This window comes from Henckelia pumila, chromosome 2 (genome assembly GCF_033568475.1).
Source record: "Henckelia pumila isolate YLH828 chromosome 2, ASM3356847v2, whole genome shotgun sequence".
NCBI lineage: Eukaryota > Viridiplantae > Streptophyta > Magnoliopsida > Lamiales > Gesneriaceae > Henckelia > Henckelia pumila.
The window spans coordinates 196751405-196823493 of NC_133121.1; the positions used below are offsets into that span (position 1 = coordinate 196751405).

Below are 72089 nucleotides of genomic sequence, written 5' to 3' on the forward strand. Positions count from 1 at the left end.
TGACATATAAACCATGCAATCACATAATACATGCATACTTAGTCAGGATATCTCGAACAGTACTTTCGTACCTCAAATACTAGGCAAGTGCTATCAGCCCTAGGTCCACGCCTATAATCCGCGCTACACTGCCAAATGATACTACTATCATTATAGCGCTCTAAAAGCCTTAACTAAGCTAAAGCATACTCCTAAATATTTTTAGGAAGCAAAAGCTATACCTTCGTACGTCGTTAGCCCTTTGATGTCGATGCCTCCAGAACTTGGGCACAACTCCGCTACGACTATCAAACGCCTTGACAACTCCCGGGTCGAGCCTAGGAAGGCTGGAACAACTCGAATACAACTAGAGTAGAGAGGAAATCCGGAATTGGCAAATGAAAATGAATTCTCGGCCTTCTATTTATAGACAACGATCGGAGCCTCCGATCCTCGATCGGAACGTCCGATCCTGCCATCGGAGCTTCTGAAGATCCTGATCTGCCACGTGTCAAAATATCACTTGTTGACTTCGGATAGGGGTGATCGGAGCTTCCGATCCAACCACACGTCATGCCTGACGTAAAACCATCGGAGCTTCCGATCCTGCATCGGAGCTTCCGATCCTGTTCGGAGCTTCCGAACTCACCTTCGGAGCTTCCGAACTCTTCCCAAGTAATTATGATTAATTCCTTAATTACTGATTTTGGTTACGGGCTACTACAGTTGCGCTTCGTTCAAGCGCAGATGAGAGAGCCTGTAAGCACGATAGTGTTTATGCCAGCGCTAATGGAGAGGGTGATAGCACTATGGCAAGTGCTGTTGAGGTTGTTAGCGCATGTAGGGTTGCTGCATGGAGTAGTAGCAGCTGAAGGGGCATGTGATCTCAAGGCTGTGCCGCTGAGATTTATTTGCGCAAGGATACAAATGGTGGAGAGGTGATGGTGGCATGCGTTGTTGAGATGCTGGGAGCGCGATAGCGCTTGGTGGTAGCGCAGAAAAGAATCGGAGGGGTGCTATCGCGCTTGAATTTCTGCGCTAATGAGGAAATGGAGAAGGCGCGATAGCGCTAAGTTAAGCGCTGATGGATTGTCTTCTGTGCAAGGTGTTGCACTGATGGTGATGCACGGTTGGTGAGCGCGATAGAGCTTAATGTAGCGTCTTTGAGCTGCGTGATAGCGCTAGGTAGTGCGTTGTTCTTTCATTAGTGTGGCACAGAGGAAGCGCAGGCGCTCAAGAGGAGTGGCGCGGGCGCGCTGCACTTCAATATTATTTTCTTCGCAGATGTAGCGCGGGCGCTCAGATTAATGGGGCGGGCGCGCCGTCTGCTCGAATTAAGATTTCTGGACCCTGAAAATTTTTGAAAATTAAGAAAAATTAAGCTCAAAAATTGAAAATAAAAAAAAAACTTAAAAACATCTAAATAACAAAAATTAAATGAACTGAAAATTAAAAGCAAATAAAATAAAAGAAAAAAAATGTTTGGGTTGCCTCCCAAGTAGCGCTTGGTTTAAAGTCATCAGCCCGACTTTCACCTGTGTTAGATCTTCCCTTTCTCTTTTACTCGCCAAGCATCAATCAAAATTGGCGCTTGAGATCGTCGCATACACTGCAATTAAAATTAGAAGAAATTAATTAGTAACTTAAAATAAAATAAAATAAAACTCTAAATTAAAATCTAGACTAATTGGTAACAAGACTAAAAAATGATCAAAATTTACTCCCCGGCAACGGCGCCAAAAACTTGTTGTGAAAATTCCTCGCAAGCGTACGAGTGTCAAGTTTTAATATAGTGATTTAAATCAGATATCGATCCCACAGGGAGTAAAATGAAAATATTTAGTTTTTGTAATTAAAATAGTCTAAACTTTATTTAGAAAATCAAAATTTCAGAATTTCGCCGAAAATAAATAATCAATGAGTTTTGATAAGCACGCACACAACTTTCTGATAAAATCAATCAGAGAAAATTGGTCTAGAGGTATAGATTTCACCTGGTTTCAATAACAATCAATCCTAATTAATTTAGTTTCATGAATTCCAGTCAATTAATAGCCAAGAACACTTAAGTTTATTATTTCCCTCTCCCGAGCAACAAATAATGTTTATCAACTACAATTAAATTCCATTATTCCTATTAAGAATTTATCGCAGTGATCTATCACAAAACAATGTTCTCTTTAAAAGCTCCGTTAAAATTATACACTCTCCCGAGCTGTATAAATAATTAACAGTGTATTTTCCAATGGTCCTATTCAAAATTCCCTCTCCCGAGCAATGATTTCAAATAAATATAACAAATTAATTATTGATCAGATAATTCAAAAGACAATCAATTCTAGAAAAAACAATTAATCTTGAAGAAACTCAATTCAATAAAATCAAAAATTCATGAAAGTGTCTACACCAGGTTCCATCCGACCTCTAGACTCTAAAAAAAATTAGTTCATAATAAAATTCTGAATAAAACAATAATTCATAAATCCAAACATATTCAGAATTAAATAAAAAGATAAGATAAGAATCAAATCATTCGTCGATGCCGTGTCTGATCAATCGAACTCCGTCTTCGTTCTTCAATTAAAAGCTCCAGAATATCTCTCAAAAAGTTCACGTCTCTGATATATCGTAATTGTGTTATGGCGGCTCTCCATTTTGTCTGACAAAAATCTCTTATATATATCGCGTACAAAAGCTCACTCAAAAGCCCATAAAAAGAATTGCCCAAAATAATAAAAATCTTCCAAATCACGATCGGAGCGAGCGCGCTAGTGACGGCGCGGGCGTGCTTCAAGTTCACTTTTCAAATCTTCAAGGCTCCCAGGCATAGCGCGATTGCGCTTCTTCAAGAAATCTTTAGCGCTAAGAGTAGCGCTAACAATAAAGCCCAATGTAGAAAAGCCCAATAACATTTATCATGTTCATTCCTTTCTTCTTTCTTCTCTGATCGTTTTTTTTCCCTTTAATGTTCTTTTCTTTCTTTTATTCTTTTCTTTTCTCCACCATAATTCTTATTTTCCACAAATTTTCCGAAATTCCCTACACTCACAAAAACAACAAAACAAAGACATAAATCTGCTCGAAACAAATATTTAACAATTAAAATCATATATAAATTAAGTGTATAAAATACACTTATCAATTCTTGTTTTAAACTTCCTTTATAGTTTAAAGTGTACTATTTCACTGTTTATTTTTATAGCATGCGGTACAAAGTTAAACGGAGTTGATGTACCAATATTCCTTCCAGTTTTGGGCAGTACTTGGTTGTTGTTTGAATTATTACGTAGTGTTAGTAATTTTGATGAGATTGTAGGAGGTTGATGAAAAATATTAAACTTGCATATTAGGAGGTATTATTTGATCTGTCCTTGTGGTAATTTATTCTCTTATAGGTGGAATTTAGTCGGATAAAACTAATGAATAGTTTGCTTAGAAATTAATAGGTGCATGTTTTGTCAGTTAAGTTTATGAATCGATCTTGTGCGAAAACTTGGGATACGAACTTGGTTTTATATTAATATGGATAGTTGAGTCCTTCTTTTGTTATTTGGGCAAATATGATTTTTGGAAATAGTGAGTCGGTTACTATGAGTCTTTCAATTATGTGAACTACTATTCCGATCGTTATTTCCTTTTCCCTTCTTTTGTGCTCAAATCCGTTGCAACATATACTTTTGAGTATCCAAAATTTCTTTGCACTTCCTTTGAGCATTTATGGATTCATATGACATCAATCAGCGTTGAATTCTGCCACCTTGGCATTAGTTGAACTTCTTAAAAAAAACTCTTGTTCATGTTTATTACTTCTTGAATTTTTTCTTCGGTTCTAGAGTCGCATGTTGATGTGAGTAAGATTCACCTTGCCTTTCTTTTTGGTAATCTACTTACGTTGTGTGACTGACATCTGATTTTATTTTGAGACCACTATTTTTCTTGATTATTGACGTTTGTGGACTTCTCTCGACCGAAGTCACACCGATTGCTCTTAATTGTTCTTGGATTGTTTGAGCATGATTTCATTACCCATAGGCAAACGATCGCGAGATTTGTGCCTTGTTGGCTCATATTCATTATTCATGGAGCCTCCATTATTATTTATTCACCCCTAGAATTGAATTTTGAGTGAGTTGTTTTCACTTATCTAGATTTTTATATTCAGCTCGTTTGTTTGTAATGCTTGCATTATTTCATTTCACATTAAGCAACATTACTTGTGTATTTTTTTTCCTTTCATGATCCATCATGGTGAATTATTTGAGTGGATCATAGTTTCAAATTATCATTTCTATTCTTGTGTAGAGGATCGACTCGTAACCACTTAGTAAGTGTTTAGACCGTTGAAATTTGGTATTAATACTAGATGAAATCCTAAGTTATCGTTGTGTTCTGAGGAATGACGACTACTAATTTTTTTTAGTTCTAGCGAGTAGACTACTAGTTAGTGAATTATCTGAATTGGTTGTTTCAATTTCAAACAGGATCGTTAAGAGTAAGTAAGTTGAATGGGTAAACAGATTCGATATAGGAAATAGAGTTGTCCCTATAGACTTTTGGGTACTTTACATTTGCATTTTAAGATTTTGTGATTGTCGACCTGTAAGACTAATGCACCAATTTTGGGTACAAGAGGATGAATAGAATATTCAGGTAGCTTTTTGGATAAGTTGTATATTTAACCATTAGTGGAATACTAAGGAACTAGAGGAAAACTGAAGAAGCTTATACGAATGGGTTACAAACTCTTCGAGGTGTCTAATTGTATATTAAGTTCATGAAATATAAACTCGGGTTGTACATATAATAATTTGGGAATTCTTGGATTTCCAGATTTACTGCTAAGTTGAACTAGGGATTTGAGGTATTTTTTCATACGATAGGTAAGAATTATTTGGTACTTAGAGACCATCTAATCCAATAAGTGGATAATAGCTCGTGGTATTTTGACTTGTAGTCTAATTAGAAATTTCTTAGTCGTTGCATCTGAGATGGAGAAAAGTGGGTAAATCCGTTGGGAAATTTTATTTAAGAATTGAATTTGCGGTAGAATCAAAGATGCCAGAGATGAACGTATAAATTGGTGAATGAATATTTGAGATCTGTTTAGTCACCTATTTGTATTCTAGATATTATAGGTTAATACCTTTGAACTGAACGACAGTGGATTTCAATATTTTATTTTTGTATCAAGGATTAGATTTATTTATTTATAGAAATGGGTCAGATCTATCCCGTATCTTGAGGTCTAACGAGGTAGAATCATATAGCCACTTAGCTATCCTATTTAGAAAATTTTAGTGTTTAGTTGCTAAGTATTTTGGGAACTTGTGAATTTCTTAAGAGCTCAAGTTCTAGATTATATGAGTTAAGTTTTGCTGGTGAATAGACATTAAACATAGTTTCGTTGTTAGAAAGTTTTTAAGTTATGAGTAAGATCGATATAAATTCTTTAATGGGTATACAGGAACTTTAATGCTTGAAATTGCGATCCAGAATTTAAGGTTATCAAACTAAGGAAGGTATCAGATATTTTAGAAGTTTAGGTGGCGAATTGAAAACTCTTACAGTTACATGGGAACAGTGATTAGAAAATTCTCTTAGGCTACAATCATACCGGGATAAATAGGAGTTTGCAAATTTATTTTGCAGTAAGAGTTAATTAGACCCTTGATGATATATATATATATATATCAGTAAGCATCAGAGTGCGCAGCGAAAGCTGATTTGGGCCAACTCATGTGGGTGAGAAGTTGGAAAATTTAGTGTTGATTTAGTCTAAAGTATTCGAACCTAGTTAGTAAGTCTCGAATTTTGAGGACGAATTTCCATTTAAAGGGGGAAGGAATTGTGACGCCTAAAATCCAATCTACTAAATCGCATGCATTAATTTAATAAATATTAAGATTTTTATTTTTAAGTTTTATCTGATTTAAATTCCTTATTTGAATTGCGTGCTAATAGAATATTTGGTTATTTATTCAAATGATTTTATTGTGCAATTTATTTGTTTTAGTTATTTTTTTTTTTAGGTTCAAGCTTGCATATTTAAATAATTTTAATTAATTGTTTAGTTTATTCTTTTAAATGATTTTAACTGTGTAGTTTATTTGTTTAAATATTTTCGAGTGTCCAACTTATTTATTTTTAAATAGCCTTAGTTTAGCGGTTAGTTATTTTAAATTACTTTAAATGTCTAGCTTATTTATTTAAATTCTTTTTAATTGTCCAAATCATTTTAAAGATTTTTATTTTCGCTTGTGTATTTATTTAAATTGCATTTAAAAGTTAGTCTAGTTTGTTTAAATTATTTTAAATCACTCTGCTTGATATTTAAATATTTTAATCATTGTCGTGACATCGAATATTTAAAATGTTTAAATTCTTGGATTTTTAAGCTTGTATTTTAATTAGTGCATTTTAAATTTTCTAAATCCTAGTTCCTAAGTTTAGGTAGTATTTTTAGAGGTGTGTAGTATTTTCTTTTTATTTAATAAACCCTTATACACTCCATTTAAATTATATAACCCTAATCCCCAATTTATACTCTAAAAATACACACACTCACGCCAAACACACACACACACCACGACACCCTTCTTCTTCCCCAAGCCAATCCATCGGCCCACTTCTCCTCAAGCATTTTCCGGCCGCCGCTCCTCCCATTCTCATTATTCTACGGCGCAACACTTCATTAGCTAGCTGGTCGGAGTTCTTGAGCGTGATTTAGCTCCATTTCCATCTCGGTTCCAGCTCTCTCTCCCCAGTCTCGATCGGCCGCTGCAGGCTTTGGTTTCTCTTTCGATTCTTGGTAGCTAGGCAGGAATATGATTCCTTTGCTTTTCTTGAAAATTTTCGAAGTATATATGCATAAATGTAGAAGTGCCCTGCTCGAGTTCCTCATTTTCTTCTAGCCGAAAGTTTTATAATTTTTCTGTTTTTTTATGAAATCGGGTTATTTGATGGGTTATGGTATATGATTAGATTCGAAATGCAAATGTTTGGATTTCCCTGCCACCTTCGAAATTTACAGAATTTCATGCCTTATATTTCTTTGAAAATTTTGACAGTTTACGTGTAGCATGGTTTCGAACTTGAGGTGCCATATTTGTGTTGATTTGGATGGTGATTGAGGAGATACCATGGGTGATATGTAGTTCACATGGTATCTTCTAGGTTGTCTTGTAGTTGGCTTGAAGGTTTGGTTGGATATGCATTAGAATTTGAGGATTTGGGGCTCGGTTTGATAGTGTTTGAGGGGCTGTCCTTGAGCTGGGGTTTATGGTGATTTAAGGTGAGTGGTAAGGGATGGAAACGAGGTGATCGTTGGTCATGGTCCTAGGATTGGAGGCTCGGGAGATAGGGAGAGTTATATTTAAGTCTTGGATTGAGTTTAAACTTGGTAACTTGAGCAGATTTTTGTGAGTATTGGGGCTGTCCGGAAGCATGTGTTTAAGACAGGGTTAAAACTGAAATTTCTTGGTGGGCTTGGGACTAGAAATTTTTATTAGATTTCGGGGTTAGGTCGGTTCAAGCAGGAACTAATTCAGTTAAGATTCGGTCGAGTTTTAGACATATAAAGTAAGGTGTGCAGAATTTTGAAGTTCTAGGAGGGGGCTGTCCGGAAATGTATAACTAAGGCAGGGTTAAAAGTAGAATTTTATTATGGGCTCGGGTATGGAATTGGTTTGGGATGTTAGGATTATGTCGGCGAAAGAGGGAATCAATTCGGATAAGTTTTGGTCGAGTTCTATATTTTAATTGCTTAGGTGCAGAATTTTAGAATCAAAACAGGGCTGCTGCCCGGAATTGTGTTTTTTGTAAAATGATCGCTTTGGAAATAAATTCCGATGATGATTTCTCTACTTGGTTCTAAGTGTCATGGAGTCGTGGTTTCAAGCGGAATCTTTTTTGGTTAAGAAACGAGCAAGTTATTAATTTTAAAGGCAAACAGCTTGAGTTTGTCGTAAGTGCAATTTATGTGTTAAATTCTCCATCCTTTGGTTTAGTTCCTAAATCACCATCCTGATCATCCATGTGTGAGTCATATGCATGATTATTGATTAACATTTACATGTACGTCATATTTTCATATTCATGCTAAATCTCATATTCAATAAAGGAAAGAAGTATATTTTGAACGAAGTGAGATGGTTGTGACTGTTGAAAAACGTGTTCAGATCAATCAAGAATTGATACCCGGTGCAGCGGAAGTTTAAAATTTTATTTTATTATATGGAACGATTCCATATCAAGGGTATCAAATCTTTTACGATTAAATATGTGTAAGTAAAACAAATAATCACAATTAAATATTTTACCTTAAAATCTCGAAGCGAGATTATGGACACCAACAGAATTTAATCTGCTCTTCTTGTAAATCCTGGGAACCGATGGCGTCACGATCAATCACCGGAATTAGGTCCACGAACGAAAAACAGAAACCCTCTGATTTCCTACACTAGAAATCAATCAGAAGTTTTACGTAGAGAATAAACAGATTTGATCTGTTAATTCGAATTGTAATTTTTCACAAAAATCACAGTCCGAATTTTCTCAAAAGGGACAGAGGAATTTTCGAAAAACCTCTTGAATAATATAGACTGATTTTCGAAAATTGCTAGACTGAAAGCTTGTGTAATTTTTGAACACAGTACATATATTTATAGATAATTTTTAGACTAGATTAAGTTATAATTGCATTAGGACTCTAACTCCTTAGGGCCCACAATCCATAACTTAAGCCCAACAAGCCAAGCCCGTTGTTCTAGAAATTAATATAAAATTCATCGTGACTCCGATTGATAAACTGATTTTACCAATGTGCACAGAAATCATTTCTAAATCTTTTAAAGTCAAGATAATTTTTCTGAATCCGAATTCAGTGATTTCCAAAAATGCCCATCCCTATGTCATTTTAGGAAATTTCACTCCTTTAAGTTAAGAAGTCCAACTTCTCTTTCATTAAATATAACTCTTTAAATTTAACTATCTCTACGGGGTTTTAGTAATCCATTACTTGTGTAACCCTAAATGGTTCAGGAATACAGCTAGCCGTGGGCTCACAACTCCTTGTGACTCGGAACAACAATTTTTGACTTACCCATCGAATCATGGTAAGAGCGACAAGCAACATCACCCCATGATTCCCTAGGTATTACTGATAGTGCCTGCAAGAACCAGTAGATTTTGGTTAGCGTACAGTACGGTCCCTTCATCCATATATCCCGATCGAATCAACAACCATTGGTACATCGAGAGTCGTTCGAGATTCGATAACTATGCATTACATCTTGGAGATCAAATAGTGACATCGCATGTGTTACTAGGAAAACCCATTAACCTAAAACACATCATGTACTCTGGCCAAAGATTCGTCACACTAATATCTTCTCAGATCGCATAGATATCCACACTCGCAAGTATGTGGTGAATCCTTGACAACAAAGCATCGACTCCTATATATGTCGTAACTGTACCCAATCCCGACACCTGATGACCCCAATAAAGTCGGTAAACGAGTCAAAGTACAGTACTAGCATATAGAGTCTCAATGATGTTTCAAGTAATAAGGACTAATGGTGTACAACCAAAACTGCGGATTCTTTCCACTCGATAAGTGATAACCACTTGGAAAGTCTGAATAGTGTAGTTCGATCATTCATTATATGAATATCCATTTGCATGCTTTGAACATCTCTATGTTCCATACCAATGAAACTTGGTACTCGGCATCGCAAATGCTAGTCTCAGTCTCGAGCGATCCTTATCCTTATTTGCGGACGGCTCAATTGACTAGAAACAGTTTAGAATATACAATGACTATAAGATGTGTTTCATGATAGCCATCCCCATGTGCTATCACATCTTACATACACTATAGTATATTCAAGGTCTTTATCAAAACAACAATAGTATATCTTAATATAACAATATGAAGAAAGATAAAGTCAATGTCATTATAAAAGTGTAAATTATATTAAACAAAAGATTGTTTTACATAGAGTCATAAAAGCCCTTAGCCACAAGTTGGCTAACCGGGCACCCACTCTTTCAATCTCCCACTTGCCCTAAAGCCAACTAGTCATACTACGTAATCCCATTGCTTCGCGATGTTTGTCAAACAATGGTCATGGCAAGGGATTAGTAAGTGGATCAGCGATATTGTCTGTAGAGGCCACTCTCACGACAGTGATGTCTTCTCTTTCCACAATCTCCCGGATGATGTGGTATTTACTCAGTACGTGTTTGAACTTCTGATGAGACCTTGGTTCCTTTGCCTGAGCAACAGCACCCGTGTTGTCACAGTACACCGGGACTGGACCAACAGCTTCAGGAATTACACCCAACTCTTGGATGAATTTCCTTATCCAAATCGCCTCTTTAGCAGCAGCTGATGCTGCAATGTATTCTGCCTCAGTGGTGGAATCCGCTGTGGTGTCCTGCTTAGAACTCTTCCAAGAGACAGCACCGCCATTGAGCACGAATACAAATCCAGAGGTTGATTTCGAGTCATCCACGTCACATTGGAAGCTAGAGTCGGTATAGCCTTCCAACTTCAATTCTCTCCCTCCATAAACCATGAATAAATTCTTAGTCCTTCGCAAGTACTTAAGAATATCCTTCACGGCTTTCCAATGCATTTGACCGGGATTGGCTTGGTATCTGCTCGTGAGGCTCAGAGCATAGGCCACATCCAGTCTGGTAGATATCATCTCATACATGATACTACCTATGGCTGACGCATATGGCACGTGTGTCATCTTCTCTATCTCTTCATCAGTCTTGGGACACATAGACTTGGATAGAGAAACTCTATAACACATAGTTAGATGTCCTCTCTTGGACCCATCCATTGAAAACCTTTTCAATATGGTGTCGATGTAGGTTGATTGAGTGAGTCTTATCATTCTTTTAGATCTATCTCTATAGATCTGAATTCCTAGAATATAGGATGACTCACCTAAATCCTTCATCGAAAATCTACCTGATAACCATATCTTTGTTGACTGCAACATCCCTACATCATTACCCATGAGTAGGATGTCATCAACATAAAGTACTAAGAATGTTACCGCATTCTTAACTACTTTCTTGTACACGCATGGTTCCTCCGGGTTCTTGATAAAACCAAAATCCTTTATCGTTTCATCAAATTTCTGGTTCCAACTTCTTGATGCTTGTTTGAGACCATAGATTGATCTCTGAAGCTTGCATACCTTATGCTCGCTTCCCATGGATGTGTATCCCTCAGGCTGCATCATATAGATCTCTTCCTTAATGTTTCCATTAAGAAATGCAGTCTTTACATCCATTTGCCATATCTCATAGTCATACCATGCTGCTATGGCAATAAGGATTCTTATGGACTTGAACATTGCGACTGGTGAAAAGGTTTCATCATAGTCAACTCCTTGTCTTTGAGTATAACCTTTTGCCACCAATCGTGCCTTGTAGGTAAATACCTTACCATCAGCCCAAGTTTTCTCTTGTAGATCCATTTACACCCTATTAGAACAATTCCATCGGGAGGATCTACTAAAGACCAAACTTGGTTTGTATGCATCGAGTCTATTTCCGACTGCATAGCTTCAAGCCATAAATTAGAATCCGCATCAGAAATTGCTTCCTTGAAGTTTCTTGGATCACATCCAATTTCGGGTTCACTTTGATCCCCTTCAAGAAGAAGACCATATCGAATAGGAGGTCTAGAAGTCCTCTCGGATCTCCTAGATATAGGTGTGTCAATCAATGGTTCCTGAGGTGTAGGATCATTATTTTGTATCTCGGGTTCTTCTCAAATTTCTTCGAGTTCCATCATCTTGCCTTTCTTATCTAATAAGAACTCATTCTCCATGAAGGTGGTATTTCTTAAAACAAACACTTTTGTTTCAGTAGGATGATAGAAATAATATTCGATTGAATTCTTCGGATATCCTACAAAATAATATAAGGTGGATCGACTATCCAACTTATCTCCTACTGTCTGCTTCACGTAAGTAGGACATCCCCAAATCCTTAAGTACAAATAATTAGGAGCTTTGCCATTCCATAACTCGTATGGAGTTTTATCTACTGCTTTAGTGTGGACATTGTTCAACAACAATACCGCCGTTTCAAGCACATAGGCCCAAAACGAAGGAGGAAACTCAGTGAAGCTCATCATAGATCGAACCATGTCCAACAAAGTTCGATTGCGACGCTCCGAGACACCATTTAGCTGAGGTGTCATAGGAAGATTCCACTGAGAGAGAATCTCATTCTCTTTTAGATAGCTCAAAAACTCGGTACTTAAGTATTCTCCACCTCGATCCGATCGAAGTGCTTTAATACTTCTACATTGTTTGTTTTCTACTTCAGCCTTGAATTCTTTGAACTTTTCAAATGATTCAGACTTATATTTCATTAAATATAAATACTCATACCTAGAATAATCATCAGTAAAGGTAATGAAGTAGGTGTGACCAAATTTAGTATCGATACTAAATGGTCCGCAAACATCTGTATGGATCAAATCCAATAGATTTTGACTACGCTCAGGCTTTCCTTTGAAAGGAGATTTAGTCATTTTTCTTTTTAGGCAGGACTCACAATTAGGTAGAGAGTTTATATCAAACATATCAAACATGCCCTCTCCCACTAGCTTGTTCATCCTTCTTGAGGAAATATGACCTAGCCTAGCATGCCAAAGGTTTGCCGGGTTTTGACTATCGATTTTCCTTTTGTTTGTTGTTACCGGTTTATCAACATAATCAACTGGAACTTCTTTTAATTTTAAGTTATATAGATCGTTTTAAATTGTCCATTTCAAATCAAACATTCATTCTTGTAAATATTGCAAATCCCATTCGCAAAATTACAAGAAAAAACCATCTCTATCAAGCATAGAAACAGAAATAATGTTTTAATGAAATCTTGGCACAAATAAAAATATCTCTCTCAAAATATAGCTTAAAATTGTTTTGCAAAATTAAACAAATGTTTCCCATAGCTTTGGATTCAACTCTGGAACCATTCCCGAGCCTTAACTGGGTCTCACCCATCCTTAGCCTATTACTTCTTGTCATCATCTGCAACTCATTGCAAATGTGAGATCTACATCTGGTATCCAATACCCAAGAAATAGTATTAAGTAAAACCTTTATAAAATATATCCTTTGTAGTTCGTAACTACTCGATATACATTCTTTGCAGTTGCGCTTCCAGTAACCGGGTTTCTTGCAGTGATGGCAAACTTATTTAGACTTGTCCATCTTTGCATGTAACATTTGGCCTTGAGATCATGGTCCTACCATTTCTCTAGTTCGGCCAACCTTTCCTAAGTTACATCAGCCGGGGCTGTTTTTCGGAGGAGCCTTTTCTAACACTTAGAAAATCTTTTCCGAACTCAGGATAATCTTAACATATGGAACCATTCCGTATAGTTTGCGCCAGAAAGTTTGTTTTGCTCGAGAATTGAAACATGTGGATTACGAAGATTCATCATAATGATATACTGAGATGAAACAGACAATAATCGATGATTGTTTAATTAATTTACTAAGACATAAAATATGGCGAGATTTAATTTTATGAATTTCACTCCCACTATTTTAACGATTTTACTACCCTCTAGTGAAAACGGGAAACTCCATTCCTTAGTGGGAACATGGAGTCCAATTGACAAATCATAGTCCCGAATAATATCAGCCAACCATAATTTTCAAAAGGTAGAGCCCAATTACTTCCAAAGTAACCCCCATGTATTTACCTCATGTCCAATAAGGGCCCAATAATATGACACCGTTTATTGTGACATGTCAAGATAACCCATCAATATTAAGTTGTGATGGACGGTCGCCATGTGGATCCCCCAATAATATGAGCCAATCCCATGGGAGTTCCACCCAACTTACAACATGTGTCGATCCAATGTACAGCTTTCCGACGAACGGGCCCCCCCAATAATATGAGCCGGACCGTATCCGCGGGTAGCATCTCATACATTGATCGTTGATGGAAGGTAGGAATATTTAAACAATATTTAAATTCTCTTTGTTTATCTTGATATCAATTTTAAATCATATTTAAAATGAGGGATTTTATTTTGAAAATTTGTCTCATCATGCAATTTATGTATGCTTGCGGGATTCATACAATTTAGTCTAAACATGCATACATCAATAATATCATATATTATTTAAGGATGATCGATCCCATTAACTAATCGACCCGTGGTTGCCAATCACGAGTCTAAGTCCAATCCTAGGTGATATGCAAGTATGCAATGCAATCCTATTACATTGAGCTTCCAATTTACATTTCTTCGGTCTTCATTCTCTGCTGGGCCCACCATTTCTTCAAATCTTTGTCTCCCACTAAGTCTAATAAATTTACAATAAATTTCGATGACAAATATGGGATACATTTTTAGGGGTGGGAACGGGCCATAAACCAGGCCCACTTTTATTACATATGACAATCATATTGGGCTATAAACCAAGCCCATTAATAAAATCCAACAACAATAAGACAAATGTAAATTATCTAACATACACCTAAAACATTGGTCATGGCAATCGATCATCCTTTATCCAATAATTAATTTAATAATTAAATAATTGGATAAACATGGAAAGGAATCATAATTTAAAAGATAAAATCATATTTTATCTTATCCATCCATAAGATCATATCTTATCATCAATTGTATCAAAATAATTAATTTTATAAAATTTAATTTAACGGATAAAATTTATAAATTTTCCAAAAATTCAAATTTATCCAAAAATCAATTTTAAATATTTTACCTTAAAATCTCGAAGCGAGATTATGGACACCAACAGAACTTAATCTGCTCTTCTTGTAAATCCTGGGAACCGATGGCGTCACGATCAATCACCGAAATTAAGTCCACGAACGAAAAACAGAAACCCTCTGATTGACTGCACTAGAAATCAATCAGAAGTTTTACGTAGAGAATAAACAGATTTGATCTGTTAATTCGAATTGTAATTTTTCACAAAAATCACAGTCCAAATTTTCTCAAAAGGGACAGAGGAATTTTCGAAAAACCTCTTGAATAATATAGACTGATTTTTGAAAATTGCTAGACTGAAAGCTTGTGTAATTTTCGAACACAGTACATATATTTATTGATAATTTTTTTTCTAGACTAGATTAAGTTATAATTGCATTAGAACTCTAACTTCTTAGGGCCCACAATCCATAACTTAAGTCCAACAAGCCAAGCCCGTTGTTCTAGAAATTAATATAAAATTCATCGTGACTCCGATTGATAAACTGATTTTACCAATGTGCACAGAAATCATTTCAGAATATTTTAAAGTCAAGATAATTTTTCTGAATCCGAATTCAGTGATTTCCAAAAATGTCCATCCCTATGTTATTTTAGGAAATCCCACTCCCTTTAATTAAGAAGTCCAACTTTTCTTTCATTAAATTTAACTCTTTAAATTTAACTATCTCTACAGGGTTTTAGTAATCCATTATTTGTGTAACCCTCAATGGTTCAGGAATACAGCTAGCCGTGGGCTCACAACTCCTTGTGACTCGGAACAACAATTTTCGACTTACCCATCGAATCATGGTAAGAGCGCCTAGCAACATCGCCCCATGATTCCCTAGGTATTACTGATAGTGCCTGCAAGAACCAGTAGATTTGGTTAGCGTACTGTACGGTCCCTTCATCCATATATCCCGATCGAATCAACAACCATTGGTACATCGAGAGTCGTTCGAGATTCGATAACTATGCATTACATCTTGGAGATCAAATAGTGACATCGCATGTGTTACTAGGAAAACCCATTAACCTAAAACACATCATGTACTCTGGCCAGAGATTCGTCACACTAATATCTTCTCAGATCGCATAGGATATCCACACTCGCAAGTATGTGGTGAATCCTTGACAACAAAGCATCGACTCCTATATATGTCGTAACTGTACCCAATCCCGACACCTGATGACCCCAATAGAGTCGGTAAACGAGTCAAAGTACAGTACTAGCATATAAAGTCTCAATGATGTTTCAAGTAATAAGGACTAATGGTGTACAACCAAAACCGCGGATTCTTTCCACTCGATAAGTGATAATCACTTGGAAAGTCCGAATAGGGTAGTTCGATCATTCATCATATGAATATCCATTTGCATGCTTTGAACATCTCTATGTTCCATACCAATGAAACGTGGTACTCGCCATCGCAAATTCTAGTCTCAATCTCGAGCGATCCTTATCCTTATTTGCGGACGGCTCAATTGACTAGGAACAGTTTAGAATATACAGTGACTATAAGATGTGTTTCATGATAGCCATCCCTATGTGCTACCACATCTTACATACACTATAGTATATTCAAGGTCTTTATCAAAACTACAATAGTATATCATAATATAACAATATGAAGAAAGATAAAGTCAATGTCATTATAAAAGTGTAAATTATATTAAACAAAAGATTGTTTTACATAGAGTCATAAAAGCCCTTAGCCACAAGTTGGCTAACCGGCACCCACTCTTTCAGTGACTACATATTCATGTGTACGTGTGGGGCTGAAAGACGTTTTGGGCTCCCTTACCAAATCATTATGAGTTTTCTTACCTTAGCATGTGTTTGTGTGGGGCCAGAGCTATTCTGGTCTCCCTTACCAATATAGGGCAAGATCGGGTTGGGTTTCATCTCGACCTCCTTGCGGCATTGTGAACTATAGCCATGATCATGATCGCAATCACAGAGTCACAATCAAAGATCTAAGTTCACAGTTACAGTTTCAGATTCAGATACAGTTTATGCAGTTTCATTGATTATACATGACTTATCTATGCATATGTTTCATTCATGTTCTCTCATTCATCTTGAAGTTTATTTACTTGTTTAAAGTAAGGGCACAAAACAAACGTATTTTTTTAGTATCAGTTATTTTTAATCTGTGTGTGCTTGTATTTACGTAGTACTCGTTATCCCCCCCATATTCTTGTTGAGTCTTTTAGACTCACTACACTTACTTGTTTTCAGGCAGGTTTACATTATCCTCGGGATTGAGGGGCAAGACTATCGAGTGGACGGCGACGTGGGCACGGCACATCCCTCCGACCTATGCTAGCCTTCCGCAAAAGTTTATTTTATCATTTTATAGTTTTTCATTGTGTTGTTTGGATAAATGTCATCGCAAGGATTTATTGATTGTCTTTGGGCATGCAAACATCAAAGTGTTAGTTATTTTGGATGCTTGAATTGTCGAATCTTTTTCTCTAGTTCTCGTTCCTTTCTCGATTTAGATTATTTAGTATTGCTGGTCGTATTTTAAATTGTTGTCTGTGACAGGAGGGTTTGAATATTTATAGAGGGGTCATGCCGAAAATTTTCGAAAACCCGCATTTTATTTAGTTATTATTTAGTAGAGGATCGGGTCGTTTCAAGTAAGGTACGTAAGTACTGACTGAGATTGTCAGCGGGTATGCATGCTTATATGTTGCATTTATGTGCTAGGGTTTTTGCATGTTATTGCATGGGTTATTATGCGGCATGTGCATATCATATTTTGCTTGTACATCTTTTGATATGAGCCATGTAGGGCCGCTCAGCCCTGTGTTCGGACGGTTGATGCTGAGTGCCCTTGCTGCCAACGGGCTTAGCCAGGTATTGGCATCTAGAGGACACGGTCCACGTCCAGTTAGGAGTGAGTGAAAGTACCCAGTGGTTTGATTCCCCGATCGGTAATGCTCATATCCTAGGCGCCAGTCTGAGCAGTTTGTATACAGTTATCCTAGGTATGGATACCCTTTCATATTCATTTGCATGCATCATGTTTGTATGTTTACCCGTGCTTTCGTATTGAGCGTAGTCGCTTACATCCAGTGTTTTTCTGTATGTCTGGACACCCCATTCGATGGGGCAGGTCCAGGTCCAGGTGCAGGTAGTGCGCCCAGTATCTTGGAGAGACTAGCGACCAGTGAAGACAGCAGGATTAGCTGTAGGTTTTATTTGCCTTTGGGATTAATTATTTGATTGGGTTGTATATCGAATTTGTTTAGTCGGTTGTATTCCGCCGACCAGCATTTATTTAAGTCTTTCGCAGCGAATTATTTAATTTATTTTAATTGCATGCTTAGTTTTGCTCTAACTCTGATTAGGTAGTGGATCCGGGTTGGGTCGCTACAAAACTTGTGTTTCCTTCTTCTGAATTCAAAACAATTGTGCCAAATAACATCGTTTAAAAACATGGCTTTCATGCATCACCCGCCGGCCCGCCCGTTTGCTCCTCTTCATGCCTCGTTCCATACTCATCAATATAATCATCAATGTTGTCATGACCTGCACCATTCAAGTATAGTGAGTCTAAAAACTCAGCAAGTAATGCATAAGAAAAACATGCTTACCTTGAAATTTTAAATAACTAAAAAAAATAAGCATAACTGAACATATCATATACTGTCACATAATTATGATGGGATACATGCATTTGTGGCAACCGTCGTATTGAGCACATATTTTGAAAATGTCATCCCCGGAGCTCAACCCAAGGTGCCAGTTCCACATTCTCTTCAGCACGTATTTTGGATAGGCCCTTCCGGAGCTCATCTCGAAAGTCCAAATCCCGTCATTTTCATATCGTATTGCCACCACAAAGTCACATACAACATCGACATGTTTTCATGCATACTTCATATCATCATATACATCGTCGTCTAATGCTCACAACTTTCATAATAACATCATTCTTGCTAATAAAGATGCAAAACTCTTTCATGTATGTAATGCTTCATAATATTTCATGACTTGCATAATAAACATGGCTTTCATGAAGGGATATAGCATGAGAATACATTACATAGCTAAAACGATCCACGTGAGTCATTCGGTTCATCCCGAAAATTCAAATTTGAAACTTTTTTCAATAGATCTTAAAAACACTTAAAATAGTTTAAAAGATCATAAACTTGAAATTTGGACTTAAAATGCAAAAATTAAAAACTTGGGACAGAACTATTTGCGCTCGAGTGGAAGAAAATTCCCGCTCGAGCTTGGGCGCGGGTGCGCCCAACTGCTGCCTGCGTGCCGCAGGCAGCGGCGCAAGGTGTAAACCTCGATTTTTCTTCATTCTTTTCGATCTTTTTCGATATCAAATCAACACTACACTCTCACCTATTGAAACCTATGCTTAAACTCATGAAAATTTCAAAAGATCCATACCAAAAGATCCAACTTTCAAAGATTTAAATAAAACTTCACATCTAACATATACCCATACCAAAATTCTGAATTTTAAACATCTAAACCCTTAAATCTCAATGAACTTTAACCAAAGACATCAGGAACGCATCACGCTTCACGGTTATACATCATACTTCAAAAAAATTTCATAAATCATGCATAAAAACAACCTTCACATTTAGGGTTCATACCAAAATACCTATACTCTTGAATGGCGGTTTCAAAACGTTATAACCTGGACTGGAGAATGATCTAGCCTCGAAAATCTGAAGAACTCTTGCCTTAGATTTGGAACAATTTGAACGTGAAACGTGGGAATGGGGAGAGAGTAGACGGTGTTCAAATTTGAGAAAATAAAATGATAGATTTCTTTGAACGCTCACTTAATTTGTGACTAATGGGCTTAGTTTGGCCCGTTAGTTGCAAACAAACTTGTAAAAATTCTTTTCACCCGACTAATAGAAATACATTGCATCAACTTTAAACTCATTTAACAACTTCTTCACACTTTTGTTTTGAAGGGGTGGGAGTTGTGGGGTTTTGAACCCATGACCTCTTCCCATTTTTTGGAAAAGTGATGCCAGTTCGAACCAATGGGTAGTGGCAACTTCTTCACACTTTTAAAAATGATACAACAATGAATGTTATAGGATCGGTTTATGTGGTGGTTTCACAAAATTGGAGCAGTTGCCCACAAACAGTTGCTAATTTGAGTTCAATTGTGGTTGGAAACTGAACTACTCCTTTCTCGATTGTCCATGTCAATTGACCAAAAAATATATATAAATGTGCGGAATGAAGTCAACTGACAGAGTAGAACATTGTCTTAATATGGCTTAATGAGGGTCGATTAAAATGTAAGAACTCGGGTGTTGTGAAAAATACTCGCAAGCGTACGAGTGTCAAGTTTTAATTTAGTGATAGAGAGAGTGTCGATCACACAAGAAGTAAATTGAAAATATTCAATACTTGAAATTAAAATAGTCTTAATTTTATTTAGAAAATTAAACTTTAGAGATTTGCTGACAAATTAAATAAATAAAAAAATTTGCAAAACACACTCACACACAATTCTTAAGGGATTATAAATCAAAGAAGAATAGTCTAGAGGTTTTGATTTCACCTGATCTCGACAATATTCATTCCTAATTAATCTATCTTCATGAGTTCATTTCAATTAATAACCAAGAACACATAAATTATACTATTTCCCTCTCCCGAGTATCAAATAGAGTGTATCAACTACTGATCAATTCTAATATCCCTATGGAGAATTTACGTGTAGTGATATGTGTAAAACAATGTTCTTTCTAGGCTCTATTAAAGTTATAAGCTCTTCCGAGTCATATAAACAATTAATAGTGTGAATTTTATCGATCCTATTCTAAATCCCCTCTCCCGAGTGCCGGATTCTAAATAAATATGACAAATCAATTTATGGCCAGTAAATTGAAAAGACTATCAAAACTAGAATCACAATTAATTTAGAGGAACTCAATTCAATAAAATTAACAATTCATAAACATGTATTGACCAGGCTACGTCAACCTCTAGACATAAAAATTTTAGTTCATAGCAAAATTCAAAATAACTCAAATCATGTTCAATATTTCAAACATAATTCAATAACTAAGAGAAAACAATAAAGAAGAAATAACAAAGTCGTAGTCTTTCTTCCGTGTACGGTTGAAATTCTCCGTCTTTGTTTCAAGTCTTCTTCAATCTCAAGCTTGTCCAAATTCTCACAAAGTTTTTCTCTCTAAGGAATTGTATTGTGCGGCGGCTAGATAGATCCCCATTAGGTCAAAAAAAAACTCCCTTAAATACTCCCTAAGAATCGTCTAAAATCAACCCAAAGATATCTCAAAATTTTCAAAATTACAGAAACACTTCGTCAGAAAATCAACGACGCGCGGGCGCGCCTCAAAAGTCACGCGAGCGTGCATAACTCTCTAGATCTCAACTTCAAAATTCTCGAACACGCACGGGCGCGCGTAATGTCTGACGCAGGTGCGCATGACTCTCTGCCTCAACACTCTAAAAACACTCCAGAAGGCGCGGGCGCGCATGAGTCTTGCGTCCTTCTTCATTTTTCCTTCAAAATATTGGACCATCTTCACTCAGTTTGCCTCTTCCTTGACACCTTTGACTCTATCCATCAAAAATTTGGTATTTGCTTCATCTCCTAACATCCAACACAAACAACAGCAAATTTCACGTAATTCCGCTCGAAACCAAATAATTATCCAATAATATTAACACAAATTAAGTGCACAAAATGCACTTATCAAATTCCTTCAAACTTAAATGTATGCTAGTCCCGAGCAAAACCAATCAAGACTCAAAATCAAAGCACAAAATACTCACTCATACAAATGAAGATCAACCAAGAAATACTATGAATCAATGGCCTTAGCAAAATATTCAGAAAAACATTTTTCATCCAATCATATCGAACTATCAATTTTTATCTTCAACAACACGTGGTAGTGAACCTCAAAAACTTACAAATCCCGCAACTCACGTTCAAAATACTCTTATCCAAATCAATTCACACATTCATAGATCATGAGGACTGTATAAGGTAAAATGATCAAACAATAGGATAAATTGCAGTTGAAAACACGCAAAAAGCAGGTTATTTCACAAAAGAAAAGTGTGTGCGTGTTTCGGTCAAAAATTCATATTCATTAAAAGTGTCAATCAATCATCCATAGGCTAGATTCTCGCAACCCTTCTCCACTAGTATATTGGGCAACTTTGACTCGGTCAATAGGACTTAATTGGCTTGTAACGTAAGGCCTGGCTCATGGCTACAAACGAAAGAATAAGAATTCAAAATAAGGAGTAATTTATGCTTAAACTCTAATTTCGACTCCTTTTCATTCACACTTTCACTTTTATTTTTCACTTCATTGATTTTTCATCTTTTTCACACTGTCTTTCACAACTTTTTTTCTTTTTTTTTTCTTCACTACTACCTTATTCTTTTCAATTCATCCACCACACCATTCCATATTCACAAATATCAACTAGAAGCATATAACATTTTAGCATTCAAATTACTCCCTTAAAGGTAGAAATTAGTGTTTAGGCTATTTATAGGTAGTCAATGTAGGACCTTGAAACAATGACGAATGGGGGTTTTATCACACGTTTACATGCATGTCATTCGATTTTCAATAAGGCTCAAACAAGGTACTAGAGGTAAAATTAAATCAGTGGGTAGCTTGAAAGTAGCTTGAAAGGCTCAAACGATTTCAAAAAAATTGCCTAAATCATTCCTAATCATATTTATGCCCGTATTGCGCCTCAAAGGATGTCCGAACTAGTTCTAAACATTCTCAATTCACAAGTAAATCACATGAATTTTAACCAGTGCAGAAAAGAAGTAATCATCAGCAGTAAACGATGATCTTCAACAAAATTCAGAACATGTACCTAAAGCGCTCATGTATATCTCGTGAAGGCTCAAAGAGCAACTAGGGTAAATTCCAATGAAAATTAGGCCCAAGGATCCCAAAAAAAAAAATTGCCTCATTCATTTCTATGTTTGTATGTTTTAACTCAGATTTAAGCACAATCACAGAATATATAGGGATTCATTCATCTAATTAGTTCACCAACAAAAATTCTTTTAAGTACGATCATGGATGTGAAATAAAAGAAAAAATTTGCATCATTGGCCCATTATTTTTCATTTCTTTCATGGTTTCTTGAACTTAACTCACATCCACACAACAATTTTCAATTTACCAACCTCACACACTATTATTCTTGTTAAGAAATCCATCCCACCACCAACACAGCTCAGAAAACTAACAAAAATAACCAAAAACACTAAAAGAAAACACATAAAAACAAGAATAAAACTCAGCAACAAATTCCAACATAATGAAATCAAGACCCACCCACCCCAAAAAAACTAGTTACAATCATTGTCCTCAATGAATTAAAAAAGAAAGAGTAAGGACATGTACACTAAAACGACGACCGTCAGGGGTCTCCACCCTCATCACCATCAACACCATGGTCAGGCTCCGAACCACCAAAAGTAGGTGGCCACTGCGGATAAGGAGGAAACGGATGAGTTGAGCTCGCAACGTGAGGAAACTAATGGCTCAAAGCATCAGTGAAACTCAGCATATAGTCCATAAACATGGTATTCCTCTGCTGAAATTGCTGAAATTCCTATCGGTGTTGTCGCATATCCACCTCAAAAGAAGTAACAAGTTCATCCAAAGAATGAGGTGGAACAGGTGGTGGTTCAGAAACTTGACTGGCTGCTGCTCGAACATTGTATGATCTTCTGGCCGCACGTTCTCTCAATTCACTTTCAGATGGGAGACGAAAAGACGACCCACAGGGTATGAGAGCCGTGGGCTTCAAAATTTCTTCAGTGGGGTTCCAATCAACTCCATCAGCTTCACACAAATCAGTAATAATAGAAGGCAACGCAAGCCCTCCTCTCGAACGACCAGTAAAAACATTTTGAATATTGTCTTGGCATATTCGACCGACATCTACAGCTTTTCCCTCAATAATGCAGTACACAAGAATCGCCCTCTCTCTGGTGACCTCATGATCGTGATCAGTGGGCTTAATTCTAGCGCAAACAAGATTGTACCACCTCTTGGCATCACTAGTTAAGTCAATTTTCCGCAGCTTCGATGGTTTGTAATCATTTCCCATCCTCCATTCGGCTCCCGCAACACAGATGGTTTGAATAATTTCATTATAATCAATCTCCCCATTCCCATACGCAGAATATTCATCAAATTCCACTGGTGGAATTTGAAACAAGGTATTAATCGACGCGGAGTCAAAAGCCACCATTTTCCCCCTCACCAACACCTTGAACTCGACGTGTTTGACTTTCAAATTTGCATAAAATTCCCTGACCAAGGACGCCACTGCTTCTTGTGGCTGTTTAACAAATTGAAGTCATTGACGCTTTAGGACTTCATCACCGACATTGCTCCTAATAATTCCATTCGGCTCAAATCCAATTGACGTATCAAACCCCCGCTCCGGTAGAATATTCTTAGATAAAAGTGTGTGATAATTCTCTGCAGCCTTCTCATCCCAGAAACGATGAGTATCAAAAGTAGGGGCCGAAGAAGAGGATTCACCCAACTTCGTTTTCTTCTTCGGAGCCATATGACAAACACTTAGAGGCCGAAATAACAAGCCAAAATTGAATAGGAATAATCCCCGGTCGTGACTCCCCCAAACTTAGCAACTCAAGCCACAAACACACTCGTCACGCAACACAACAAACAAGTACCAACAATAGAACCCAACTCAGACGTCGACAAGGCGAACACAATTTTGCACCACCACCGTACTATCTCAGTCAACCAAGAAGATAAGAATTGGCAACCCCGGAATCAGAGAAACTTACCAAGAAACTTGAGAATATCACAGCCAAATCTCCCCACTAGAACTTCCTGACCTGGAGATCGATGGGCGCCCGCGGTTTAGAAGAACTATAGATGATGGGTAGAGAGAGAGGAAAACAAACGAGATGGAAGAAGGATGAGGATTGGAAGATGGAATTAGAGAGCAATCGGCGAGTTAGGAAAGAAATTGAGAAGGGTTTGGAAAGATAGGAAAAATCGGGAAGAAAAATGGGAGAGAATGGAAAGAAATCGGGGTATAAAAGGATATAAAGCGGGCGCGTAAGGAGAAGAAGCGGGGGCGCATAATGGTCTGGCTCGATTTATTTTTCTGCGCAAGGCACGCGCGGGCGCGCCTAGATTATAGGCGTCCGCGCATAAGCCTCTGTTTTGTTCATTATTTGCATAAATTTTCAGGCGCATCCCATACGCAGCATATTCATCAAATTCCACTGGTGGAATTTGAAATAAGGTATTAATCGACGCGGAGTCAAAAGCCACCATTTTTCCCCTCACCAACACCTTGAACTCGACGTGTTTGACTTTCAAATTCGCATAAAATTCCCTGACCAAGGACGCCACTGCTTCTTGTGGCTGTTTAACAAATTGAAGCCATTGACGCTCTAGGACTTCATCACCGACATTGCTCCTAATAATTCCATTCGGCTCAAATCCAATTGACGTATCAAACCCCCGCTCCGGTAGAATATTCTTAGATAAAAGTGTGTGATAATTCTCTGTAGCCTTATCATCCCAGAAACGATGAGTATCAAAAGTAGGGGCCAAAAAAGAGGATTCACCCAACTTCGTTTTCTTCTTCGGAGCCATATGACAAACACTTAGAGGCCGAAATAACAAGCCAAAATTGAATAGGAATAACCCCCGGTCGTGACTCCCCCAAACTTAGCAACTCAAGCCACAAACACACTCGTCACGCAACACAACAAACAAGTACCAACAATAGAACCCAACTCAGACGTCGACAAGGCGAACACAATTTTGCACCACCACCGTACTATCTCAGTCAACCAAGAAGATAAGAATTGGCAACCCCGGAATCAGAGAAACTTACCAAGAAACTTGAGAATATCACAGCCAAATCTCCCCACTAGAACTTCCTGACCTGGAGATCGATGGGCGCCCGCGGTTTAGAAGAACTATAGATGATGGGTAGAGAGAAAGGAAAACAAAACGAGATGGAAGAAGGATGAGGATTGGAAGATGGAATTAGAGAGCAATCGGCGAGTTAGGAAAGAAATTGAGAAGGGTTTGGAAAGATAGGAAAAATCGGGAAGAAAAATGGGAGAAAATGGAAAGAAATCGGGGTATAAAAGGATATAAAGTGGGTGCGTAAGGAGAGGAAGCGGGCGCGCATAATGGTCTGGCCCGATTTATTTTTCTGCGCAAGGCACGCGCGGGCGTGCCTAGATTATAGGCGGCCGCGCATAAGCCTCTGTTTTGCTCATTGTTTGCATAAATTTTCAGGCGCGTCCCATACGCAGCATATTCATCAAATTCCACTGGTGGAATTTGAAATAAGGTATTAATCGACGCGGAGTCAAAAGCCACCATTTTTCCCCTCACCAACACCTTGAACTCGACGTGTTTGACTTTCAAATTCGCATAAAATTCCCTGACCAAGGACGCCACTGCTTCTTGTGGCTGTTTAACAAATTGAAGCCATTGACGCTCTAGGACTTCATCACCGACATTGCTCCTAATAATTCCATTCGGCTCAAATCCAATTGATGTATCAAACCCCCGCTCCGGTAGAATATTCTTAGATAAAAGTGTGTGATAATTCTCTGCAGCCTTCTCATCCCAGAAACGATGAGTATCAAAAGTAGGGGCTGAAGAAGAGGATTCACCCAACTTCGTTTTCTTCTTCGGAGCCATATGACAAACACTTAGAGGCCGAAATAACAAGCCAAAATTGAATAGGAATAACCCCCGGTCGTGACTCCCCCAAACTTAGCAACTCAAGCCACAAACACACTCGTCACGCAACACAACAAACAAGTACCAACAATAGAACCCAACTCAGACGTCGACAAGGCGAACACAATTTTGCACCACCACCGTACTATCTCAGTCAACCAAGAAGATAAGAATTGGCAACCCCGGAATCAGAGAAACTTATCAAGAAACTTGAGAATATCACAGCCAAATCTCCCCACTAGAACTTCCTGACCTGGAGATCGATGGGCGCCCGCGGTTTAGAAGAACTATAGATGATGGGTAGAGAAAAATGAAAACAAAACGAGATGGAAGAAGGATAAGGATTGGAAGATGGAATTAGAGAGCAATCGGCGAGTTAGGAAAGAAATTGAGAAGGGTTTGGAAAGATAGGAAAAATCGGGAAGAAAAATGGGAGAGAATGGAAAGAAATCGGGGTATAAAGGATATAAAGCGGGCGCGTAAGGAGAGGAAGCGGGCGCGCATAATGGTCTGGCCCGATTTATTTTTATGCTCAAGGCACGCGCGGGCGCGCCTAGATTATAGGCGGCCGCGCATAAGCCTCTGTTTTGCTCATTGTTTGCATAAATTTTCAGGCGCGGGCGCGCCTGAGATACACGCGGCCACGCATAAGCCTCTGTGGTATTCCTCTGATTTTAAATTTCATGAGGCGCGGGTGCACCAAAGGGGCAAGCGGGCGCGTATGGGCTCCGGGAATTTCATTCCTGAGAAACAAAAATTAAACCAAACGAATCAAAACGCGAAAAACAGCTAAACGCAAAACTAAATAAAATTAAGAAAAGACAAAAAAAAAAAAGAAAATATGGGTTGCCTCCCAAATAGCGCTTGGTTTATAGTCCTCAGCCGGACTTGCACCAGATTTAGGCTGGGTCTGTGAGCAAAGTACTCTCAGTACTTCGTACTTCGGTATCAAAATAGTGTTTAACCCTTTGCCCGTTCACCTTAAATACCCTTCCATCTGTACATCGAAGCTCAATCGCACCGTGTGGATACACCTTTTGCACCATAAATGGTCCAGACCATCGGGACTTCAATTTTCATGGAAACAGTTTCAGACGGGAGTTAAACAACAATATTTTCTGACCTGGTTCGAATTCTCGAGGTACAATTTTTTTTTTGTCATGCCACTTCTTGGTTTGCTCCTTTTAGATCTTGGCATTCTCATATGATTCACTTCGAAACTTGTCCAGTTCATTCAATTGTAATTTACGCAACTCCCCGGATACTTCGAGATCCATGTTCAGCTTCTTGACAGCCCAAAATGTCTTGTACTCCAATTCCAAAGGCAAATGACACGCCTTACCAAAAACTAACCTATAGGGAGACATCCCAAAAGGTGTTTTGAATGCAGTGCGGTAAGCCCATAGAGCGTTATCCAGCTTTATTGCCCAATCTTTACTATTCGTCTTAACAGTTTTCTCCAATATTTTCTTGATTTCTCGGTTAGAGATCTCTGCCTTACCATTGGTTTGAGGATGGTATGCACACGCCACCTTATGCCTGACACCATACTTAGTTAACAAGGTATTAAAAATTTTATTACAAAAATGCATACCTTCGTCACTGATTATTGCTCGTGGTGTTCCAAACCTTGTAAAAATGTTCTTCTGCAGAAACTTTACTACTACACGAGCATCATTAGTAGAGGTGGCTGATAAGTGCATTTTGTATGCATTATTTCATGTTATTTTTATGTCTATTTTGTGTGCATTCATATTATTTTTATGTGTTTTTATGTGTTTTAGTGCATGTGTGTGTATTTCACTCCTTGGGTTAATTTTGTAGGAAAATGGATTTTTGAAGAGTGAATTACGGAGCAGCCTTGATCGAAAAATCATATTTAATTTTAGAGACATTGAAATCCAATCTCCACCGTTCAGATTAAATTAAAGATGTTTTGAAGCTGCTGTCCAAATTTCAGCTCAATCCGATGGCTAGATCTCGAGATATGAATTTTTGAAAATTGTCGCTCGGCGCAGATTTTTTGTACTGCGCGCGCGCGAGAATCAAGCTCGCGCGCGCGCGAGTCCGATGTACAGGCCTCTGTTTTTATGTGCTGCGCGCGCGCGAGGCCTGTGCTGCACGCGCGCGAGGCCTATGCCGCGCGCGCGCGAGTGTTCGGGGGTCATATGTGTTCCGAAAAATCTTTATTTTGAGAGAAAATTAACTGGTAGGCGTTTCGGACCATATATATACAAGATATAACATATTTTTGAGGGTTTCGAAGTTCCAGAGAGCGCACAACACAAAGAAGGCGGCTACACGGCTTGGGAGAGAAGATTTCTTCTTTCTTTTCTTCTTTTTATTTTTATTTTTGAATTATTATTTTTAATTATTGAGTAGTTTATTTTCAACCAAGACGGCGTGATTGGGCCGAACAAATTCATGTAGAAAACTTGGATGTTTGTTTGGGATTTTTCAGAGTTGATTTTATTTTATTGATTGTCAGATTTATAGTTGTCTTGTGAATAGTCTGATCAACTGTTTGCTTGCATGTTAATCAATTCCAAATCGACAGAGGAGGTTTTGATTTTGATCACTCTGATAATTAACATATTGTAAAACCGACTAGAAATAGAATTCGGTTTCAGTGTGCGGTTTAGGTGTAAACTGAATTTTCACAAATATTTAATGCATTCAAATTTGATTAGAATTACGAAAGATTAGTTCATCAATATTTGAATAGGTTTGATTGTTCTAGAAATAGACCTTTGAACAAATTAGGAGAATTCTCGTGAATTAAGATTAAATCTGAGTCCTGAATCGACTACATGTTACGTGATTTGTTCGGTACCTACGTGTGTCTTGGTTGTCTTTTTTTTAATTATTTTTATCTTTAGTTATTTTTATTCGTATTTCTTAAGCAGTTTTTATTTTATATTCTTATTTTATTTAATTCAAAATATTTTCTATTATTTTGTCTAGATTAAGTAAAATAATTAATTCTTGAGAATTGACTGCAGTTCCTGTGGGATCGATACTTGGACTCTTTGTCCACTTTACTATTACTTGACCTGGTGCGCTTGCCAGTAGATTTTTATCAAACCGATTTAGCCAGTCAAGTTTTTGGCGCCGTTGCCGGGGACTGTTTAGTTAATATTAGGATAGATTATTTTCTTGAGACTAGATTTTTTTTTTTTTTTTTTGCATTTGTTTAATTATTTATTTTAATTTTAATTTTATTCTCTTTTGCTTGTGAGGTACTTGGAGATGGACCATCGACAGGTGTTCACAAGATTTGGCCAACAATACTTGGAGCCTTTCTATGCTGCTTGGGGGAAATTCAATGATTTGGCGAACAGATTTCAATGCCATCAGTTTTCTACTTACACCCTCACTAAAATTTTTTATGGTGGTTTGGATGAGATTACAAGAAGTTGGGTAGATTCTGGAGCTCTGGCCACTGGCAGTCAATTGTTTAGAAGAGATGAAGACAGTGCGATGCACTTGTTGAACGATATGGAAGATTTTGACTACCATTGGCATTGTGATCCTTCACTGCAGGGTTGGAGTCACCAATATCCTCCAGATATCAACTCTAAAAATTTTGCGAACCAACCACCAGAGCATCAAGAAGAGTGTATAGGGCGTTCCGAAGGTTATGTGGCTCAGTTAGAGAATTTTTTGCGGCAACAGACAGAGACAAATCAATTTTTAGAAAGCCGCATAAGTCTTTTGGATGAACAGATTGCGCTTATTAGAAAACCAATTTTGGATATCTGCCAATTGAGTGAAGTAACTGAGCCAGAGCATGAAGAAATCATTTTTGAGAAATCTTCTTGTGAGCCAAACATGATAGTGGAGGAGGAAGAACCATTCAAGGAGAGAGATTTTACCTCGTCAGTGATCGTTCCATGTACACTGTTAGAAGATACTTTCTTGCCATTGACGCCAATCCCACAGTATTCCATCCTCTATGACCTTCAGCCTAGATTCGGAGTCTCCTTCCAAAAGAAAAATTTCAGAACAAGTGTTGTTGGACCGACGAGCTTACAGAGTATATATCAAGCCAAGCTTGAGGGCGAAGGAAATCAAGACCCATACGTAGAGTTGTATGATTCTTACTATGGGTGGCAGCCGCTCTTTGATGGTTGCTTCTGCATAGTCGGGCATTAGACTATAAATTTAGCGCTGACTGGGAGGCAACCCAGTGTTCTTTCTTTTTGCTTTTTTTTTTTTTTTTTTTGGTTTTTGTTTTTGTTTTATTTTTGTTTCTTTCCCATGCCAGTTGGTCGTGCCTGCCGATATATACAATCTGCTGCTGCTGTCCCAGCTGATACTATCAAGAAGGAAGAGGATGCATCGAAAACCAGGGGAGTGTTATTTTTGTTCTCATTGTGTTTTTGTTTGTCTTTGCATTTGTTGGTTTGTTATGCATTCTGTTTATTATTTTGAAACATTGAGGACAATGCTTTGGATAAGTATGGGGGGGTAGACTAGTATTGCATTGTCTATGTGTTTGTGTTGCATCTGTCGTGTTTCGTATTTCTTTGCATACAGTTTATTTTTGTTGTTGTTTGCATTGTTATGAGTAAGATGAATCATAATAGCCAATGATGATGAAGTTTATTTGAAAAAAATGGATTTTTGAAAAATTTTTGCTCTTGACTGGACATGAGAAACTGTAGGTTGAACCGTGAATATTTTTAAGCACTAATGTTAGACCAGTGAATTGTAGCGAAAGATTTGATGAAGTTTCTATCTGTTTTACCATTGCACGGCAATAGGTGGTTTGTGGATCTTGATTGTGTTCTATGAATTTTGATGAGGCTCTAGTTTACACTTATGATCTTGGGCGCACCTAGAAAAAATTTATATACAATTCCATCCGGGCCTTGAAAGGATTAAAATCCTAAAAAAAAAAAATTTAAATTTAAGGCTAAGTATGCGGATTCAATGGGATTGATGCTCCATCCGGGCTATAGACGAGGGGATTAGAAAGAAAAAATAGAATGATTTTTCGTATCCTAGCCAGTTATAGCTAAGTCAGCGGGTAATTATTGGGGCTAATGCAATACCGGGTGCAAAATCTGGAGGTGTGTAATTCATTATCTCAAGGGAGGTGGGTTTAGTCTAGAGGTCGTTGGAAGGAATGGGCACTTGAAGAGTGAAACTTGCACTGATTTGTCATAGGTCGCCAAGCAGTTTTGAAACGAATTCGGTCTAAGTTGTATGAAACTGGAATGACATTTCACACACACACGTTCACGTTAAACCAAAGGTGTATTATGAAAAGTTGAGAGCATGTCTGTGTTTTTTGTTTTGTGATTAAACTTCTCAGAGGCTTTGCACATTTATGAATCGTCCTTACTTATGTTTTTGTTTGCATTTTATTTTTGCATGTCTTGCTCGAGGGCGAGCAAGGTTTAAGTATGGGGGTGTTGATAAGTGCATTTTGTATGCATTATTTCATGTTATTTTTATGTCTATTTTGTGTGCATTCATATTATTTTTATGTGTTTTTATGTGTTTTAGTGCATGTGTGTGTATTTCACTCCTTGGGTTAATTTTGTAGGAAAATGGATTTTTGAAGAGTGAATTACGGAGCAACCTTGATCGAAAAATCATATTTAATTTTAGGAACATTGAAATCCAATCTCTACAGTTCAGATTAAAGTTAAAGATGTTTTGAAGATGCTGTCTAAATTTCAGCTCAATCCGACGGCTAGATCTCGAGATATGAATTTTTGAAAATTATCGCTCGGCGCAGATTTTTTGTACTGCGCGCGCGCGAGAATCAAGCTCGCGCGCGCGAGTCCGACGTACAGGCCTCTGTTTTTATGTGCTGCGCGCGCGCGAGGCCTATGCCGCACGCTCGCGCGTGTTCGGGGATCATATGTGTTCCGAAAAATCTTTATTTTGAGAGGAAATTAACTGGTAGGCGTTTCGGACCATATATATACAAGATATAACATATTTTTGAGGGTTTCGAAGTTCCAGAGAGCGCACAACACAAAGGAGGCGGCTACAAGGATTGGGAGAGAAGATTTCTTCTTTCTTTTCTTCTTTTTATTTTTATTTTTGAATTATTATTTTTAATTATTGAGTAGTTTATTTTCAACCAAGACGGCGTGATTGGGCCGAACAAATTCATGTAGAAAACTTGGATGTTTGTTTGGGATTTTTCAGAGTTGATTTTATTTTATTGATTGTCAGATTTATAGTTGTCTTGTGAATAGTCTGATCAACTGTTTGCTTGCATGTTAATCAATTCCAAATCGACAGAGGAGGTTTTGATTTTGATCACTCTAATAATTAACATATTGTAAAACCGACTAGAAATAGAATTCGGTTTCAGTGTGCGGTTTAGGTGTAAACTGAATTTTCACAAATATTTAATGCATTCAAATTTGATTAGAATTACGAAATATTAGTTCATCAATATTTGAATAGGTTTGATTGTTCTAGAAATAGACCTTTGAACAAATTAGGAGAATTCCCGTGAATTAAGATTAAATCTGAGTCCTGAATCGACTAGATGTTACGTGATTTGTTCGGTACCTACGTGTGTCTTGGTTGTCTTTATTTTAATTATTTTTATCTTTAGTTATTTTTATTCGTATTTCTTAAGCAGTTTTTATTTTATATTCTTATTTTTTTTAATTCAAAATATTTTCTATTATTTTGTCTAGATTAAGTAAAATAATTAATTCTTGAGAATTGACTGCAGTTCCTGTGGGATCGATACTTGGACTCTCTGTCCACTTTACTATTACTTGACCTGGTGCGCTTGCCAGTAGATTTTTATCAAACCGATTTAGCCGGTCAGTGGCTATGGCTTCCACCCATTTCGAAATATAATCGACTGCGAATAAAATATAAGTATACCCAAAAGAAGGGGGAAAGGGACCCATAAAATCAATACCCCACACATCAAACAATTCCACTTCTAAAATATTTGTGAGGGGTGATTCATGCCTTCTAGATATATTTCCCGTTCTTTGACACTTATCACATGATTTGACTAAGGTATAAATATCTTTAAACAATGTAGGCCAATAAAAAACATATTGTAGTACCTTAGCGGCAGTCCGGGTTGCTCCAAAAGTCCTCCATATGGCGCTGAATGGCATTTTTCTAAAATTTCAAGTGCGTCTTGCCCCGCCACACATCTCCAAATCACTTGATCGGCGCAACGTTTGAAAACATAGGGATCATCCCACAAGTAGAACTTAACGTCATGAAAAAATTTCTTTTTCTGATGTTGGTTCAATTCTGGAGGCATAACACCACAAGACAGAAAATTAGCAATATCAGCAAACCATGGAATAGAGGAACTTACCTGAAAGATCTGTTCATCCGGAAATAATTTTTTTATGCTTTCCTCCTCCTTAAAATTTTCTAGCTCCAATCTCGACAAGTGATCAGCAACCTGATTTTCGCTACCCTTCTTATCTTTAATTTCAAAATCAAATTCTTGTAGAAGCAGAATCCATCTTATCAAGCGTGGCTTGGCATCCTTCTTGTCAAATAAATAGCGAATCGCTGCATGGTCAGTGTAAAAAACTACATTAGTGCCAATTAAATACGGACGAAATTTATCAAAAGCAAAAACTACTGCAAGCATCTCTTTTTCTGTAGTAGTGTAGTTTTGTTGTGCAGCATCCATGGTGCGACTGGCGTAATAGATTGCTCTAAAAATCTTATCTCTCCTCTGGCCCAAAACAGCCTCTACTGCATAATCACTAGCATCACACATCAACTCAAAAGGTTCCTTCCAATCCGGTACAACCATGATGGGTGTTGTGATCAATGTCGTCTTGATCTTCTCAAATGCCTGCAAACAGTCATCATCAAATATGAATGTAGAGTCTTTTTCAAGCAAATTACATAGGGGTTTTGTGATTTTTGAAAAATATTTGATGAAACTCCTATAGAACCCCGCATGGACTAGGAAACTTCTGATGCCCTTGATATTCTTCGGAGGTGGAAGTTTCTCAATGGCAACCACTTTGGCTCAATTTACCTCTAAACCATTTGATTACACTTTATGGCCAAGAACAATGCCCTCTTGGACCATAAAATGACATTTCTCCCAATTAAGGACTAAATTCTTTTCTTGGCATCTCTGCAAAACAAAGGACAGGTTATGCAAGCAATGATCAAAAGAGGAACCAAATACTGAAAAATCAATCGCCATCATACACCGCTGAAAAGTTGCCGGTGCATTACACAGGCCAAATGGCATCCTCCTGAAAGCAAACATGTCATATGGACACGTAAAAGTAGTCTTCTCCTGATCCTTCAGTGCGATAGCAATTTGATTATACCGTGAATAACCATATAAGAAACAGTAATAGCAATAACCAGCAAGTCTATCAAGCATTTGATCAATGAAAGGAAGTGGAAAATGATCCTTACGAGTTGCTTTGTTCAACTTCCTATAATCTATACATACTCGCCAGCCAGTTACTGTACGTGTGGAGATTAACTCATTATTTTCATTTTTAACCACAGTAATCCCACCTTTCTTAGGCACCACTTGCACAGGAGACACCCAACTACTGCCAGAAATAGCATAAATCACACCCACATTCAACAACTTTAAAACTTCTTTCTTAACTACCTCTTTCATGGCGGGATTCAACCGCCTCTGATGATCAACATAAGGAGTATAAGACTCTTCCATCAAAATTTTATGCATGCAAATTGTTGGACTAATACCCTTAATGTCAGAAATTGACTATCCTAAAGCAGTTTTGAAATTTCTCAATACTCTCAACAACTTATCCTTTTCTATAGCAGATACGTGAGCAATAATAACAGGACAAGTAGAATTTTCACCAAGGAATTCATAACATAGATGTGGAGGCAACTCTTTAAGAACATGAGTTTCAGCAGATACCTCTGGTGCACTATTTTCCAATGCTTCAGATTCCTTATTACTCACCATTTTTTCTTTCGGAGCTCCCTCAAGGAATGCTTCTTGTTCATGTAACTCTCAATCCTCTTCCTTATCTATTGCCATATCCGCCACCAAACATCTTTCTAGTGGATCAGTGATTCCTGCACATGAAAAAAATTATGAGAATCAATAATTTCAATACTTTTACATGTACTTACCTCGTTTGGTCCCCTCATGGTGTGATAAATATTGAAGATCACAGCTTCACCACCAACTCTAAGTGTGAGCTCTCCCTTGTGGATGTCAATTAGCGCACGTGCAGTGGCTAAAAAAGGTCTCCCAAAAATCATGGGAGTTTCTTCATCTTCATCCATGTCCAAAATCACGAAGTTTGCTGGAAATATGAACTTGTCGACCTTCACCAAAACATCCTCCACAATACCCCGTGGGTTTGTGATACTTCGATTTGCCAGTTGTAATGTGATGGTGGTCGCTCTGACTTCTCCAAGCTCCAAAGTTCTATACACAAAAAAGGAATCAAATTTATACTTGCTCCTAGATCACATAAAGCTCTATTTACTTTAGAACCACCAATAAAACAAGGGATAGTAAAACTCTATGGATCCTTAAGCTTTTGTTGCAACTTTTTCTGCAGGATTGCGCTGCACTCTTCTATTAAATTCACCACTTCATTGTCTTGAAATCTTCTCTTCTTAGACATCACACCTTTGATGAACTTGGCATAATTGGGCATTTGTTCCAAGGCATCTGCAAACGGAATATTTATGTGTATCTTCTTGAAAATGTCTAGGAACTTGGAAAACTGCTCATCAAGTTTTTTTTTCTTAAACCGTTGTGGATACGGAAGCTGTGGCTTGTACATCGGTTTGGATTCAGATTCTTTCTTATTCTCCTCAACAATTTCTTCCACCACTGGTTCTTCAGCTTCTTTGCCTTCTTTCTGCTCATCTATTCTCTCTTCATCTTCTAATTTCTTACCACTTCGTAACTCCACCGCTTTGCAGTGCTCTTTTGGATTCACTTCAGTATTGCTGGGAAACTGCCCTCGATTCTGATCCTTCAAAGAATTAGCAAGTTGTCCAATCTGTGTTTTCATGGATTTCATCATAGCCCCCAAACTGCACATATGTGTCTCCATGTTGTCCATTTGATTTTCAGTCCTTGACATCCTCTTGTTAGATTCAGTGACAAATATAGACACAACATCCTCCAAAGACACCTTTCCTTCACCCTTGTTTGTATTAAATCCCGGAGGGGGATTCAACACATTTTTGTTGTTGGCATAGAAAAAATTTTCATGGTTACGTAAGCCAGGATGATAAGTATTAGGTGGAGGGTTAACTCGATAATTTCCATAGCCTCTGGGATTGATATATTGAGCTTCCTCAGGTGGATGAGATTCTTCTGTGGCAACCGACACACCAACAGGTTCTGCTATATTCACCTTGTTTAGACCAGCAACTTGTGTACTCAACGCAGATAGCTGTGCAGTGATGGACGTGAGAGGATCAACATTATACACTCCCTTCTTGACTCCCATACGTTCCGATGGCCATTGATAACTATTGATAGTCATTCGTTCCAGCATCTCATAGGCCTGAATGGGTTCCTTGGCAAATATGGTACCCCCAGCAGCAGAGTCCACGGACATTCTTGTAGGCGTGTTCAACCCATTATAGAAAAGCTCTATTTCTTTCCAATCTGCAAAATTATGATTAGGACAACGCCTTTACAAATCTTTGTACCTTTCCCATGCCTCATATAGCTATTCTGAATCATGCTGTTGAAAGGTACTGATCTCAATCTTCAGTTGGGTGAACTTAGCTGGTGGAAAATACTTTGCTAGAAATTTCACGGCCATGTCCTCCCAAGTTGTAATGCTTCCTAGCGGCAATGACTGCAACCAGCTCTGTTCCTTGTCCCTGAGAGAAAAAGGAAACAAGCGTAAACGTATTATATCCTCAGAAACACCATTCATTTTTATCGTATCAGTAATCTAAAGGAAGGTGCGCAAGTGTAAGTAAGGATCAGCTGTGGCGCTTCCATTGAATTGGTTCTGCTGAACCATGTTGATTAATGTCGTCTTCAACTCAAAGTTGTTGGCATTTATTGTCCCTCGAGAAATTCCAGAATAGTGAGTCTGGATCGTCGGCCTAAAATGATCTCTGATTGGCACCAAGGGCAATTCATTGGCATTGTCTTCAGCCATGTTCTATTGTTCTTCTCTTCTTGCTCTTCTCAAAGCACGTGCGGTTCGTTCGATCTCTGGATCAAAGAGTAAAGAATTCGCACTTTGAGATCTTCGCATAAACTATAGTCCAGACAACAGAAGTCAATTAGTAACTTAAAAATAAAATAAATAAAAGCTCTAAATTAAAACTTAGACTAATTGGTAACAAGATTAAACAAAATCAAAAATTCCTCCCCGGCAACGGCACCAAAAACTTGTTGTGAAAAATATTCTCAAGTGTACGAGTGTCAAATTTTAATATAGTGATAGAGAGAGTGTCGATCCCACAAGGAGTAAATTGAAAATATTCAATACTTGAAATTAAAATAGTCTTAATTTTATTTAGAAAATTAAAATTTAGAGATTTGCTGACAAATTAAATAAATAAATAAATTTGCAAAACGCACTCACACACAATTCTTAAGGGATTATCAATCAAAGAGGAATAGTCTAGAGGTTTTGATTTCACCTGGTCTCGACAATATTCATTCTTAATTAATCTATCTTCATGAGTTTATTTCAATTAATAACCAAGAACACATAGATTATACTATTTCTCTCTCCCGAGTATCAAATAGAGTGTATCAACTACCGATCAATTCTAATATCCCTATTGAGAATTTACGTGTAGTGATATGTGTAAAACAATGTTTTTTTTAGGCTCTATTAAAGTTATAAGCTCTCCCGAGTCATATAAACAATTAATAGTGTGAATTCTATCGATCCTATTCTAAATCCCCTCTCCCGAGTGCCGGATTCTAAATAAATATGACAAATCAATTTATGACCAGTAAATTGAAAAAACTATCAAAACTAAAATCACAATTAATTTAGAGGAACTCAATTCAATAAAATTAACAATTCATAAATATGTCTTGACCAGTCTACGTCAACCTCTAGACATAAAAAGTTTAGTTCATGGAAAAATTCAAAATAACCAAAATCATGTTCAATATTTCAAACATAATTCAATAAATAAGAGAAAACAATAAAGAAGAAATAACAAAGCCGTAGTCTTTCTTCCGTGTCCGGTTGAAATTCTCCATCTTTGTTCCAAGTCTTCTTCAATCTCAAGCTTGTCCAAATTCTCACAAAGTTTCTCTATAAGGAATTGTATTGTGCGGCGGCTAGATAGATCCCCATTAGGTCTAAAAAAATCTCCCTTAAATACTCCCTAAGAATCGTCCAAAATCAACCCAAAGATATCTCAAAGTTTCCAAAATTATAGAAACACTTCGTCAGAAAATCAGCGACGCACGGGCGCACCTCAAAAGTCGTGCGGGCGCGCATAACTCTCTGGATCTCAACTTCAAATTCTCGAACACATGCGGACGCGCGTAATGTCTGACGCGGGTGCGCATGACTCTCTGCCTCAACACTCTAAAAACACTCCAGAAGGCGCGGGCGCGCATGAGTCTCGGGTCCTTCTTCATTTTTCCTTCAAAATCTTGGACCATCTTCACTCGTTTTGCCTCTTCCTTGACTCCTTTGAATCTATCCATCAAAAATTTGGTATTTGCTTCATCTCCTAACATCCAACACAAGCAACAGCAAATTCCACGTAATTCCGCTCGAAACCAAACAATTATCCAATAATATTAACACAAATTAAGTGCACAAAATACACTTATCATCGGGTGTTTGTTTATGGATGTTTGGAGACTCAACTGCTCCTACGTCACCCATTCTTCCACATCGAAAGGATCCACTAGAAGACTTTGAGTATTATAAAATATTTACAACACCCTAGTCCAAGACTAGGACTTACTCAATTACCTATCCCAGAACTCCTAGCATCTTGAGTGAATGCAGTCCTCGACTGATTCAACTTACAACGAGGTTTGCAGCACCTCAACTGATCTATTACAAGGATATTACAACTATATACTTAGCATAAATTGATCCTACACGTGATCAAATATATTCTACGAAGTTTGTGCTATATCAGTTGAGGTGTGAGCCGCTGTGATGTGGGAGTGACTTTTATGGATCTATAATTGATCGCTTGTCTTTTGTTGTGTTCACTTCCCATCCATCATCGTCTTCAAATGATTTTCTATTTATAGCCTCAACTTCCAACGGTAAATTGGTTCAAAATTCTTGCCGTTGGTTTTGAAACGCCCCTAACTCTCTAAATGTAAATAAATATGCGGAAATTTTTTTTTATACTTACTAAGTAAAAATATGTACATACATGCCCATACATATATGCACAAAATAAGTAGTTTTTAAAAATAAATAACTTGAATAAAATAATGCAACAATTCGAAACTTTAATATTTCATAAATTAAATATCTGAATCATGCATTTAATAAAATACTAACAAAAGCAACATAAATTAAAGTTTACATGCACTGAAAATATTTAAATAAAAACATACAATAGTGTCAATTATTGAAAATAAATAAAAATGTATAACATGATAAAATATTCGAAACATGCATATAGACTCAGACAACGGTCACGGGGTCACTGCATGTCCGCTCATAGGTCCTCGCCGCCGGTGGGTACTACATCCTCCTCTACGTACTCACCTGCACCATATCAGTGTAGTGAGCCTAGAGGCCCAACATGCTAACATAACTAGGGTTTAAAATAATTTAAATCACTTTAATATTAATACATAACATATACATGAATGAGCATGCTTAAAAATATCATGAACAAACTTGAATATCATAATAATACATAAACATTGTTGAGCAAAGTATTTTCTAACATCGAAAGGTCGTATCCATAGTGTAACCATACATACATTAAATACTGATCAGCGTGGTAAACCAACGTACGTGGCGGTGACGAATCACCTCTTAAATTGGCAGTAAACTGCCCTTCAATAGTTCACATATGGGGACGAATCCCCCTTAAATTGTCACACTACTTCAACTTCCAACATAAAATTATTTTCTTTTGCTCAACCTTAAACATTAAATCATGCATAAAAATTATTTCATGAATGCATGTACTTAAATAAAATGTGTGTCCTTCATATATATTTAATTTAATTTCATACTAACGTATAAATATTAAAAATAACTTCCATGCATAAAAATAATTAAATATATATTCAGGACACATGCAATTTCTCATGGGTTGTACTGAACTGCTGGCCCTAACACTCAAGCCCAATTTCTTAAATTCTGGCCCATTAACACTGAGACTGGCCCATTAACATACTTAAGCCCATTAACACATTTCTAAGCCCAATAAAATTTCCTGGCCCAATAACACTCTATTCTGGCCCAATGGCCCAAAAGCCCAAAGACTGGCCCAATAATTTTCATGGGTTCTAAAGCCCATAAAAATTACTGGACTAACTTAAATTAATTATTTAAGCCCACTAAAAAAATTTAATATAGTCCATTAATTTAATTAAACTAATTAGCCTAATTAAACACTTAGACTTATTAATTAACTTAAAAATAAAATATCCGAGCCCAACTAACTTGACCCGAACCCGGACCCAACTAACATAACCAAGACCCACTGACTTGACCCGTACCACCAACCCGACCCGGACCCATCACTGAAAACCTAAACCCATTTCCCCCTCTTGCACAGCCCTCGGCCGCGAGCAGCTGCAAAGAACACCGGCGGCCGCCATGCTCCGGCCATCCACCGGCCGGAGAACCACACCTAGGATCTAGCCCACATCTAGACGTTTCCATCAAGCCAAGAACCAGCCCAAACCGTGGTCCGAGGAAGGAGAACGAAGTCTTGCAACAGGCTGTCCCCCAGCTCGCGCCCATCCCTGAGCGGCTGCCATAAATTCGATCGTTCTCCCTACTCCGACCATATTTTTTTGTGAAACTACTTCCCAATCTTAGCCAACATCAAGGGGGTTCTAACCCTTCAAACCTCACTCTAACCCATGGCCTGAGGAGGGAGAACGAAGCATTCTCCCACAGCCCCAAAACCTGCGCGAACCAAACCTGCGCGAGCCACCCATGACAGACTTTGATTTGCTTCGTTCCAGCCCTTCTCCAACCTTAACCGATCAACTAGCCCCAAGTCTAGGGACCCTAGGACACCCATGAATCTTGGCCGAGCAGCCATGCACGCCCATGCTAAATAAAAACGTGAGATGATGACAAAACACATAAACAAGGTGCAAACATCAAACGATACCATTTAAAATCTGAAAATATTTGAGGATTTCGACACGTACACAACACCTACATAATACATACTGATATGGTGCTTAAAAATGGAAGAAAAACATGCCTTTAAATCGTAGAAAGTAGATGGGAAGAACGTGAAGACGATTCCGGACAACTACGACGAGCAACCTTCGAAAAAGATTCAAAAATAAAGGTCTATGGCTTCCTCCTTGATGTTGATGTCGATGGAAAAGAATGGAGAGGTGAGGGAGACGGCTAGGGTGAGGGAGAAGTGATTTGAGCGTGTGAGGGTGGGCCTTGGGGTAGATAGGGAATAACTTTCAAGATAATGACATAAATAAAAATATATCTAGGCTTTAAAAAAAATAATAGATATCATAATAATCATAAAAATCCCGAAATATTATATTAAGGAAATTTTAAAGATAATTAAAAGTCAATATTTTGGCTAAATTTGGATAAAAATGGACTCCTAAAATTATATAAAATTAAATACTGAAAATTTTGAGGAGATAAAACTCAAAATAATATTTTTGGGCTCTTAAAAGGCTCATGAAATAAATTGGATAGAAAGTTGTCATCTCGTCCGTCCACGATCCCGTCTACGCGATAAAATAATTTAAATACCAAAAATCATAAAAATCTCAAATTATGGGTTAAATGCTTGAAAATAAATCTTAAAACATGCACAAATAATTCACATCATAATTTAACCCATAAATCTAAAATTTTAAATAAATAAATTTCCTAATTATGCATGCGAATTTACGTATTAAAATACCGGGTGTTACAGGTTTGACTTATCTGCTACCTTGTACCTTTTTTGACACGAAGCACGCTGATGTTTCTGTAGCTCGGCGGTGTTAGTCTTCTATAGAAAATTCTATCCAATTACTGAGATAGTCTTATGGATTCAGTTGTAGTTTTGTCAACTGATCAGTCAAGGTGGCTATCATGTCTTCATAATTTAGTTTTGGCTCTGCATGACTGAACCCAGTAGGCTTTGCTAGTTCAGTCGTAGTTTTAGCTCAATGACTGGTTCGGTATCTCCAGTTGACTTGTCCAGTTGATGTTTTCGATTTCATTCGTGGCAAAGTCAGTCGCTTGATGATTTTATGTGGTTTGTCAACACCGAAACTATGAATGTTCCAACAGAATGATAGTGAGAAGTAGTAGCACGAGCAATATATCTTCTGGATGTGATTGAACTTTCTGTGCGTGCTGAATTCATAAGGCTTCTGATAATCTTTGAGTTCCTTGAGTATTTTTGAAGATGATAAAAATATTCAAATTGCGAATGTTCGAGAGAGAGTTTGTATCATCTTGTTGCCATATTTATAGAGAATGTTTAACATTAAAAAGAAAACGGCTCTTTTATCAAAAGTGTACTTATAACAGATAGTTTTTGTTATTTTGTTTCATTCCAAAAATGATAACGAATAATAAATAAATTTCTACGATCCAATTAATGAATTGTACTAAGTAATCAGAACGACCTCATAAATAGAGACTTTATCTAACATGTAGTACATATGATATATGTGTCGCTGTCTGAAGATCAAGCAAGTAAAGGCTTCCTACCGGAGTCTTGGAATAATTTTCAAATACTAGTGCTTCTATTTCTAACTTGACTTACCTGTATTGCTGAAAAACATGCAATGCAATTTTTCCAAGGTCTGCTGGTTTATTTCCTATATACAGCTTAGTTCTTCTGGAATACCATTTCTATTGTTTTCCAAATAAGCAAGAGTCTGCTGATTTTCTTGAAACATCTCATCACCAAAACTTAATATTGTCTAATACTCACGTATCACTTCCCTCTCGAGGGAAGTGTTTATAAATTTCAAATTAATATATATGGGATACAGATTGATGATGAAAGAGAGGAACGTGAGATTAATTAAAGAAAGATTAAAATAATGTATTCAAGTTATTTCAATTGGTAGATAAGCATTTAGAGAATTTTTATGGCACAAATTATAACAAAAATATATAGTCCTCATTGATTTATAATAGTAGGCGTAGACCAAGAGAGGAACAGGGGTCTGAAAATTTAATGCAAAGTCAACATTCAGTGGAAAGTAAGCTGGTCGAGGTATACAACAACAAAGAAAACAACAGAAGAAAAAATTGTAAAATTTCCTGATTGTGGAGAAAACGCTCAACTCATTAGCAAACGCAGCATAACAAATTCGTGCAAGGTGATTTAAGATGGAGCATTCGTAAGAGAGCCCTTGAGAGCTCTACGCTTAGAACGTGCAAGTGTAATAAATCGTAAGTCGAGACATATGTAGTTAGATACAAGGTGTCCATCCCAGGATGTCAAGATAGTCTTAAGAACATCGAAGCTAACATGAGGCATGTGAGACAACCATCCGAGCAGAAGAAGCATTCTGCTCATGTTTTCTTGTAGACATGATAGGCTACACGAGAAATGGTAATGGCTTAAAATTTACCAAATATTACAACAGTGAGATAAAAACCGGTCTTATCACATATGGAATAGAAACAAGGCAATCTAAATAAGCAAAACAACAAGCAATTACAGAATGTTCTACATTTATATAAGTAGCACGGAGTGAGCAAAGGTGAATGGTCACATGTGCAATCTACTGCTTGATATGCTGAAGGAGCTAACTTTCATTGGAGTTGCCACCACAAGTGGTGCTTCAGGTGAGTCACTAACCGCAAACTTCTCATGCATGAAGCGACTATCAACAATAGACTCGTCTTTCGGAACTACTTTGTAGCAGTAGCAGCTCTTCAAACCCACCTGATTCTGATAGCATTTATGGGAACCATCCTTCACCTGTTGGAAATTCCATATCACACTAAATTTTCCGACGGTTGTAACCAGGTGACGCTCCTGCTTCCCGTTTTCAGTGACCTGAGAGAATCAGCATGTTCCTTGGTTAAAGTATATCAGTTAAATATGAAGGCTGTAACAAGCACGTGGAGATTCCAACTATATGTAGGGCAAGATGAAATGTCATCATTTCCAAGAACCGAACGTGCAGAAAATGTAAAGATGTCTACCACCAGTGAGACTAGGACACAGGCCATAAACTCGAAACAAGATACTTTTCCACAAAAATGATCGATAGCGAGGGCGTTAATTGAGGTATTCCTACAGTTTCAACATAGTCTGAAGACAGAAAAAGACTAACAGAAAATCCTTATTTATGAAAGAAGTGATTCATTCCATTCATGAAGTCACTAGGACCACAAATGTCATATTCCTATTCCTTACTCGTCAATACTCTGTTAAATATTAATTAACCTATTCCAGCCAAGCAAGTATCGGGTGAGCCAGTCTCCCCGACTCTTTTCATGCATCAAAGGTTCATTATTAGATAAATGCCATAGTGGTTCTCCGACCCTTGACTTCTTTAATAGGTCCATGACACCAAGGGATGTAAAGCACATACACATATGACATAACAAAGAGTAACAATCACGACATCAAATATGATGCTAACACATCCATCTTCCTCTCTTCTGCTTGGCTAAAATATCACTCAAAAGTCTCAGGGTGATATTTCCAGAATTTGATTGATATATAAGTCAGAACATGGTATGTTTTTGTAGGTTTATTGATTCAGAATTTCTCAAACAGAATCAAACCACAAGCTTTCAGATGCTAGACAGTATTAAACACCATAAATTTTTCGTAAAAATATTTTAATATCTAGATGTCCAGATTCACCATAAACCAATTCTATAAACAGAATACTACCCAGAAAAAATAATGATGATGATAACAACAATAAAAGCAATGACGACCGTTATCGTGATAATGAGGATTATAACAATGATGTTCGCAATAACGAACAGTGATGACAATCGTGTTAACAATAATTATTATAATGATGATGATGGTGATCATGATATGAATGATTTCGATATTAATACTAACAAGCTCTTTTAATCAATCATGAACGAAAAGCTTATGAGTTAATAAGACTAGCCGAATAGTGTTACGTCAATACTGTACAAGAATGAATTCAAAGCTGTAAGAGAAGATGCAAATAAGACTGCCTATGAATGATACAGTTCACCAACAATAAATGAAGTATGAAATTCCAATGCTCACATACCCACGAGAACTGAGCATTGCGAAACCTGTTGTTTGCCCCGGCCATGTGTGAATCCAGAGGATTTAACTTCAATAATCTCGGTGCCGAGATTCTATTCCCCATGCGACCAGCAAATCCAGTTTTTACCTTCCCATCCTTGTCTGAAAACAGACTACATATGAGAATCAAGTAAGTATCAGTGGTTCCCAAGATCCATTTCCCATCATAGGTGACATCCACATGAGTAATAGGCGAACCAAGTCCTGGAAATGCAGTTTTGGCCTGCCTCATAGAACTTGTCGAATACAGTCTAATCTTGCCATCAAGTGACCCAACCACAATGGATCCATCACCAGTGGTTGCGAAGCACTGAAAATTAGTCCCCCTTGAAAACTGATGCCCTTGAGTCCAATTCAATACAGGGGTGCTCTCGTTCACTATATTCTGGACAATTCCTTTGCGATCACGCATATCCCAGCGGCACAACCTATTGTCATCCAGACCCAAGAAGGTTGCTCCCGAGGGATCCATTTGAGCCCCTTTACTGTCATTCGTTATATCCCTCATAGTAATGTCAGTCCCATCCTTCTCAAATCTCCACTCACTCACAACCCTCCCAGTTTCAATGTCAAGCTGATGCAACCCCGTAGAATGTGGTTTCCCACCCATCACTGGACTCATGAGAAGCATATTAGTCTCAGCCTTCATAAGCAAAGTCTTCCTTGGAGTCACGTAATTCGTATTACTACCGCCATTCGTCCTACTCAACCTCGTGTCGTTGAAATTCACATAAATTCCCTTCCCCTGAATCCCATGATTATAATTCCTCACCACTTGAATCCCGGAGTCACCAACCAAGAAACTGTTATCTAAAGCGCCCAATGTCAAGCTCTGAATTGCGCCACCTGTAGCCGCAGCTTCCTCAAACTCCTCACTCAAATCATGTCCGACATTCGTTTTCACCCGAGGAGTCATCCCCGAATTTTCGTCTGCATCCTCCCACATAGAATCATCCGCGGCCTCAGGGTTCGCCCACCCCATAAAGTCCTTCCCATAAACCTTCAACTTATTCTCGTTATTAGCTTCATATCCATAAGTATTCTCGAACACACATTCCTGATACCTCTTCGTAAAATCATCATACTCTTCGGCCGAAAAAAACTTAACTGCCCAAACCCCATTGGCCACAAAATCCGCACGCTTTTGCTCCTTAGACGCCTTCAGCTGCAAATTCTCATCAACCTTTGCTCTCACCTTCGACCCAATTATCAAAACCCAGGAGGCATTCTGCTCAGATCCTTCTTCATCTCCCTCATCATCTTCTCCCTCAGATTTGGTCTTGCAAAACGAGTAAGAAGCAAGCTTTTCCGACACAACCCATTTGGATTTCGCGGTGTGCCCACCGATGTGGAGGTACAGCTTCACCGCATTCTTGGGATTCAGGTCGTTGCTGACGTTATTGTACTTAAGCTTGAGTGCTCTGAGCCTGGACTCAACATCGTCCAAAGAAGACGGCGTTTTGGGGTCTCGTTTCTGGTCCGAGAGGTACGACGATGGGGTTCCGTAGGAGTCTTCAGATTCAGATTCACGAGCGGTGGTTTCACGGGATTCTGACTCGGATTCGGAGTCGGAGAGATCAAGATCTTCTCGGCTGTGGCCGGTTCCCATTACGGCGGCGTTCGGAGGCGCAAATGAAGGGAGAGAGGAGAGAGGAGCGGGAGTTGAAAAGTTTGAAAATCATGCGTTTGAACTTTCAAGTCTTTATTAGGGGTTTTGTGCATTTCAAATTAATAAGTAGAATTTGAATAAATGAGGAGGACGGAGTACAATAGATTGTGATTTTGTAAAAGTAATTAATTTATAAATTATAAAAAAGTTAAGAAAAATCAAATGTTGATAGTGTTTGAAAACAAATGTGAAAATCTAAAAATCAATGTTAATATTGTTTGATAAATAAGTGATTAAAGTGATTTTAACAATAACTTTTTTATTAGAATCACTTTTGGAGAATCATAATCACCACATGACTAGCTTTTAGATTTCAATTAAGTTAAAGCATAAGCTAACACATAATCCAGGTTTAAGAAATACACAAAAATGATTTTTTTAAGTCAAAAGCTAACAATCACTTTTTTTTAGTGATTGCAAACACTCCCTAATTCTTTCCACGTGAAACTTGATGTTTGAAAGCATTTTGAAATTGCTTCAAAAACATTCTAAGTTTATGGAATAGATTATCGTTTGGTAAGTAAGATGTTTGAACTTTAAAGTTTTTTTTGTTTATTAGGGTTTTGTTCAATTCAAATTAATAATTTGAATAGACGAGGATGGAGTAATTCTTTCACATGAAACTTCATGTTTCCAAGCCTTTTGAAATTGCCCCCAAATGATGTTCAAGTTGATGAAGTTAATTAACCTTTGGCTAGAGGTTAGAAACACCTTTTTCGACTAGCATGTCGCATAAAACTTTCCTAGTGTGATTTACCTGCTAGCTCGACTTGTAGGTTATTGCGTTAGTCCGAAGATTTACTCATTGCACACCGAAAGATATTAGTTGCGAGTTCCAACATTCATTTTGAAATTACAATATCATACTATTCAACCTTTTTATTTAAATTTTGTCGTAGATACAAGGGATCATAAATGGTTGACCCGGTTAATTTTCGGTACATGCTTAGGAGGATTAAATTTAAATTTTGACAGATCGTGATGGGTACGGATGCTTCCAGTGTGTTTGGTTCCATGGATTTCATGAAATTTGGTGAGATTTGGAATTTTGAGCATTTGGTATAATGAAATTTTAAAATGGGATTGGTATTTGGTGGGTTTGATGGGATTTGATATAACTAAATGAAATCTTAGCAAAAATGAAAAGATTTCATGAGATTTGGGTATACAGACAAAATAACTTTTTTTTTGTTTTTTTTTCAAAAAAATTAAAAATATCATGTCCTCAACAAACAATACATTTAATTCATAAATATTTTATCATACAATTGAAAAAATTATTTCGAAACCATTATGTAGATTTTTTTTAACGATGAACTTCAATTATTTTTAATGCTATAAACTTAATTTATCATAATTTGATGACTTTATCACAATTTTCTTTTGATGAATTTTTTTCATTATTAAAAAATTTATTCAGGAAAAATAAATATTTTCCTTATATTTATAAATTATTTTTATTAAATACCATGTATAAAAAAATGTGACTATTAAATAATATTAATAATAAAGATATTTTAAAAATAATAAGTAAAACAAAAAATTTTAAATATAAAATTAGATTAATTTTAATTATCAAATCCAATTCCTAAATAACATTAGCCAAACACTAAAATGGAATTCTAAATCCAAGAATTTCAATTCCAATTCTAATTCCAATTTCAAATCCAATTTCAAATCTCATTTTTAACTCTTCCAAACAAAGTGTTCATGATCTTAATAGGTTAGTTTGGTTTCAAGTGTAGCAATGAGGGATAAAAAATATATATATGTGAAATAAAGATAAACTAACATAGGAATCATAATTTCCTCCACAAGTTCGAGGCTCGGTGGGAAAAACATGAAATGTGCCAAGTTCAGATATAGGTTTGGTTCAGGGATTTTAAAACGAAATCACCGAAACATATCGGTGTGAGATGAACATCATATCTTCGTCCTCGAACTTATCTCGATAATAATAATAAAAAAATAATAATAATAATAATTTATTATTATTAATGGTATAATATTTAAAAAAATTATTTATCAAAATTTCTTAAATCTTGTAATAAGATATTAATTATAATAAACATTAAAATTAAAAATTAATAGTATTTTTGTTATTTTACATTATTTTTCTGCATTATATAATACACTCTGACTATTACAACATAATTTTTATAACATAAAATATTATTTAAATTTGATTCATGTTACACAGACCTAAATAAACTATTAAGATTTATATATGTATATTTTATTCTTTATTTTGAGAAATTTTTGAAAAAAATATATATTCTTACTAAAATTTTGATATATAATATTTTATTTTAAATTATTTCTCCAAAAGACAATTTTAATTGGTTTTTAATATATCGTGATTAAGTATAAAAGTTAATTTTGCAATTTATTTTTTTTACTCCAAAATAATTTAAAAAATGAGGATTGTGTAGTAACCCTATCCGGATCACCTACTAATCAGAATCTTTGAGCATGAAATAATAATCAGAAAACTTAATCAAAGTTACTATGAAAATTAACAACTTAGCGGAAAAAAACTAGAATAAAAATAAAAACCAAATTAAAGCTTAATCTAGAAATTACCGGCGACCCCTACTATCAAGCACTGGTCACTGACTCACCGACCAACCACTGATCTCGCTCCTGGTCCACCTGCATATCTGCCCCGTCGAGTGGGGTGTCCAAAAAATACAAAACCATGGACGTGAGCCAACTACGCTCAGAACGTAAAGCACGAGTGTACAAACCTACTATGATGCATGTATGACTAGGTACTGGGTAGATCTCAAGTCCTGCTCAGTCTAGGCGCTAATGAGTATATAGTACCATCTAGGGTCAACTCCGCTGGGTACATCCACACGCTCGTCAGGATCACCGTAGCGTCAATCTCCTTCATCATGGAGTCTCCAGGTGTCCGACAATATAACAAAAAATATAGGGCTGAGCTACCCTACTACAAAGGCTATCTCAAAAGAGACTCGACACAACATGAATATGCATGTGCAACATAATATATCAAAGCATTAAAACATTTATCATGACACATAATATGCAATACATAAGCATGCATACTCGCTAGGTATCTCAGACAGTAGTTACGTACCTTAATCACTGATTCACTGGTTTAGATGTACAAGTATCTATAGTCCAAGCCTACAAGCTAAGATAATATCATATCACTAATACTGGTCTACAAGCCTCAACTAAGCTAATAGATACTCCATAATACTAATAGGGATCTTGGACTATACCTGTGTCCGTTTTCAGTCACTGATGTCGAAAGCCCTGATCCAAGCACAGCTCTGCTACAAGCCCCGTAGCACCTCACTATCGCTCAACCCTCGAGTATAAGGCTAAAATCATAAGAATATAATCTGATGCACACTCAAACAGATCGAAACACGCAATAATTGTGAGGATTTTGACCCCTATTTATAAACCTCGATCGGAAGCTCCGATCTTAGTTCGAAAGCTCTGATATCGATCTACATGTATGCCACATCCCGAACTACCCTGTTCAGAAGCTCCGATCCCATCTTCGGACGTTCCAATCTCATGTATGTGATTGCATGTCAAAACGGTGGCAACAAGTCACTAGTGCACATGGTCTAACTCTTCGGATGTTCCGATCTCGTGTTCGGAAGTTCTGATATGTTTTAGAACTCCTTCGCTTGGTCCAAACTCTTCGGACCTTCTGAACTCACACTGGTCCATGTTCAGACCTTCTGAACTGTCTGAGTCAAATTTGTCTCTTGGACCATTTTTGGACATCCTGGAGTCGATTTCTTGGTCCAATTAAACGTAATAAAATCCTTTAATAATGTTTAATCATTTAATCTCGTAAAATGAGATACGGATTAGTACATTCTCCCCACCTTAAAAGGATTTCGCCCTTGAAATCAAGTCTAGGTATTACTTGAAAATGCTGTCAATTTAATGCGCAAAATCACTCTTACATGTCATCAATCTGACACTCAAAAACATTAACATGCCCAACAACTGGACCAAAACCAAACAATTGTATCACCCTAAGCAACCGTACTACAACCAATCACTAAGTTCATTAACGAAAATCACTGACACAGATACTACAGTAGTTCTAAAATCTTGTCATTCATGGTCATATGTCACTGTACTCGCTCCGGTGTGACGTCCCGTAAATTTTAGACATTTTCAAAAATTTAGATGTGGAAAAGTGTGGGAAAATATTTTCTAATACAATAGTGCAAGGCATGCATCGCGTTTGAAAGTTCAATAAATCATGATTGAAAATAAAATCTTTGCAAATAACACTTAAAAATATAATGACTCTAACGTTCATAAAAGATTTGAAACAAAGTATGAAACCCTACAGTCTATGACCGGCTCTTAAATGGGAACGCCAAAACTACTACTTTCATAGCAAACCTGAACCAATAATTAAAATCTTAGAAAATCAGACAAAACATGAGTTAAAAATAAAATAAACTTGGTGCGAAAAATACTAAACGTGTTTAGTCAAATTAATTTATAAAATTGGGACTGGGTTACTACATTCTCCACCACTTAAGAGATTTCGTCCTTGAAATCAGGTCTTAAGTAAACAAGATGAAACACTGATTCAAACATCCTTTTATTACAACTAAATATTGTACAAATTTCATTATTGAAATCAAAAGTACAATCAAAACAACTCAAGATGTTCCAAACGCATGCGGCTCTCTAGTTCCCAAGTGGCTTTCTTTGTGCCTCTGCGCTGCCACTGAACTAGAACAAGAGGAATGACTTTGTTCCGCAACACCTTGTCCTTATAATCCAGGACACGCAACGGTCTCTCAACATATGTCAAGTCAGTATCCAACTGTACCTCTGACAGTAATAAAATGTGATACTCATCTGCCACATATCGTCGCAATAGTAATGGAACACATCATGGATACTAGACAGATATGGCAGCAGTGCTAGTCTGTAAGCTAGATCTCCAATACTTTCCAATATCTCGAAGGGACCAATGAATCTTGGAGATAGATTTCCTTTGAGACCGAATCTTAAAATCCTGCGAAATGGCGAAACTCGCAGGAATACCTTCTCGCCCACCTCAAACTGCAAAGGTCTACATTTGGTGTACGCATAACTGTCCTGACGATCCTGTGCAGTTCTGATACGCTTCTTGATTTGATCAACTATATCCGCAGACTGCTACACCAACTCTGGTACTAATACTTTCCTTACCCCAACTTCTTACCAGAACAGTGGAGTACGACAGTGCCGCCCATACAACACCTCAAAATGTGCCATCCCAATACTACGGTGGTAGCTGTTGTTGTATGCGAATTCAATCAATGACAAATGATCTTGCCAAGCTGGACTAAATCCAAAGTACAGGATCGCAAAATATCCTCAAGAGTACGGATAGTGCGTTCCATCTGCCCGTCTGTCTTCGGATGGTATGCGGTATTCAGATTGAGTGTAGTTCCCAAAGCACGCTGAAAAAACTCTCATAGAATCTGGAATTAATCTAGGGTCTCTGTCGCTGACAATGCTCACTAGTACACCATGGAATCGAACAATCTTCTGAATGTAAAAACGAGTCATCCGATCAACAGTGTAATCTCAATTATAAGGAATAAAATGTGCTGACTTGGAGAGTCGATATACCACAACCCAGATTTCATCACAGTTTTGCGAAGACATCAACAAATAGGTCACAAAATCCATCGTGATAAACTCTCATTTCCACTCCGGAAACGGTAAGCTATGCAGTAATACTCCGGATCGTCGATGTTCAGCCTTAACCTGCTGACACACCAAGCACTTAGACACATATTGATACACACTACGCTTCATTTCTTTCCACCAAAATCGAGTCCACAAGTCCTTGTACATCTTGTTGCTCTCCGGATGAATACTCAACTTGGTACGATGTGCTTGAGATTACCACAATATGACCAGATAAACACATAAACCCATCTGACTGGTAGTGGAATCCAGACGTACTATCACTGTTGTCCAGTCGAGCCAACCGCTGAATCTTTGGATCAGACATCTGAGCATCTCTAATCTAAGAATACAAGGTTGGATCAGATAGAATTGCAAACATCTGAATTCTTTCCATGCCTTTCTTGTGCTTAAAGGTATATCCTAAAGAACAACAATCCTGAATCACACTAGAGATAAGACAAGTCTAAAGTGCAGACACCCACACATTAAGACTCAAAGCATCCACGGTCTCTGCCTTATGTTCAACTCTTCCTGAGTAAACAAATACTTGAGACTCTTGTGATCAGCGAAGATTTCAAAATTCTTGCCATAAAGATAGTCGCGCCAAATCTTCAGTACAAAGATAATAGCTGTCAGCTCAAGATCATGCACCAGATAATTACCCTCATGAACCTTCAATTGTCTAGAAGCGTACGCAATCACGTGTCCATTTTGAGTCAGAACACAGCCCAAACCATGGAAAGAAGCATCGGTATACACAATGTACCCTCCAGAACCAGACGGTAATGCCAACACTGGTGCAGAAGCAACCATCGACGAAGTTCACAGAAATTAACTTCGCACACAGAAGACCACTCAAAGTTCACACCCTTACGAGTAAGCTGTTTCAGGGTTCGAGCTAGCTGCGAGAAATTTGCGATGAAGCGACGATAATAACCTGCCAGACCCAGAAAACTATGAATCTCGACAACTGACATCGGACGCGACCAGTTCAACAAAACCTCAATCTTGCTCGGATCAACTGAAACTCCCTGACTGGATATGACATGGCCAAGAAACACCACACGATCTATCCAGAACTCACACTTACTCAGTTTCATGTAGAGTTGCTTCTCCCGAAGAGTCTGCAAGACAAGCCTCAGGTTATATGCATGCTCATCCACACTATGTGAGTACACCAAAATATCATCGATAAATACCACCACAAACTTGTCTAAGTACTCCTTGAAAACACGGTTCATTAAATCCATGAATGCAGCCGGCGCGTTAGTAAATCCAAACGCCATCACCAAGAACTCGTAATGCCTGTATCTCGTCCGAAACGCAGTCTTGGATATATCCTGATCTCTCATTTGCATCTGATGATAACCCGATCTCAAATCAATCTTGGAGTATACTGAAGTACCTTGCATTTGATTGAATAAATCATCAATACAAGACAAATGATACTTATTCTTGATGGTCAAGTTGTTCAAATGACGATAATCGATACACAATCGCATATAGACACATCCTTATTCTTCACAAAGAGAACAGAAGCTCCACACGAAGATACACTAGGCCGAATGTATCCCTTATTCAAGAGATCCTGCAATTGATTCTTCAACTCACGCATCTCTGACGGAGCCAGATGATATGGTGCACGTGAGATAGGTGACGTATCAGACATTAACTCAATGTCAAACTCAACTTCTCGCACATGAGGGAATCCCGGAATCTCTTCAGGAAAAACATCAGGGAATTCATTAACAATAGGAAAACTCCCTGTACCAACGTTCCCAGTGGATAGATCAACAACATAAATGAGGTAGCCTTCCTCGCCAGACTCCAGAGCTCAATAGGCTCTCAAAGAATATACCAATGGCATCGGGGGTTGCGCTCCTTCACCATAGAAAAACCAGCTATCACCACCAACCGGGTAAAACTGTACAAGTCTCTGGTAACAATCTACTGAAGCTTGGTACGTGGTCAAAATATCAATTCCAAAAATGCAATCGAAATACTCCATTGTTAATAATTTGAGATTCGCTGTTAGAATGTAGTAGCCCGTATCCAAAACTAAATATTAATGAGTACTTAATCGTACGATCATGTTTAGATTAATTAAAACATGATTTAGGAAATTCCCAAAGGATTAACGGAGTCCGAAAATGAATCCAGGACACTCAAAAATGGTGGGAAAGGTTCGGGAGGATCGGATGACCCGAACTGAGTTCGGAGGATCCGAACGTAAAGGGAGCCAAGGATCGGAGGCCCCGAGGAGTTCGGACGATCCGTTCTTGTGCGTCCAGCTGTCCCAATATAATATGTCATCGATGACATCATGGAGGTGACTTCGAACGATCCGAAGTGCAGGATTGGAAGGTCCGAAGTGCTGGCAGGGACACTTGTCACGCATGCAAGGATCGGACGGTCCGAAATAAGGTTCGGATGGTCCGAACCCTCCCCTATATAAAGGGTCTGAGAGGCTCATTTGTTAGCCACACCAAGTTCCTCTCCTTCGCTCGCGTGGCTCTATTTTAGGGCTTTGGGTACTCTTATTTTAGAGTTGGAGTAAGGAATATATATATTAGCATAGTCAGACAGTGTCTGACATAGTAGCGGAGCAGTGCTCGTGTAGTAGAGCCGTGCTCGAGGCTGTGGAGCTGCAGTAGGGGTGTGCCCCTAGTTGCGGGATAGTTGCCATCAGCGGGCTGACGACGGACGCAGGTATAGCTATGGTCTCCTTAAATTATTTAGGAGTATACAATAGCTTAGTTAAGGTTTTTAAAGCTTAATAGATGATGCATGGGTATTTGCATTGTAGAGTTGATGATAGGCTTGAAACCTAGAGTGGGACTATTAGGACTGCCTGTATTAAGGTACGTAAGTACTGACTGAGATTGCCAGCGGATATGCATGCTTATATGTTTCATTTATGTGTTTTCTTGTTATTGTTATTGATATATGGCATGTACATATCATTTTGTGCCTGTACATTTATACATCTTTTGAGATGAGCCAGTTAGGGTTGCTCAGCCCTATTTGGATGTTTGATATCGAGTACCCTTAGGTACTGGTACCTAGAGGACTCCGTGGTCCGCGTCCAAGATTTGGGAGTGAGTGGTCGCACACAGTGGTTAGCTACCCCGATGTGACGAGTTCATATCCCAGGCGCTAGTCTGAGTAGTTTGCATACAGTTATCCCTGATATGGATACCCTGTCATTTGCATGCATCATATTTGTATGTTTATCCGTATTTGTGTATTGAGCTTAGAGCTCACGTCCAGTCTTTTATGTGTATCTGAACACCCCATTCGACGGGGCATGTATAGGTGCAGGATTGAGCACCAAGAACTTGAAGAGGCCAGTGACCCTTGAAGACTGCAAGATTAGCTGTAGGTTTTATTTAAATTATTCGATTGGGTTGTATAATCGATGTTGTTTAACCGTTTTATTCCACCGGTCTACTTGTATTTAAGTCTTCCGCAATGATTTATTTACTGCATGCTTAATTATGCTCTTAACTCTGATTAAGTAGTGGATCCGTGTTGGAGAACGCGGCGATCAGATCAATTAGGATTGATACCCGGTGCAGCGAAAGTTTAAAATTTTTGTATGGAACGATTCCATAATAGGTATCAACCTTACGATTAAATTGTGTGTGTAAAAATTAAATAACAATTATAAAATTTTTACCTTTAATCTCGAATCGAGATTTTGGACACCAACAGATTTCTCTGCTCTTGTTGTATATCCCTGGAACTGATGGACGAACTGTTCTTCAATCAGGTCCACGAACGGATATTTAATCCCTCTGATAGATTGCACTAGAAAATCTATCAGAAGTTTCTACGAAGAGAATTAACGAATTTGATCCGTTAAACCAGACTGTAATTCAAAATCACAGGCTGGATTTTTCTCGAGTAGAGGGAGAGGGGGGACGGCCACCTTTTGAAAATTAACTAGGGTTTTCGAAAAATCCTTGTGACCTGTTGTGTGTAATTTCTGTACTGCAATAACTTATTTATAATGTAGGCCACTAACAGCTTAGGGCCCATTAGTCATAAGTTCAAGCCCGACAAGCAAAGCCCGCATGTTCAGAAATTAATATAAAATTCATCGTGACTCCGATTGATAAACCGATTTCACCAATGTGCACAGAAACCATTTCTGCACCTTTTAAAGTCAAGATAAATTTTTCTGAATCCGAATTCAGTGATTTCCAAAAATGGCCATCCCTATGTCATTTTAGGAAATCTTACTCCTCTACTCTTAAATAAGAAGTCCAACTTCTTCGTTCATTAAATTTAACTCTTTAAATTTAACTATCTCAACGGGGATTAAAAATCCATTACACTGTGTGACCCTCAATGGTTCAGGGATACAGCTAGCCGTGGGCTCACAACTCCTTGTGACTCGGAACAACAATTTCCGACTTGCCCATCGAATCATGGTATGAGCGCCTAGCAACATCGCCCCATGATTCCCTAGGTATCACTGATAGTGCCTACAAGAACCAGTAGATTTTGGTTAGCGTACAGTACGGTCCCTTCATCCATATATCCCGATCGAATCAACAACCATTGGTATATCGAGAGTCGCTCGAGATTCGATAACTATGCAATACATCTTGAAGATCAAATAGTGACATCGCATGTGCTACTAAGAAACCATTTCTTAAAACACATCATGTACTCTGGCCAGAGATTCGTCACACTAATATCTCCTCAGATCGCATAGGATATCCACACTCGCAAGTATGTGGTGAATCCTTGACAACAAAGCATCGACTCCTATATGTGTTGTAACTGTACCCAATCCCGACACCTGATGACCCCAATAGAGTCGGTAAACGAGTCAAAGCACAGTACTAGCATATAGAGTCTCAATGATATTTCAAGTAGTAAGGACTAATGGTGTACAACCAAAACCGCGGACTTTATCCACTCGATAAGTGATAACCACTTGGAATGTCCGGATAGGGTAGTTCGATCATTCATCATATGAATATCCATTTGCATGCTTCGAACATCTCTATGTTCCCTACCAATGAAACGTGGTACTCTGCATCGCAAATTCTAGTCTCATACTCGAGCGATCCTTATCCTTATTATCGGACGGCTCAATCGACTAGGAACAATTTAGAATATACAGTGACTATAAGATGTGTTTCATGATAGACATCCCCATGTTCTACCACATCTTACATACACTATAGTATATTCATGGTCTTTATCAAAACAACAATAGTATATCACAATATAACAATATGAAGAAAGATAAAGTCATTGCCATTAATAAAAGTGTAAATTATATTAAACAAAAGATTGTTTATACAAAGAGTCATCAAAGCCCTTAGCCACAAGTTGGCTCACCGTGCACCCACTCTTTCAATCTCCCACTTGCCCTAAAGCCAACTAGTCATACTACGTAGACCCATTGCTTCGCGATGTTTGTCAAATAATGGTCCTGGCAAGGGCTTAGTAAGTGGATCAGCGATATTGTCTGCAGAGGCCACTCTTTCGACAGTGATGTCTCCTCTTTCCACAATCTCCAGGATGATGTGGTATTTCCTCAGTACGTGTTTGGATCTTTGATGAGACCTTGGTTCCTTTGCCTGAGCAACGGCACCCGTGTTGTCACAGTACACCGGGACTGGACCAACAGCTTCAGGAATGACGCCCAACTCTTGGACGAAATTCCTCATCCAAACGGCCTCTTTAGCAGCAGCTGATGCTGCAATGTATTCTGCTTCAGTGGTGGAATCCGCTGTGGTGTTCTGCTTGGAACTCTTCCAAGAGACAGCACCGCCATTGAGCATGAACACAAATCCAGAGGTTGACTTCGAGTCATCCACGTCACTTTGGAAGCTAGAGTCGGTATAGCCTTCCAATTTTAGTTCTCTTCCTCCATATACCATGAACATATTCTTAGTCCTTCGTAAGTACTTAAGAATGTCCTTCACGGCTTTCCAATGCATTTGACCGGGATTAGCTTGATATCTGCTCGTGACACTCAGAGCAAATGCTACATCCGGTCTGGTAGATATCATCCCATACATGATACTACCTATGGTTGACGCATATGGTACGTGTGTCATTTTCTCTATCTCTTCATCAGTCTTGGGACACATAGACTTGGATAGAGAAACTCCATGACACATGGGTAGATGTCCTCTCTTGGACCCATCCATTGAAAACCGTTTCAATATGGTGTCGATGTAGGTTGATTGAGTGAGTCCTATCATTCTCTTAGATCTATCTCTATAGATCTGTATCCCTAGAATATAGGATGCCTCACCCAAATCCTTCATCGAAAATCTACCTGATAACCATATCTTTGTTGACTGCAACATCCCTACATCATTCCAAATGAGTAGGATGTCATCAACATAAAGTACTAAGAATGCCACAGCATCCTTAACTACTTTCTTGTACACGCATGGTTCCTCCGGATTCTTGATGAAACCAAAATCTTTTATTGTTTCATCAAATTTCTGGTTCCAACTTCTTGATGCTTGTTTTAGACCATATATTGATCTCTGAAACTTGCATACCTTATGCTCGCTTCCCATGGATGTAAACCCCTCAGGCTGCTTCATATAGATTTCTTCCTTAATGTCTCCATTAAGAAAAGCAGTCTTCACATCCATTTGCCATATCTCATAGTCATACCATGCAGCTATGGCAATAAGATTCTTATGGACTTGAACATTGCAACTGGTGAAAAGGTTTCATCATAGTCAACTCCTTGTCTTTGAGTATAACCTTTTGCCACCAATCGCGCCTTGTAGGTCAATACCTTACCATCAGGCCCAAGCTTTCTCTTGTAGATCCATTTACACCCTATTGGAACAATTCCATCGGGAGGATCTACTAAAGACCAAACTTGGTTTGTATGCATCAAATCTATTTCCGACTGCATAGCTTCAAGCCATAAATTTGAATCCGCATCAGAAATTGCTTCCTTGAAGTTTCTTGGATCACATCCAACATTGGGTTCATCTTGATCCCCTTCAAGAAGAAGACCATATCGAATAGGAGGTCTAGAAGTCCTCTCGGATCTTCTAGGTATAGGCGTGTCCAGCAATGGTTCCTGAGGTGTAGGATCGTTATTTTGTATTTCGGGTTCTTCTCGAATTTCTTCGAGTTCCATCATCTCGCCTTTCTTATCCAATAAGAACTCCTTCTCCAAGAAGGTGGCATTCCTTGAAACAAACACCTTTGTTTCAGCAGGATAATAGAAATAATATCCGATTGAATTCTTCGGATACCCTACAAAATAACATAAGCTGGATCGACTATCCAACTTATCTCCCACTGTCCGCTTCACGTAAGCAGGACATCCCCAAATCCTCAAGTACGAATACTTAGGAGCTTTGCCATTCCATAACTCGTATGGTGTTTTGTCCACTGCTTTAGTGTGGACGTTGTTCAACAACAATACCGCCGTTTCAAGCGCATAGCCCCAAAACGAAGGTGGAAGCTCAGTGAAGCTCATCATGGATCGAACCATGTCCAACAAAGTTCGATTACGACGCTCCGATACACCATTAAGCTGTGGTGTCATAGGAGGAGTCCACTGAGAGAGAATCCCATTCTCTTTTAGATAGTCCAAAAACTCGGTACTCAAGTATTCTCCACCTCGATCCGATCGAAGTGCTTTAATACTTTTACCTAGCTTGTTTTCTACTTCAGCCTTGAATTCTTTGAACTTTTCAAATGCTTCAGACTTATATTTCATTTAATATAAATACCCATACCTTGAATAATCATCAGTAAAGGTAATGAAGTAGGTGTGGCCATATTGAGTCCCAACTCTAAATGGACCACAAACATCTGTATGGATCAAATCCAACAGATTTTGACTACGCTCAGGTTTCCCCTTAAAAGGAGATTTAGTCATTTTTCCTTTTAGGCAGGATTCACAAGTAGGTAGAGAGTTAATATCAGACATATCAAACATGCCCTCTCCCACTAGCTTGTTCATCCTCCTTGAGGAAATATGACCTAGCCTAGCGTGCCAAAGGTTTGCCGGGTTTTGGCTATCGATTTTCCTTTTGTTTGTTGTTTCCGGTTTATCAACATAATTTATTGGAACGTCTTTTAGTTTTAAGTTGTATAGATCGTTTTCAAGTTGTCCATTTCCAATTAAACATTCATTCTTGTAAATATTGCAAATCCCATTCACAAAATTGCAAGAATAACCATCTCTATCAAGCATAGAAACAGAAATAATGTTTTTAATAAAATCCGGAACAAATAAAACATCTCTTAAAAGTAACTTAAAACCGTTCTGCAAAATTAAATAAACATCTCCCACGGCTTTTGCTTCAACTCTGGAACCATTTCCGAGCCTCAGCTGGGTCTCACCCATCCTAAGCCTGCGACTTCTTGTCATCACCTGCAGATCATTGCAAATGTGAGATCCACATCCGGTATCCAATACCCAAGAAGTAGTATTAAGTGAAACATTTATTTCAATATAGAACATACCCTTCGCAGTTCGCAACTGCTCTAGATATTCCTTGCAGTTACGCTTCCAATGACCGGGCTTCTTGCAGTAATGGCAAACATCCTTGGATTTTTCCATGTTTGAAGCCTTTGTCTTGTACTTCTTCTCGGGTTCGATTTTCTTGGGTGGGGCAGAACGTTTCTTACCCTTTGTACTTGGCCCCTTCTTAGCAGAAGAAGAGGAGCCCACCAAGAAAGCCGGTTTATCCTTCTTTAATGTGGATTCATATGTCACAAGCATATTGACCATCTCTTCAAGGGAGGCCTCTATCTTGTTCATATTGAAATTTACCACAAATCCGTCAAACGAAGAAGGAAGAGACAGAAGTAGTAAGTCCACGTTGAGTTCATGCTCCAACACCAAATCAAGGGTTACCAACTTCTGTATGAGCCAAATCACTCGTACCCCATGATCACGGACCGAAGTCCCTTCACGCATGCGACACGTCATTAGCTCCTTTATAGTAGCGAACCTTTCAGCCCTCGATTGAGCCCCAAAAAGTTCCTTGAGTTGAACGTGAATGTCAGCAGCATTCACGGTGTCCTCAAATCGCCTCTGGAGTTCATCAGACATCGAGGCTTGCATATAGCATTTGGTCTTGATATCATGGTCCCACCATGTATCAAGCTTGGCTAACTCCTCCGGACTTACGTCAGCTGGTGCTTCCTTCGGAGGAGATTTTTCTAATACGTAGAGCATCTTCTCCGAAGTCAAGACAATCTTCAACTTACGGAACCATTCCGTATAGTTTGCGCCAGTCAACTTATTTTGTTCGAGGATCGAGAAAAGTGGATTACGCGAATTCATCTTATGAAATACTGAAAAAGAAACAGACAAATATCAGTGATTGTTTAAGCAATTTACTAAGACATAAAATAGGCGAAATTTATTTTATGAATCTCACTCCCACTATTTTAACGATTTCACTACCCTCTAGTGAAAACGGAAAACTGTTTTCATTAGTGAGAACATGGAGTCCAATTGAAAATCTATGGTCCCGAATAATATCAGCCAACCATAATTTCAAAAGGTAGAGCCCGATTGCTTCCAAAGCAACCTCCATGTTTTTACCTCATGTCCAATAAGGGCCCAATAATATGACGCCGATTATAGTGACATGTCAAGATGACCCATCAATATTAAGTTGTGATGGACGGTCGCCATGTGGATCCCCCAATAATATGAGCCGATCCCATGGGAGTTCCACCCAACTTACAACATGTGTCGATCCAATGTACAGCTTTCCGACGAACGGGCCCCCCCAATAAGATGAGCCGGACCGTATCCGCGGGTAGCATCTCATACATTGATCGTTGATGGAAGGTAGGAACATTTAAACAAATTTAAATTTCCTTTATTTATCTTGATATCAATTTTAAATCATATTTAAAATGAGGGATTTTTAATTATAAAATTTGTCTCATCATTTTTTTAAAATTTTGTATGCTTGTCGGATTCACACAATTTTGTATAAAACATGCATACAACTATAATATCACATATTATATAGGATGATCGATTCCATTTCTAATCGACCCGTGGTTGCCAATCACGAGTCTTAGTCCAATCCTAGGTAATATGCAGTATGCAATGCAATCCTATTACATTTGCTTCCAATTTACATTTCTTCTGTCTTTATTGTCTGCTGGGCCCACCACCGTCTTCAAATCTTGATCTCCCACTAAATCTAATGTATTTACAATAAATAACAATGACAAGTAGGGGATACATTTTTAAGGGGTGGGAACGGGCCATAAACCAAGCCCACTTTTATTACATATGACATTCATATTGGGCCATAAACCAGGCCCTTTAATAAAACCAACAACAATAAAAACAAATGTAAATTCCTAACATACACCTACAAAATTGGTCATGACAATCGATCATCCTTATCCAATAACATTTAATTCAAAATTAATTTATTGGATAACATGCAATGGCATTTAAATTTAAAAGGATAAAATCATATTTCATACATAAGATCTTATTTTACATACAAAATCATATTTTATCTTTTTATCAAATAAAATCATATTTTATCTATAAAATCCAATTTTATACATAAAATCATATTTTATCAATATATCCATAAGATCATATCTTATCATCAATTGTACCAAAAATAATTAATTTCAAAATTCAATTTAAGGATAAAATATTAAAATTTTCCAAAAATTCAAATTTATCCAAAAATCAATTTTAAAATTTTCGGACTCGAACAATTCGATCCGACGCCTCGTGGATCAATCAAAACAATTTTCGATCGGACCAAAAATAGAATTTTAACATATTAAAATTTAATTTAAAAATTAAAAATTAATTTTTCCGCGGGCCGCCCGAGACATTCCCGGGCTGCCCGCGCCCCGTAGGGCTCGGGCCGGGCAGCCCGGCTTCCCCTAGGGCAGCGCCGAGCGCTGCCCTGCGCAGCGCCCAGCGCTGCGCCAGGCAGCGACGATCGCTGCCCCTGCCCCGGGCAGCGATACAATCGCTGCCCGGGTTTTTGCCCGAAAAAAATATTTTTATTTTTAAAATATTTATTTTGTTTCAAAAACCGAGGCCTAAAAAATTTTTGTACAATCGATTAATTTAATCGCTTGATCTGAGCAACCTGGCTCTGATACCACTGTTGGAGAACGCGGCGATCAGATCAATTAGGATTGATACCCGGTGCAGCGAAAGTTTAAAATTTTTGTATGGAACGATTCCATAATAGGTATCAACCTTACGATTAAATTGTGTGTGTAAAAATTAAATAACAATTATAAAATTTTTACCTTTAATCTCGAATCGAGATTTTGGACACCAACAGATTTCTCTGCTCTTGTTGTATATCCCTGGAACTGATGGACGAACTGTTCTTCAATCAGGTCCACGAACGGATATTTAATCCCTCTGATAGATTGCACTAGAAAATCTATCAGAAGTTTCAACGAAGAGAATTAACGAATTTGATCCGTTAAACCAGACTGTAATTCAAAATCACAGGCTGAATTTTTCTCGAGTAGAGGGAGAGGGGGGACGGCCACCTTTTGAAAATTAACTAGGGTTTTTGAAAAATCCTTGTGACCTGTTGTGTGTAATTTCTGTACTGCAATAACTTATTTATAATGTAGGCCACTAACAGCTTAGGGCCCATTAGTCATAAGTTCAAGCCCGACAAGCAAAGCCCGCATGTTCAGAAATTAATATAAAATTCATCGTGACTCCGATTGATAAACCGATTTCACCAATGTGCACAGAAACCATTTCTGCACCTTTTAAAGTCAAGATAAATTTTTCTGAATCCGAATTCAGTGATTTCCAAAAATGGCCATCCCTATGTCATTTTAGGAAATCTTACTCCTCTACTCTTAAATAAGAAGTCCAACTTCTTCGTTCATTAAATTTAACTCTTTAAATTTAACTATCTCAACGGGGATTAAAAATCCATTACACTGTGTGACCCTCAATGGTTCAGGGATACAGCTAGCCGTGGGCTCACAACTCCTTGTGACTCGGAACAACAATTTCCGACTTGCCCATCGAATCATGGTATGAGCGCCTAGCAACATCGCCCCATGATTCCCTAGGTATCACTGATAGTGCCTACAAGAACCAGTAGATTTTGGTTAGCGTACAGTACGGTCCCTTCATCTATATATCCCGATCGAATCAACAACCATTGGTATATCGAGAGTCGCTCGAGATTCGATAACTATGCAATACATCTTGAAGATCAAATAGTGACATCGCATGTGCTACTAAGAAACCATTTCTTAAAACACATCATGTACTCTGGCCAGAGATTCGTCACACTAATATCTCCTCAGATCGCATAGGATATCCACACTCGCAAGTATGTGGTGAATCCTTGACAACAAAGCATCGACTCCTATATGTGTTGTAACTGTACCCAATCCCGACACCTGATGACCCCAATAGAGTCGGTAAACGAGTCAAAGCACAGTACTAGCATATAGAGTCTCAATGATGTTTCAAGTAGTAAGGACTAATGGTGTACAACCAAAACCGCGGACTTTATCCACTCGATAAGTGATAACCACTTGGAAAGTCCGGATAGGATAGTTTGATCATTCATCATATGAATATCCATTTGCATGCTTCGAACATCTCTATGTTCCCTACCAATGAAACGTGGTACTCTGCATCGCAAATGCTAGTCTCATACTCGAGCGATCCTTATCCTTATTATCGGACGGCTCAATCGACTAGGAACAGTTTAGAATATACAGTGACTATAAGATGTGTTTCATGATAGACATCCCCATGTTCTACCACATCTTACATACACTATAGTATATTCAAGGTCTTTATCAAAACAACAATAGTATATCACAATATAACAATATGAAGAAAGATAAAGTCATTGCCATTAATAAAAGTGTAAATTATATTAAACAAAAGATTATTTATACAAAGAGTCATCAAAGCCCTTAGCCACAAGTTGGCTCACCGGGCACCCACTCTTTCAATCCGGGTTGGGTCGCTACATTTATAGTATCAGAGCTGCATGCAAGAGACTTGGGAGATAGTAATAAGACTTTTGGGTTATCCTTGTAGGATTGATGAGACCATGGAAGAGATAATGACGTGGCAATTAGGTTGCCCGAAGACTATCGTCATCGGCAGAATTTCTGAAGATTTGTCTTATGGGATTCCAGAAAGTGCGGACAGGAGCGATGGATCGTGCGGATGAAATCCTCTGTTACACTCAGTGCTACACACCATGCTACACTTTATTAAAAACAACCCATTTACACCAAAGTATTAAAAATTAAACGCACTAAACACTATGGTTGAACAAAATACAATTAATTATTGATAAAACATTACATTCACCTATTTTTTCAATTAAAATCAACGATAAATTGTGTCTCAAACATGATAATTGATTAAAAAGATATATTGATATTTTTTTAAATTGAAAAAATAGGTGAATGAAATGTTTTATCACTGATTAATTGTATTTTTTTTATCCATATTGTATATTGGATTTAATTTTTAATAATTTGTGTAAATAGAGTGTTTTTCAGCAAAATGTAGCACAGTGTGTAGCACCAAGTGTAGGAGAGGATTTTGTGCGTGGATCGTGTCTGAGCTTTCGAGACTTCTACTCATATGGATCCTAGCTTTGGATCGAGTACCGGATGCCAGAGGATTGGTTGGGACATACTTAATGTTTGCATCTGTATAGTCCATACCATGTTGACACTACTCTAAAGATTCTCCAGTCATAGTTGGAGAGATTGTCAAATAGACCTTCACCAGGGGATGCCTCAAGTGTCTAAGGCATGACTGGTTGTGAATGTAAGGTCATTGAATTCGTGCAGTACATGATATTATCTGTATGCTTGTATCGATGCTTTCAGTAGGAACACGGGAAATTTCATGTTCAAAAGCATGAAATAGTTACAAGAAGAACGCTGATGATAGATCGTGAGCAGAAGAGGTCGAGTGACATGCATTGACGCAGAGCATAGCTGGTTAGCTATCATGTGCCATTTCTCCTGAGTTCTTCGCAGGAGGACATGTAGAGAGACTTGGAAGGGAGTACGCTTGCATTGATGCATGTGTCAATTAGAAGCTTCATGCTCAAGGAACGAAGACTAGTACGATGATTTTAAATACTGTATTGATGTAATTGTAAATAGTATTTCAATTGTAATGAATCATCAGAATCTGGTTGTATCATTTCAAGTTATTGGTTGTATATTTTCGTTGTATTTTTGGAAATACTGTAAATTGTATTACATGGGATTTTAATAAAGAAATTGTACATAACTTGAAATAATGATACATTTATTTTTTATCTAGAAAATCATGAATGATTACAAGTGATTTTGCTAAGCTTGGCTTGGTTCTAGTTGATTAGTGATCAACTATGTTAGCTCATGAGTTTTGAGTAAGTCAGCTATAACTGATGGACATGGAGTTAGTCTAGGTGTTTTTCTAGAATTGACCTAATTAGTCGTTTGACTGGGTTAGTGCCAGTGATAAAGTGATTCATCTAGAGGCATGGAAATATTGTTCGGTTTGGAATTTTGGGCTTTGCTCTAGGTTGTTTCCTTAGAACGGTAGTATGTTTGACCTTCGTAAGGTTGAGAATTGCGAATGTGGGATTTCATCAGGAACCAGGTTGAGTATATGCCGAGAGTTGTGAACTATGACCATGACTAGACATGATGGGGCGCGACCCTATGCCAGTGTTACTTTGGGAGTCTTTGTACTTCGGAGGTTGCCTGGAAGCCTTTGTGCTTCAGGATCGGCGGTGGGAAGGCTTCTCAATATAGAGTCTTGGTAACAGTCACGATGGGGTATGACCTTGGATTAGATGCCTGGTTAAGTATCAGTGGTTTAGATATCGTCTGACTGCCGTCAGAGATATTGGTTTGGAGTTCTGCCGTGAGGACCAGTCTTGGAGGGATTTCCTTGACGAGCGTGTTCTCTGAGCCGATAGCTTTAGTCTATGGGATACTGCTAGACTAGTGAATATAGTCGGTGATTGGGTTCTCTTGTGATAGGGGATTATCCAAGACATGAGTTTGTAAACTGTCTGACACATTGACTCGGGGGTGAGTATTTTCCAGCAATGAGGGTTTCCTTCAGTATTGGATTATATCAGATGCTAAGAATTGCACAGGACTATTTGAGGCACGAGGGAAGCGTGACTTATGTCAGTATACACTTGGTGGTGATCCCAGGTGGGACATCGTGGTAGGTTACCTCAGTCTTGATTTGTTGCAGTCTTAGCTAGGTATATAATTATCAGGAGCATGTTCAATGTTAGTTGAAATCTTTCGGACTTGTATTGCATATTGGGTTGGCAAGTCCTAATGATCATCTTGAATGAACATAGACAGTGAGTAGTATGTCTAGACTGGTGCAGGCTTGGCACTAGTGACTACTCGTAGTAGTTTTCTGACTCTGTCAGAGATAGATGATTGAATCAAGTGTGATTCTTTCAATTTTAAGCATTTGGGATATAGTGAATAAGGAAGTACTTGAGATAGTACTATAAGCATGGTATGCTTAGATGCAGCGATTCAAGTGAATTCTTCAGTCATTAAGGATCTCCATGAATGCGGGGATCGGGGCTTTTGGATTCTGCGGATCACGAAAGTGGTCATAGGTTGGCTCTTGTGATCATAGTTTGTTGGTAGCGTTGCTGAGATTACCAGTGACGGATTTGATCTGAGCATTGCTTGTGTTAGCAATGATTGATCCAGTTTTCAGAAAATAGGATTCAGTGATTGTTCCAGGATTGTTAGTGGACAAATTTTGGGGACTGTTAGTCGGAGTGTTTTGCTTGGGTGCTTCCAGCAGAATTCTCAATAGTCGTTCTTGAAAGGAAATTCGGCAAGCGCTTATGGATTTCAATGAGCATTAGCAGGTTAGCTTTAGTTGTTTCATGGGATGAGACAGCAGCTGAGACTTGTGTTTTTGAGTCTGGCGCGATTGTTGTCGCTGATATCCCAGTGCGTTCTGATATGATGTGTCATTAAGAGATTGAGATAGCGGGATTGCCGCAAGTATTAATAGATTTTGTGTGAGATTGAGGTAAACCAGTTTGGTTATCCCAGTTAGTGAGTCAAGGATTTTCGTTATATAGGATAGAATAACTGGAAATCGTTTTCGTCGATACTATCTCTAGTGCCGAGATAGAGGTAAGCGTTCGATATAGACTACCAATGCTGAGAATGTTGTTAGTCCATTTGAGAGCTTCAACAGGATGGTAGTGTATTTAGAGGCGACGACCTCGAATAGTGAATTAAGACAAGAAATTGTGTACAAAGATGTTGACACAATTGGAGTTAGTAAACAGAGAGTTTGTCAACTGTTTACTTAGTTGGTGTTCTTTCGAGAAAAATTTGTTGACATCAGGCAGGGTAAGTACTGAAGGTACGTACTATGATGCCATGAATTGTCAGGATTTGGTTGTTATCCGTGGCAAGATGACTAGTGTGATCGAGTAGATGCTATCTACGATAGAGAGATTCGGATCAAGGTTGATCGCAATCAGTCTAAGGATTCCAGATGGTAAGAGTGTTGTGCAGCGATGCGATTGCTTGCGAGCTGGTGGCCGGTAGTTTTCATTTCTCTTTGCATAAGGTACTATTTTGGGAATAGATATTTTATCCTTAGTGATAAGGTGTAACTCACACGAGTTCTTGGAAAGGGATATCTAGGATTCGACTGAGAGTTGAATCTAGATCGATTATTTAGTGCTTTGCGATAACATCGAGGGATGCGATGTTATCGTTAGACCAGTGAGATACAATGTGTTGTATCTTGTTTTTCTCGTTGGGCAGCAATGGAGTTCGTGCGTGTCTAGAGATAGCTGATGACTAGTTACGATCTTAGCAGGAGTGTCATCGCTAAGATTTGTAGGCAGTGTGGCTGATACAGTCGGCAATTTGAATCAAATGTGCCGTGTCGTTTGCGGTTAATGATGGATAACTGACGGTAGTCAGTAATGTTACACAATTCTAACAGAATTGCTGATAAGAAGGCAGTTATTGCCAGGATGATCCTTAAAGGCGTGCGAGTTTGGAATCAGTGCGGATTCTAAACCGAGTATATGTTCCGATGTGGTTCAGTGATTGAACAGACCCTACATGTTTAGCGAGGTTTGGGATTGTCGAAGGTTATTTGACCAGATGTTTCGAACCAAAACTATTGGTGAAATTGGACAAGTGGTCTATTGTAAGGCCCTGAAAGATTAAGTTCTTAATTACGTCATTGATATTTAAATTCCGAATTTGGGAAAATATCAATTGGATAATTTATAAAAATTAGAGATTAAATTTTCGAGCTGCAAATATTTAATTTGATAATTTACGGATTTTGAGATTTAAATTCCGGGATTCTTAAATTAAAATATGGAAATATTTGAATTGGATATTTATGAAATTTAATAATTAAATTCCGAGTTTCGAGAATGAAAGAGGATTTAATTCGACGGTGAAATCCGAGCAGGGACCAATTGCAAATATTGAGAAGTTCAAGGACTAAACTGCGATAAGGTCCAAAATTATTTAATTTTAATCCGAGAATAATTAATTTGGGAATATTTAGAGTTGTGAATTAAATTCTAATATTCTTAAATTATTTAAGATTGAAATTTAATTAAATCGCTTGTCCGAGGACTGATTTGCAATAGTGGAAACTTGAGGGGCCAAAGTGCAAATATTGGAATTTGGCCTAAACACTTGTTTTATATATGTATGCCAACGTGTATATGTATGGATTTTCATCAGAAATCTCAGCCAAAGTCGAGAGAGACTCAATATTTCAGATTTGTGAAGCTAAACTTCATCTTCCAACTCCGATATCTCATGCTCCGGTTGTCCGATTTCAATTCCAAAAATAGCGTTGCGATCCTTGCACTCAGAGCTTTGATTTGTTGTAAGTTTTTCTTCGTTTCAGCATGTTTTTAAGGTTGGAAATTGGGAGAATTCAGAAATTATTGTGGATATGTGTTCTTGCGATTATATGATTTGTTATATCGCAACCGAATCGAAGAACGGATGTTGTATGTATGTCTTATGAATTCCAGCCATGAGTTCGAACCCTTGCACTTTGTTATGATGAGATTTTGATGATATATGTTGGATATGAAATATATATGATGTTGGTTATGAATTCAATATTGTTTCGGTTACCGATTTTATACCGTTATGTCGTCGGTTCAAGACTTTGATCATGTTTGAGTTTATAGAGCTTGAGCCGAGTTAGATATAAGTTGTTTGCTGATATATGCAGCATATTTACACTTCATATCAGATTGTATTTGAATGTTTTGAGTTCGAGAAGTTATATTTTGAATCGGCCAAGAATTGAGCAAAATTTGCAACTAGTTTTTCCTTGAAGTTTGAGATGTGATTGAGCAGATTTTTATGTGAGTTCGTAGCTGATATAAATAGATTGATATGCTATATTTCAGATTTATAATGAAGCGATTCGGACTCGAGACTTTAGCTTTTGGAAACGAGATCGAACAGATCAAAGTTGAAGTTGTTTTTATCTTGAAGATTGAATGAGAAACGTGAGCAGACTGGATTGATATTTTGATGTAGGTTGCTTAGATTTGAAGCAACGATGACTCAAAGAAACGAAAGGTATAAGACAACATCGCGAGTCAGAGATTTGAAACTCAAGAATGAAGCTTCTTGAGTTGTCCCGCCAAAATCACATACTTGTTTATCTTTTTGATTTGATTTTGATGTTGTCGATCCATCTCAGGTAGTGGATCTTTGAGTTTGAGTCGATATGATTACGATATGATATTATATTGA

At 37.9% G+C, this 72089-nt stretch overlaps 1 protein-coding gene, 1 long non-coding RNA gene and 1 other non-coding gene across 3 annotated transcripts; 2 read left to right on the forward strand and 1 right to left on the reverse strand.

Moving 5' to 3' along the window:
- Window positions 1–6558: 6558 nt before the first annotated feature.
- Window positions 6559–18049, forward strand: LOC140885325 (uncharacterized). The gene is made up of 3 exons (XR_012150873.1): window positions 6559–6795; window positions 16998–17752; window positions 17881–18049. It is a non-coding gene; the product is annotated as an uncharacterized lncRNA (long non-coding RNA).
- Window positions 18050–37144: 19095 nt separating this feature from the next.
- LOC140885867 (small nucleolar RNA R71) lies at window positions 37145–37250 on the forward strand. The gene has a single exon (XR_012151280.1). It is a non-coding gene; the product is annotated as a small nucleolar RNA R71 (small nucleolar RNA).
- A 6992-nt stretch (window positions 37251–44242) lies between these two features.
- LOC140883930 (protein CYPRO4) lies at window positions 44243–47592 on the reverse strand. Its single transcript, XM_073290554.1, has 2 exons — window positions 45888–47592; window positions 44243–44677 (listed from the first exon to the last, which is right to left on the reverse strand). The coding sequence occupies exons 1-2, from the start codon at window positions 47532–47534 to the stop codon at window positions 44387–44389; spliced, it is 1938 nt and encodes a 645-aa protein (XP_073146655.1). The 5' UTR covers window positions 47535–47592; the 3' UTR covers window positions 44243–44386.
- Between the last annotated feature and the right edge of the window lie 24497 nt (window positions 47593–72089).

What these genes read in the sequence shown, in the direction of transcription:
- LOC140883930 (XM_073290554.1), bottom strand. Translation starts at nt 47,534, where the DNA reads ATGGGAACCGGCCACAGCCGAGAAGATCTTGATCTCTCCGACTCCGAA. An exon ending in GCAATGCTCAGTTCTCGTGG is followed by an intron (nt 44,678 to 45,887) that starts GTATGTGAGCAT and finishes TGATTCTCTCAG; the next exon opens with GTCACTGAAAACGGGAAGCA.